This window comes from Mustela lutreola, chromosome 1 (assembly GCF_030435805.1).
Source record: "Mustela lutreola isolate mMusLut2 chromosome 1, mMusLut2.pri, whole genome shotgun sequence".
In the NCBI taxonomy this organism is placed as follows: Eukaryota; Metazoa; Chordata; class Mammalia; order Carnivora; family Mustelidae; genus Mustela; species Mustela lutreola.
The window spans coordinates 108,315,838-108,387,926 of record NC_081290.1 but is presented as its reverse complement, the minus strand read 5'-3'; the positions used below and the strand labels follow the sequence as shown (position 1 = coordinate 108,387,926).

At 36.2% G+C, this 72,089-nt stretch overlaps 3 protein-coding genes across 7 annotated transcripts in view; all 3 read right to left on the bottom strand.

Moving 5' to 3' along the window:
* LAMTOR3 (late endosomal/lysosomal adaptor, MAPK and MTOR activator 3) overlaps positions 1-8,148 on the bottom strand; it is a 15,550-nt gene extending 7,402 nt beyond the window's left edge. The window contains exons 1-3 of the mRNA XM_059172378.1: positions 8,010-8,148; positions 7,661-7,706; positions 4,513-4,547 (exon numbers count right to left, since the gene is read on the bottom strand). Of these exons, the coding sequence (XP_059028361.1) occupies positions 4,513-4,547; positions 7,661-7,669 (44 nt within the window). The 5' untranslated portion in view covers positions 7,670-7,706; positions 8,010-8,148. The remainder of the gene's footprint in view (positions 1-4,512; positions 4,548-7,660; positions 7,707-8,009) is intronic.
* Positions 8,149-13,697: 5,549 nt separating this feature from the next.
* DNAJB14 (DnaJ heat shock protein family (Hsp40) member B14) lies at positions 13,698-64,376 on the bottom strand. 5 transcript variants are annotated; one of them, XM_059172305.1, is made up of 10 exons: positions 63,658-63,793; positions 56,808-56,945; positions 53,986-54,104; positions 47,378-47,549; positions 40,577-40,722; positions 29,144-29,329; positions 26,594-26,688; positions 25,715-25,824; positions 24,689-24,861; positions 13,698-18,602 (listed from the first exon to the last, which is right to left on the bottom strand). In XM_059172305.1, exons 4-10 carry the CDS (start codon positions 47,530-47,532, stop codon positions 18,478-18,480), a joined length of 990 nt encoding a protein of 329 aa, XP_059028288.1. In that variant the 5' UTR covers positions 47,533-47,549; positions 53,986-54,104; positions 56,808-56,945; positions 63,658-63,793; the 3' UTR covers positions 13,698-18,477. The 5 variants fall into 5 exon arrangements, with proteins under 5 accessions (XP_059028288.1, XP_059028297.1, XP_059028278.1 ...); XM_059172314.1 differs by lacking the exon at positions 53,986-54,104 and having other exon boundaries at positions 56,863-56,945; XM_059172295.1 differs by lacking the exons at positions 53,986-54,104; positions 56,808-56,945 and having other exon boundaries at positions 63,658-64,356.
* A 1,062-nt stretch (positions 64,377-65,438) lies between these two features.
* LOC131829987 (histone H2A.Z) lies at positions 65,439-67,688 on the bottom strand. Its single transcript, XM_059172363.1, has 5 exons — positions 67,530-67,688; positions 67,019-67,096; positions 66,622-66,735; positions 66,144-66,273; positions 65,439-65,875 (listed from the first exon to the last, which is right to left on the bottom strand). The coding sequence occupies exons 1-5, from the start codon at positions 67,530-67,532 to the stop codon at positions 65,814-65,816; spliced, it is 387 nt and encodes a 128-aa protein (XP_059028346.1). The 5' UTR covers positions 67,533-67,688; the 3' UTR covers positions 65,439-65,813.
* Positions 67,689-72,089: the final 4,401 nt, after the last annotated feature.

The window sequence follows — 72,089 nt, the reverse complement described above, 5'->3', positions numbered from 1 at the left end:
TCTCTGCTCAGCGGGGAGCCTGCTTCCCCTCTCTCTGCCTGCCTCTCTGCCTACTTGTGGTCTCTGTCTGTCAAATAAACAAAAATTTTTAAAACAAAAAAATTTTTTTTGAGAAAATGTTATGAACATTACCATTTATGAACCTCATGTTAAAAGTAAAAATGATGAAATAACCTGTATAAACATTTACTGGTATTATTTTTTATTATCATTCAATCCTGGAATTATCTATACATTAAAATGTGCTCTTGTAAGGTTAATTTATAAAACAAATTCTTCTTAATTAAAAACTAGGTTATATAAAAGTATATCCTACTGATACTTGCACACACAGAAACTACTTTATATAGTTATCAATAGTAGCATAACTTGAAATAGGAAAAAACTAGAAACCTGCCTATCAAGAAGAACGAGTCCAATGAATTATAACACACATACACAATGGAATACTCTGCAGCCATTAAAAACAAAGAAACAGCTCTTTGTATGTACTGGGAAGGGCTGATCTCAAAAGTATATTGTGAAGTGAAAACAAGTTTTGAATAGTATGTATAGGAAGCAAAACTTACATAATAACAAGGGTAGGGACATGTATGTATATGTTGTGATGGACTGAATGATTATGTCAGCCCGCAAAACTCATGTTGAAACCTAAATCCCACTGTGATGGTGTCTGGAGGCGGGGCCTTTGTGAGGTCATCAGAATGGGGGGGTGGAGCCCTCAGATATCATACAGTGCCCTTACTTAAGGCTAGAGAGATAGCTAGCCCTTCTTCTACCATATGAAAATATGGGAAGTCTACAATCTGCAATTCAGAATCATGCTGGCACCTTGATCTTGGAGTTCCAGCCTCTAGAACCGTGAGAAATAAATTTTGGTTATTTATAGGAAATCTAATCTATGGTATTTTGTTTTAACAGTCTCAACTCTGACCTATGTGTGTTTATACACATGCTTGTTTGCAGGTGTGTAAAGTATCTTTGAAGGTACTGGGTATCCCTGAGAAGGGAACTGTGTGCCTGGGGGACAGGATAGGAATCTTTTCACTATTGTCCTTCAGTTACCTTCTGAATCTTGAACTTTATGAATGTACTGCCTACTCAAAAGATCAACAAACTAAAAAGCAGGTAAAGAGTCCTACAAAAAAAATGTTTAGAAATATCTGTGTCACCACAGTTTCTTTTCTCTTATTTTCAAGATAATTAACTTAAATGCCAACTAGTGCACCAAAAGGGGAGGCAGAAATAAAGACTTTTGGGGCACCTGGGTGGCTCAGTGGGTTAAGCCTTTGCCTTAGGCTCAGGTCATGATCTTAGGGTCCTGGGATCAAGCCCCGCATAGGGTTCTCTGTTCAGTGGGGAGCCTGCTTCCCCGCACCCCCTCTGCCTCTCTGCCTACTTGTGATCTCTGTGTGTCAAATAAATAAATAAAATCTTAAAAAGAAATAAAGAATTTTTTTTTAATGGATTTTAAATTCACAGAGGTAAATGCCCAACAAAAGAGAAAAATTACTCATATACTTAAAATACCCACTAAAAGAAATCAGGTCACAAATATATAAGGTGTTTCCAATTCTACACAGAGTGAACAAAAAAATAACATAGGTAGATTTTACTAGTAGCTGAAAATAAGCATGATGCGTTAATAGGTACACTGCACTTCTAGAAGGAATTAAATGTTATGAAATTATTCTGCAGACATCTAAACCTTAAGCTTAATAAAACAAACATTTTTATTTCAAAAAAAGCAAATATTGTATTTGTAATCAGACATCATACTTCCTTTCATATATATAATAACGAAACTTCTGGTTCTTTTAAAACACAAAAGTTGTGACTATTAAAGCCTGAGCCTACTTTGGGTTACAACTAGACTTAAAAAAAGAAATTCAAAAACTGTATTTAGGAGAGAATTTAAAAATGACAAAAACGTATTCCATTTACTGACTCAGTGTTGAGAGGTAGAGCTCTAACAATTAAAAGCATGAACCCACAGCTCTGAAGCCAAGTTGCCTTCGTACAAATCCCTTCACTTTACATACATCAAGCAACAAATCAAAATGTGTATTTTATTACTTTTCTTTGTAAGTGTTCAATATTATTTCTTCAGTCCTTTCGCTTTTGGGATACACTAAACCTACTTTCAAGAAAAAGTCATGAATGAATATGAATCAAACTGGCCTTGCTCATTATGGGGGGAAAAAACCAAACTAAAACAAAATACACGGAAAGCCCTTTCTTCTACTATAGAAAGATTTTCATGACACTTTAACAATTACCCTTTTTACACATATCAACTATGCTTCTGCTCCTATATTCTGTTGCCAGTGCAGGATTTCCCTCCAACTCTACTGGTCAATTTTATCATCCTTTCAGACCTCCAAGAAGGCAGATACAGAGAAACACAGAAAGCCTTCATTTTGTACAGTTCCAATATGGACACATTTGAGTTCTCACAGTTGAACTAAATAACACCACTCCCCCTGAAAGCAAGGCTCAAATTTTAGGAAGTATGGTATAGTGAGTAAATACATACAGTACAAACCTCACTAATGGGAACAACTTTGTAAGATCTCACTGTATCAGGAACCAGCCACATCACTTCTTTCAAAATGTGTTGGTGACTGGTCACCGAGCATCCATTCCTCAGTGTATGCAGGGACGGTAAAGTACAGAGTATTATCTCCTTGTTTTCTAATGGTAAAGCATATGACATTAAAAAGAAAAACAGAACTGAAATAGGGAACTGGCTAATCAAGATGAAATACAGCAAAGGAAGGAAAGTGACAATACAGGAAGTGAAATTCAAGCAGAAAGTCAACACCTCGAGAAGAAATAACGGGCTGAAAGAATTTAACGCTTTCATTGTTGTGCACAAAACATGCAGCCAGAGGAACCGTGCAAGTGCGTTCACTGACAGTAATTAGGCAAGTGCTTGGGATGAAAAGGATGAAGAGAGCCCACAGGAAGTGACGCTGGCAAAAAACTTCGCACAACATCGACAGTACAAAGGACAAAATGGTGGAAGCTGATCCAAATTTAGAAAGGAGTATATGTTCATTTGAAGGCACAGAAAAGATGCCTACTCATTATCTTAAGGTTATACCTTTCATATTATTTTACTGTATATGCAAAGAGTATGTTCAAACTATACTTGAGAAGTTTTCTACGAAGAAATAAACATTAGTACTCAGTATTTCCACTGTTTTTAAACTGCAGTATATTAAACAAATACTGCTTTTAGCATTTGTTTCCATTCCCTCAAACAGAACCAACAAAAGAGGTTTTAAGGTTTTGACTAAATTTTCTAAACATCAGAAAACAACTGTCATTTTTCCCAGGGATTACTAAAGTTGCTTTGGACAGTCTCAGCATGTACAGTCATTTTACTGCCCTGAACTACCGTGCAAAGCTAGGACTGCCTGCTCATCATTATGTTGAGAACAGAGTCAGTGTTCCAGTTTGCACTAGAAAGAAGAGAGTAAAAATGAATTTAAATACTACATTAACACGAAGCCAAAGGTAACAATTATTTAACACTTCAATAATATTTTCTTCCTGAATATAATAGTATTTTTTTCCCAAATACAGACAAATATACATTAATACCATTAATTTCTACTGGCTTATAGTCAGGGTAAAGGCACAAGTTAATAGTCAAACCACATCAAACAATCCAGGCAAAAATCTAAATGAGAATTTTTTTTTCTTTTTCTTTCTTTTTAACTACCTACAGAAATGAACTAACATCTAAAACCTTTTTAAATTCACACATTTGGAGAATAAAAAAAGTAAAAAAAAAAAAAAAAAAGGATCTTACCACATATTCTGCTACATTACACCTCGAAGGTTATTCAATTATGCTGGAATGTGAAAATGGATGTCTTTCTCTCTCTCATGTCCTTAACTCTAAGGTATTACTTTACACTAAACTAAATGTGAATTTTAATACAACTAAAGTGACAAAGTCCTTTGAACCACAAAAATATCTAAAAGGAAGTCTGCTGTTCTCCACACACAGCCAAATTGATAACGGTACATCAAATGGATTGGGGGTAGGCAAAAGAAAGCCTTGTGATTTTTCCGAGTATGAACTGCTATCTACATCTAGCATTTTTGGATTATGCAAACTCAACAATTTGGTCTTTTAAAAGTAATACTAAAGAAAAGGCAAATTCTAGCATTTTTCTCCCTAAAATTGCTCTATCTCAAAATATAACCCAGTAAACTGTTATGATAGTATATTTGAAAAAACTCTAAAAGTGGCAAGAAATAGGAGTTCTAGCTCTCTGGCATTCACGAACTATTTAACCTCAGACAACAAGTCACGTAACTTCTCTAGGCCTGATAGTATTTATCCACAAATTCAAAGAACATTTCCTGTACTGTCTAGTGCCAAGTATTTGAAAACGTTAAATAACAATTTAATATACACATACTACTAGTCTAAAATAAATAGAAACAAAATGCTACATAAAATCGACATATATTAACAAATTGGTAATTTTTTACCTTGGTAATTTTTTATACAGGAATCGTTTTAGGTCCTGAAAGAGAATATAAAAAAGTCATGTTATAACAACATGCCTTATACTGGTTCTCTAGAAACTGTTCTACCCACACTTCAGGTACTTTAAATCATAATTCATAATCTTTTTTGCTTGTTTTTTTTTTTCTTTTTGATTTTGATACTAGCAATGTGACTTAAAACAGGTTATTTAACCATTCTCTCTAAGCCCCAGTTTCATTATTTGTTGAGAAGGGATAATCACAGAACCTATCTCATAAGACTGTTAACATTTATTGAGAAGATGTATGTAAACTGAGTAGCATATCTAGACAAATACATAGTAAATACATATTAGCTGTAAAATTAGATCATATTTTGCATACTATTTTATATCCTGTTGCTATTGTCCTGTTCACTTGAGAATATATTATAAACATCTTTCCATGTCTGCAGATAAACTTTCTCACATTACTTTTTAGCAATCCTGGGTAAATCAACTTCTCTGAAATTCTGTTTCTTTTCATGACTAAAGATAAATGACAACATGTATCAAGTGTTAAGCATGGAACATAATTAGGAATAAAGAAAAAAAAAAGACTATTTTATTTCCTCTTATTACACTTTCTCACCCAGGGAATTTCACTGACAATCCAGGTAGGAATTATGAGGTCTACATAGGTAAATCAGGAATCTGTTGTTTTGAAACTCTAATCCCTACTATTCTCGAGACCTGAATGTTCACTTTATTTCATGTTATGACCACCACCTTACCTCTGCTCTTATCTTAAACACACACATTAAAACTCAACTCATTATGTTTCATGAAGAACCCAGATTTCCTCAATCTCCTCTTGTCTTTACTAATGCCACTACCAATCCCATTATTCAGGTCTGAAACACAAAGTAACATTAACCCTAACCTCACCTTTATCACCTTTAAATGATTTGTGAAGTCAAATGTTTTTAAAATGACCTCTTCCTCTCCTTTTTTCTTTCTTTTTTTATTTTAAAGATTTTATTTATTTATTTCACACAGAGAGACTGAGCTCAATCAGGGGAACAGCAGGCAGAAGGAGAGGGAGAAGCATGAAGACCTGAGCTGAGGGCAGATGTTTAACTGACTGAGTCACCCAGGCGCCCCTCTTCCTTTCCTTTTCAACTCACATTACAATTTAGTTTCACTTTAAAAATTATCTGTGACTTGTGCTGGCCTCCCAACTGGTAAACTGATCTTCCACTTCTATCCCATACAGTTAGTTCTACATAATGCCAATCACCATATTATTCTCCTTCTCTACCTGTGCTACAGGTGCTCCCTAGATGATCCCCTGTGCAGCTGGGGTTGAGAACCAATGTCTGAATGACTCTCCACTGTTGAATAAATTCTCTACAAATTCATTTGGGCTTCTCTGGTTTACAGCTAATTTTACAGTCTGCTTCCTATCACTCCCTCATACATATTCTCAACCCCAGCAAAAGTGGACTACTCACAGCTACTCCACATACCTTTCCCTTTCCCATCTCTCAAACTTTGCTTACGCTATTCATTTTAATAGTGATTCTCTATCAACCTTACTTTAAGAAAAAGTGCTACTCATTATTTAGAGCTAATCTCAACCACCAAATACTACAAATAGGCCTTCCTGATACACACAAACGAGATGTAATCCCTCTTTCTTTTGAATTTTCACACAATTATGTATATACATTTATGACTACCTGCCTACTATACTTTAAAAAAATTTTTTTTTAAACCCTCATGGAGGGATGCCTGGGTGGGTCAGTTGGTTAAGTGTCTGCCTTGGCTCAGGTCAGGATTCCAGGATCCTGGGATGGAGTCCCACATCAGGCTCCTTGCTCAGAGGGGAGTCTGCTTCTCCCTTCGCCTGCCACTCCTTGTGCTCGTATGTTCACATGCATGAGCTCTCCCCCTGACAAATAAATAAAATATTTTAAAAAAATGCCTCATGGAGAGGAATTATACCTTCATCATCTCTATTTCACACACAGCCCTTATTACAACAAACTTTGCAAGGTGCTACTCAATAAATACACAGTGTTTGACTATGCCTGGAGAATACGTTCTTAAGAACATAATGACAGGGGCGCCTGGGTGGCTCAGTGGGTTAAGCCGCTGCCTTCGGCTCGGGTCATGATCTCAGAGTCCTGGGATCGAGTCCCACATCGGGCTCTCTGCTCAGCAGGGTGCCTGCTTCCTCCTCTCTCTCTGCCTGCCTCTCTGCCTACTTGTGATCTCTCTCTGTCAAATAAATAAATAAAATCTTTAAAAAAAAAAAAAAAAGAACATAATGACAGACACTCAAAAATGGAGTGATAAAGGCATACAAAGTTCCTAAATACTCAAACATATAGTCTTGCAACCTAAAAAGAAAAATCGCATTCAATATTAATGTTGAGTGATCATTTAGCCTAGTGGTTAAGAGCCTAAGAGCTGGAGTCAGACTCCCTGGGGTGGTATCTTGACATTACAACTTCCCAGCTGTGTAACCAGAGGCAAGTTACATGATCTTTCTATGCTTTAGCTTCCCCATCAAGAACACAAGGACAGTAACAGTGCCTACTTCATAAAAGTTGTAAGAATTAAATGAGTATATGTTCAATGTTTGGAAGAGTACCCAGCATGTAAGTAATAAAACAGGATGTGAAATATAGACACAAACATCAGTAGTATTAATTCCCTGTTGTTTTTAAGTTTCCTAAACTTAAAATTTGGGTTTTACTGCTGTGCTAAAGAGGTATCAGTCAGAAATCATCTCAATTTGCTCCAGTGAATCTAGAGAGACATCATGACCACTTCCTGGAAAAAAGTGGATTCACAGCAGCAAAACATTTAGAAATTCAAATGCGATTCAGAGCCTCTCTGAATAGTCTAGCCTGCTGGACTAGGGAGTGGGAAGAAAACAATTCTCTCAACCTCAAGACATCAACACACCCACTGTGGGCAGAAACTCGGGACTCCGCAAATCTCTTCATCTTAGTCACTCACTCCAGAGTCTACAGAAACTATGTGGGGGTGGGGGTCTGAAAGGGAACATATCTCTCCTTGGCAAGCTTTACCTCTCCCCGCCCAGGAGGCCTCCCCTAAACTTCCCATCCTCCCCTTCCTCTTGTGTGGGTGTGTTAACTCACATCCGCCATGACGAACCCCTTTGTCCCGCAGGATCAATGTCCACTCCTGGAAGAGAAACTCCTGGTGACTCTCCCCTCGACACTTCTTCCCACCTCCAACCTAATAAGCGGGGTCAGCTCTCATCAAGGCCAGGCAAGAATCCGCGGCTCTAGGACTCGCACCAGGGGAGCGGGAATGAGCGCGAGTTCTCAAATACCCAGACGGTAGCTGTCATGCCCTATCTCAGTCACTCCACCCTCCACCCGCGAAGATCTAGGCCCGAAGGCAAGTCCTCTCCCTCCCCTGAGTCTCACGGCCGGCGCCACCGGGGGACCCGGGCTCAATACCACGCATAGCGGCTCAAGTTACCCGGCGTTCTGGGCTGCGGTGTTCTCTCAGCTGTAAGTTCAGGGACGGCTTCAAAGACAGTCTCCCTTGAAAGCCGTCGTCACATGACTTGCGACCTCCTCCGTGCTCCAGGAAGCACTTCCGACGCCTCCGAAGCCCGGCGACGTGAAATTTCCGGGGAGGTGCGGGGGACTTTTGCGCCGGCGCACCCCGCCCGTCCCCGCCCGTCCCCGCCCCTGGGCGGGCTGCTCCTGGCGCCTGCGCACACCTGGGGACGTGGGGACGCCGGCCCGAGGTTAGAGGGTTCCTTGGCTATCGTCTGGCACTAAAAGACCTGCGGAAGATGTATGCACGAAGACGTTGTGTGGGGAGGGTGCACAGATTTCATTAGTTTTTCAAGGCTTGTTATCTTAAGATCTTTTCTTGTAGTTAAAAAACGTTTGAAGGGCTGTTGTTTACAGGGGGAACTGCAGCAGAGTTGCCTGTGTCTACAAGTCCCAGGCTCCTGGGACGCCTGGCTGACTGAGTCAGTGGGGTTTATGACATGATCTTGGGGTGGTGAGTTCCAGCCGCGGTGGGTGAAGAGATTACTTAAAAATAAAATCTTAAAGAACAAAACAAAACCCAGGTTCGTAGATTTCTGAGCCTGATGACCTCCTCTGCCTTGCCTTTTCCAAGAGCTGTTACTCAAGGTCTTGTCTAGATTGAATAGAGGAGCCATGGGCTTTCTGGAGTTTTCACAGTTATTTGTGGAACTCAGCATATGCAAATACTGGACGACCTTCCTTCTTTGCCTCATGATTTAGAAGGCTGTGACTTAGTTGCAGTCAATGTTTTTTGTTTGGTGCCTTGCTCATTTGCACAAGTAACAAAAACCTACGGGTAGCTGGTAAGAAAACAAAGACTATGGGAGCTTGTTAAGGACTCATCTTCAACTCCCAGTCCCTAAAAGTAGGAGTGCAAAAGGGATTCTAGCTTAAGACAGGGGGAAGAGTTGGATACTAATTTCCTGTTTATCCGTGAGAAGACAAAATGGTAAACTACAGAGCTCCCAGCTGTTAAAATGATCTAATTATTACAAGTGAACTTGACAGTTCCATAGCAACTCACGTCATTGAAGTTTACTTCCTTTTCCTTATTTAAATCGTTTGAATTCCTAGCTTTGGGATACTGTATTACTTATTTTAGGTCCTCACCCATTCTAGTTTCCTAATTCTTTAGATCATTGCGTTTAAAGCACTGTCTTTAGTTTGTTTTTCTCTTTCCACATTTCCCTGAGAACGTGAATCCTAAGTCTGCACCTTTCCTCAGAGTTCTAGGTTCACATTTTTGGCTGCTTGTCGGTTGTTGCACATTTCTAAGTATATATCTTATAGTCACCTCTGACTCAAAAGCTCCAAAAACTTCTCCCATCAACATTTTTCATAATGTGTGCCTGTATCATTTCCATGATTCTACTAGTCAGGTGTCATGTTTGACTGCTATCTTTTGTTCCTTGTGTCTCCTTTTCTGTAACAGATTTTTTCATCGATTTTTTTTTTTCAATTCCTCACTCAAACCATTATCTAGCAAGATGATATTAATAGCCACTTAGTAATGGCCAGATAAACTTTCCCAACAATGCACATTACTGCTGCACAAAAAATCTTCAGTGATGCACCATTGCAGACTGATAGTTGAGTCTAATCTTTTACCTCTGAACACATTCTAAGGTGAATCCTATACTCCAGCCAAATTGATTATTTCACCTTTCCATCACTGTTTATTATTTCTCCACACTGGTTCTGGAGGGTCCTTTAAACTGAAATGCTTATTTCTCTTGTAGGGAAGGAGAAACATCTGCCCTTCTACCCTCTTAGTTTCTATGGCTGAGCCTAAGAATTGATAGATTATCCAATGGAAAAAAAACACATTTATTTAATATTTTAATGTGTATATGGGAGTATTCAGAAGGAGATAAGGTCCAAAGACATCACTAGTTCCAAAAGTTACATACCTTTTTATACTAAAAACAACAAATCGTGGGGATGTGACAAGGAAAGGGGCTTGGGTAATGGACAGTAAATTGTGGGACAGTGATAATGAAACGTGTGAATGAAACCAATGGAAGATAAGGATTATTTTAGTAGGCTTGTTTGTAAAGGTCCATTTTGGTGTCAGTCTCACCTCTGGTGATAAGAATGTTCTCTTCCTGGTAGAGGAAGGGCACCTTTCTCACAGGAAATTTTATGACCTGTTTTTTGGTAAAAGGGGAGGTCGAAGAATCCTTCCTATATCTGTTTTCTTAGTTCCTTCAGCTCAAAATAATCAGTATGCCTAAGTGGTGGGCACCTGGGTGGCTCAATAGGTTAAGTAAGGGTCTGCCTTCTGCTCAGGTCATGATCCCAGGGTCCTGGGATCAAGTTCCACATTGCGCTCTCAGCTCCAAGGGGAGTTTGTCGGTCTCCCTCCATATGTACCACCTGCCCTCATGCTCTCTCAAATAAGTAAATAAAATCTTTTTAAAAAACACCAAAGTGGCATATTTTGGGGTGGCATGTTCTGAATTCCTTCACTTCCTTAGATATGCTTTTTTTTTTTTTTTTTTGAGAAAGAGAGAAAAAGCATGCATATGCCCACATGGGGTGGGGGAGGGGCAAAAGGAGAGAGAGGGAGAGAATCTTAAGCAGGCTCCATCCCCAGAGCAGAGCCCGATGCAGGGGCTCAATCTCATGACCTTGAGACGTGGGCCGAAATCAAGAGTTGGATGTTTAACCGACTGAGCCACCCAGGTGCCTCTCTATCTGAGATACTTAAATCTTGTTTTCTGATAACATCTCACATATCCCATATCTGTGCATAATTATGTGTCATAGTGTTGCTTTCCCAATGAGACCATAACCCCTAGAAGGTCAGGTCATGTTTTGGACTTTTTTTCCAGTTTCCTATAATGCCTCAATGTCTTGCACTCTGTAGGCAACTCATTCAGAATTTGTAGACTAAAAGTGGTTAAAAGAAACTACTAATCCTGGGCCTGACTACAACTTCTTATCCGTCCCTGACCCCTCACCATTTGCTCCCAAGTTTAGAGGCAAGTAAAAATATGAACTCTAGCAAGTTCTTTCAATTTCTGGAAATGGTTTTTCATTTTAATATGTTCCATCCTACTGACCTCGATAAATGATAGTTGACCTGGAAAATACTTTTTTTTTTTTTTTTCCCTCCTTCTTGGGTGGCAAAAAAGGGAAAGCATAGCTTTCCAAGCTTCCAAATACCACTCTGTCCTCAAACTGAAAGAACTAAGATTTCTAATTTCCAAGTGTGATGGTTTCTGAATTATGGCAGTCAATGGGAGATTAATCTATTTGAATTTACTCACTGCCACTGATATAGGACTAGGGGAAATATTTACTGGCCTAAAAAATTACCAGCATTATGTACAGTTTTCCAAAGTGGGGTGTACCAGATGATCCCTGAGGTTCAGGAAGTAACTAGTAGAAACTGTACACATGCACATAAAGTTTTTATCTCACCATTCAAATTTTCTAGTACACAGCATACCAGAGAAATAGTATATTAGTATATATAATACATGAAATAGTTAAATGAGCACATTGTTAAAGTTCTAACTTTATTGTTTGCCTTTGTTTCTGCTTATTTTTTAGCTTGCTTCTCTTAGCTTTTATATATTGCCAGAGATAGCTTAATTTTTTTATTCTTCTTTCCCATGAAAAATTACCAGTCGTCTTGGTTTAGGTTGGCTCCACTATTAGTGTGAAAATCCTAGTTGGTATTCAAACTCATGGGGAAGAGAGAGTCTTGCTGATTTTCCAACATACAAATATGAAAATTTTATCACTTAGATTGGCCAAGTTGGAAAATGTCTTGCTAATATTGATTCTGGCTATGGTATGGGATTTGATGCATTGAGAATACAATTACAAGGTCATATGCAATAACTTTCTCTTTTATACCACCATTCATTATCATCACACTCTGGATTTAGCCAGTCACCTGAGAAATTACTAATTCCTCTGATCTCTGGCTTGCATATAATAGACAGTGAATCACTCACATGTCAACAGCTTAAACTCCCCTACCTTCTTTCCAGCCTGATAGAACCCCAACTTTGGATGAGTTCAGTGAGTTGTATTCCACTGCCTATGCCTAGGCTGACAGGTTAGGCTGGAGAAAACACACACAACTAAGTAGACTAAATTCTGTCACCAATCTGGGACTTGTAAAAATCCGACTTTTTCACTTGTCAGCGGACTCAGTGAAAAAAAATTTTTTTCTTCAAACTGTCTTCTTTCCAAGGCTGTTTATTTTTCTTTTCCCTCCCCCACTTTACTCAGATAAACTGCCTATTCATCAAGCCAGTGAAAGCTGTGACATCTTTACCACCAACACTACAGATCTGCCTGCCTTTTACCTATCCTCCATGCTTAAAGAATGCTGGTGGTCACTTAGCTATTCTTCTGTCAAGTGGACATAATATCCTCCTGGACATATCAAGCACTTACTGCTACTATCCTTCTTTTCTTCTATCTTTACTTTCACTTTCTACCTGCCCTTTTACATCAGAATGAAAAACAGAATAAAACAGATCTCTCGTGCAGTAAATAAAATCTCATGTAATTAATAATTGAAAAAATAAAAAGCCTTCTTTAGAAATCACATCCTCTTTCAGCTAATATCTTTCTCTACTCCCTTTCTTAGCCAAATTTTTGTGAAGTTTTTAATTGCTGCCTCTATTCCAAATCCGTTCAATCAAATAATTCTCTTGGCTCTACTTCCTGAATATCTCTCAACATCACTCATTTATCTGTATTCCTATTCTAATCCAAGTCATGATCATCTCTCCTTTGCCAGGAACTCCCTATCTTCCCTACATTCATGTTTGCCCTCCAGTCCTCTCTGCATAATAACTAAAATGATATTTTAGAAAATCAGATCTCATTATGTAATTCCATCCTCAAAAATCTCAAAGGTTTTCTACTGGCTTAGGATAAAGTCCAGTTATCATCACAGTTTATATATGGTCTTATGGAAATTGGCCCCTATCTTATTTTAATTCTCTAACTTACCCTTCACTTCCTACGCTATAATCATACAAGTTTGTTCTCATGTAAGTTTGTTTTCACTTCCACAAAATTTCTAAGGCCTTATCAACTTAGCCTGAAATATATCTTTAGGATTCACTTCACTCCTACTTTTCTTGTCTTTTGGGTTTCAGCTCAAGCTCACTTTCTCAGAGAAACCTTCCCTGATCCTTCCACAGTAGGTTAAGTCTTCTAGATATGTGCTCTCATTGTACCTTGTAATTCTCTTTGTAGCATTCACCATAATTAGTTATTTACTTGACATTTATTTTCCTGAAGAGATGTAAACTCCATAAGGATTCTGTCTTGTTCAGTGATTAATTCCCAGCACGCAGCTCACTGCTTGGAATAAAGCTTTCATACATTTGTTGAATGGTTAAATAAATGAAAGAAAGTGGATACTAAGAATATAAAACAGGGGTGCCTGGGTGGCTCAGTGGGTTAAAGCCTCTGCCTTTGGCTCAGGTCATGATCCCAGCGTCCTGGGATCGGCCCCCGCATTGGGCTGTCTGCTCGGCAGGACATCTGCTTCTCCCTCTCTCTCTGCCTGCCTCTCTGCCTACTTGTGATCTCTGTCTGTCAAATAAATAAAATCTTTAAGAATATAAAACATGATAAAAACACATCCTTTACAGTGAGAACAGACCTTCTTTTTATTCATATATTGAGATAAACTGCAGAGACTGAAAGACAAAAATTCATCACAAATCATTCAGAACATTCATTAAAAATCAAATGCATTTTTTAACAGAGTTCTCACACAGAAAATTTTATTTTATAAGTCTGATATCACATTAAGTATTTTACAAATCAGACATTTTTAAATCTAATTATATAATCTTAAATGCACTATAGACAAAGTAAGATCTCCTTTACCAGTTTCACTTCATTTAACTTACACAAGGCTTCCATTAAAATCTCATCACACCTTGAAAATTACCGCAGCTTTTAAAAAACACATGATTTAAACCTTAAATGGAAGAAAGTCTTATGTAGCCATTGAAAAAATGAAGACAAAACAAAAATAGGTAAGAAGCATTTCTTAATATAAATAAATTACAAAATATAACTTATGTGTGTTTCTTATCATTCGTATAGTCAGCCAACTCAAAAACATTTCATTTTGAAATCGATGCTTAAAACACTCCAATGTCACCGGAAAACCTCTATTATTTTAGTGGTACTCTTAAATGGCAAAGTAGAATCAGACTGGAATGTCCCGACTCCTGTGCCAAAGTGAGTAAGACTTGCTCAAATTCATGCCGGGTGTCATCGCTGTGCAGTTACGAGACAGCTTGGCAACCAATAATCCCAATTGTTCATAATTACTTACTAAACTAGATACTTTGAGAAACACTTCTTACCCCTACATAGTTCCATTGCTAGAGACAGAAACAAACAATTATATTTTGAAGTATGGGCCTTCTAGTAGGAATCTCAGTTGTAAAATTTGAAAAGGATCAATGCAAAGAATTCACACCAATGAAATTCTGTAAAATGATTTTCAAAGTTAGAAATAAGAATATCCACTAATAATGGAAGCCCTGCTTTGTGCAAACATAGTGTGGTATATATTAAACAATCACACATTTGAGGTATTAGCTGGAAAAATATATATATATATATATATATATACACCTATACATAGACACATCCACAGAATATTCACAAGTCCATTGGCCCCAAAACCAGCAGGTAATAAAATTAAATGAGAACGAATCACATACCAACAGGAAAAAGTTACACACAGAGAACTTACAAAAAACGTGGTTATATAATCCTTAATATAAGGAGTATGTTTTGAAGTACTGTTTTGGGGGAAAATGTTTCCATTTATATGAAAGTGTCTCTAATAGTAATGGAAACCAAAAAGGAAGCCTGAATTCTAGGACTGTGTTGCCTGTCAGATTATTAAAGGGACATGCAAGAATTCCTTGAAGATCCTTTCTACTCACTTCTTTGTAATTACAAATTAGAACTTAAAAAGTTTTGTAGGTTATTGTTATACTAGTCTTTCCTTTTTCATTGGTTTATAGAGAATTTTACAGATTTTAACTAGGCAATAGTCCAATGTAGCCAATAGACATAGTTTTTTAGCTATTTAGTAAGGATTGAAATTCTGATTAATTGTTCGTTTTCAGAAGTTTTCCTGTTCACATAAGAAAAAGGATTATGAATGCCCTTTCAGTTTGCTTCACTCAGGATGAAGACAGATGGTAACATGAACCTAAGCTTCATGTGGGGAAGCTGAATAAATGCACAGATTCTCCTTTTGAACCATATGGTCCTTTGACGTAACACTTACTTAACTGGAAAGATGGCTCATTTGCTTCTCAGGTCAACATCAAAAAATATTTTTTTAAGGGAAATATATGGGAATGCATTATTAATAATGTGTCACAGTTATTAAATATAACAGCTGCATTTAAAATTATTACAGATCAACAAAGAAAAATTGGAGAGGGTAATCATTTCTCTCACTATACACTATTTTAAATAGTAGTGAAGTTAAGATTTAACAAGAAGAAAACTTGAGCATAAAAGTGCAATCACAGTAAAGGGCTGGACCTCCACATTCCTGTTCCTGTGAACACCTGAGCTGACACAAAAGTAGAGTGGCTTAATGCACTGGCATATACATGCCTTAAGGATTTATTCATCTATCAAATCTCTGTAAATTATAAAGAAAAATGCAGTGATTGTGAAACAAATACTTATTTAAGCATTCAAATGAAATTTGTTCCCAAAATATATTGTTTTTATTAGATGGATTAAAACTTGAATTATTCTCATTGAGAATGAAATTCTCAGATTTGATCAAAACAAATTTTGAAGCTTATAAGCGACTAGCACCAGTCTACTTCGGAACTAAGGAACCAAAAAAGGAGGAGAAAAGGTACTATTTACTTTCCACCAAATCCTCACAAGGACAACATTCATGTGTATGTGTAAAAAGAGATAAAAGTGTAAAGCATTAATAAATAGAGTTGCTGCCAAACTTCTAAAATACCAGTTTGAAAGCCTAGTAAAGCAGCATTAAAAGACTGAGAGCTTTCAGGCAATGGCTAAAATGAACAGTACAACTTATCAAATGAAATTGCAAAGCTTGTGTAGTAATAAAAATAAGACGGTAAAATGTTGGGATTTTTATTGTAAGAACAGCACACATGAAGACCTTACATCTCAAGACAGGTCTTACTTTTTAGAATTAACACAAAATTCTCAGACTACTTGGTTGGGCCTTTACACCAAAATATAGATGACATTGAAGACTTAATCTTTCCTTGCATACTTTGTATGTAGTTTAAATTATCAGGCACTCAATCAGTTATTTCTCACAGTTGTTTTAAAATTTTATTTTATCAAACACATTTTCCCAAACATTTTATGAAATGTGATGGAATGCAGCAATGGAAATATAATACTGTCCAAAAGCCATATATGACTTCATAATCTACAACTTCACTTAACTTGATAATTTCATCTATCCTTATAAAGCCAAGATTAAGGGGAAAAGAATCACTCAACAGGACTTCAAGTCACATTAGCGTCAATCACAGTAGTGTAAATTTCCCATTATAACTGGAAAAATAAATAAATGAAATTTTTTCATTTAAAGTTTTGTAAGTTTTCAGATGTATATGAATTTTCGAAGTGAGAATGCTATGAACTTATTTTCTAAAAATTCATTCTGCAGGCTCAAGAACATATTTAAATTTGTATTTTCTTTTAAGCACTGCTCTTTTTTTTAATTTAAAAGTTTCATTTCTAAAAGAAAACTGGTGAAGCTGTCCAGTTTTCCTAGGGCAGTATGTTGTTTAGTGTAATTCACTAATTCATTCAGATATTTTTACTGATTCACCTGGAAAAGGGGATACAAGAGAACATTTTAAAAAGAATGGTCATTTTAGCAGTTTTATTCAACAAATGCTATAAAATCAACTACAGTCAGAAAAAAAAAAAAAAAATCTTTAACCAAAAGAACACTGCCACTAGAACTAGCATGCTTTCACACATACAAAAAATTACCAAAGATGCATTTGTGTTCCATTAACTGAGTATGAAGCAAATCTCATTAAAATATTAGAACTGATAAACATAGAAGACTAGAAATCAAATAGTTTCATACTCAATATACAGGCACCAAAAACTTCAATTTCCAGCTTATTTTTCTAATTTATATTATGGATTGAGTTACAGAGAGCTTAATCCTATAAGATTAATTGAATTACTCAATGGCAAATAGTTTTAGCTCAGAATTTTGTAAGGATAACTTGCTATAAATCACTATTCTACCTGCTGCTATATTTCTGCTCACTGTTGCACGTGGCCAAATAGATCATGCTCTGATCAAGTAAGTGTGCTGTAATCTACTTATATGTTTAAGAGTTGGCAATCAGGTTAAAAGGCACAAAGCTTCGATTTTGTAGTATTTTTCTCTTATTACTCATTTGTATAAAGAACCATTTACTTTGGATCCTGCTCAAATGATCACTAAGAAGAAACTAAAATTTCCAAGAGGGGCAAAACAGGTGGGTCCTCTTCTTCATAAATCTTAGCAGCCTTTAAAGACAGACATATAAACATGTGGTGGGGCCTTTGAATTACTGGAATTGCAAATTACATAACTTCAATTTACTGTTGAAGACCATTTTTATTTAATATCTACATAGCCATTTTCTCATATTTTCTTTAAAATCTATCAGTATAGCATTTCATTTCTATGCATGGCTTAGCAATTCATAAAACTAAATAGCAAACTGATACTCTACACCAGTTCATGTATCTCAATATATATTCTGGAATATAATGGCAATATTAAAAATATCAATTCCCTCTAAGCTGATAATGCTACAAGATTTACACAGTTAAATAGCTTTTTGTTGTTTCTTTTCTTTTTGAAAAAGTTTCATTGTTTAAACTCCACAAACATTCGACATCTGACAAGAAAAACATAATTTTGTCACAGACCATGTATTCTATCAGTTTAAACTAAAGTGTCTCATGGAGTTAAATGCTAAAAGAATTTAAATAAAAATGCAGTAACCCATATGTACACAAAATGATCATTCCATAAATATTTACATGACCAAAGGAAACATGAAGAATCACTAAAACTGGAAACGGCTACAGGTGTGATAATCCTTTCTCAAGACATTTTTAGTTAGGAACAATATAAGCTTTTAAAGTGAAAATAATTGCCAGAAGCGTAACTAAAACATTAATTTTAGTTTTCAGTTCCCTACTATTAAAGGAGCCAGTAGGTCATAAACAGTCCAAGATTTCAGGGACCAACTCTTCAGTTTAGTTTTTAATATCCAATCTTTTTCTTTAGCTCTCATGATAAAACTAAACTTACTTACAGAAAAAATAAAGAGTACGCTAAAAGGTATAAATACAATCCCAGTTCATCCTCCTTTATAAATACTGGTCAGCCGCTCCAATTCTTTACAGTTGTCCATGCTCAAGGCGTCTGCCTTCCTTCGAAGCCGATCATCACGGTATACTTTCGCTGCATATTGCATATCTGTTTCTGTTAACAAACAAAAATATTTTGCTATGTAGATAATAATTTAGGTCACCTAGCTATTTAAGCTGAAATGCTGTTTAAAAGAAACCCTTCAATAGTATTTCTATTAACTGACTTTTTTTTTTTTTTTTAAAGAAAGACATCCAAGTATTGCTCTAAAAGACTTTGGAAGCCTAGCTTGTAAAACCGACACAGAGCTATTCTAGGAAAGAAATGAAAATAAAATCCTATCAACCCAACACTTTTTCTCACTCCTGTCCTCAATGGTTTAAAACCTAATGCTCTAAAGAAGCATCCTCTTGATCTTTCATACTAAAGATAAATTATATGCTATTCAATCCTGCTAGTGGTTGTTTTGCTGTGACCTCTTGTTAAGGTTTCAATTAATTATGCCAGAAATTGAGTAGAAAAATTTGGAATCTTGTCCTGAGTTTGCTTGAATTAAAAAAGAAAATCTTACTGAAGGAACACAAAAGGGAAAAAAGCTCACTATAGAATCACAGTAGTGCTATTTGACAAATGAGTACTTCTAAGACTTCCTTCAGTATGTGGGTAGCATTACTAAAGAAAAATAAAGGGAACGGTTCTTTGCTATCTTCTGTTACTCTCAGTCATCTCACTGTTTATTAACACTTCCAAAGGGTGGGGCACTTAGAAAAGATGCAACAAGACCCAGTAAAAAAAGTCACTTTCAGGAAAACAATGGCCAAAGTAAAGGACATCAGTCAGGACCATATTCAAAATATACTCTCAGCAAAAGTATATCCTCTTTTTAAGGATCTTCAGAAATGACCTTTTATTCAGTCAATCCAGCTAGGATTTAACTACTCAATCAAAATTTCAAAATTGCTCCATTCCCTGCCCCCACTGCTTTACCTTTGGGAAAAATTAATTAAATTAAAAAAAGATTTTTTCTATTAGCGTATAATGTATTATTTGCCCCAGGGGTACAAGTCTGTGAATCATCAGGCTTATACATTTCACAGCACTCACCATAGCACATGCCCTCCCCAATACCCAACCACCCTATCCCTACCCCTCCACCCCCCAGGAACCCTCAGTTTGTTTTGTGAGATTAAGAGTCTCTTATGGTTTGTCTCTCACCTGATCCCATCTTGTTTCATTTTTTCCTTCCCTACCCTGCTTCTCAAACTCCTCATATCAGAGAGAGCATATGACAATTGACTGATTGACTTATTTCACTCAGCATAATACCCTCTAGTTCCATCCATGTCATTGCAAATGGCAAGATTTCATTTCTTTTGATGGCTGCATAGTATTCCATTGTATATATATACCACATCTTCTTTGTCCATTCATCTGTTGATGGACATCTAGGTCCTTTCCATAGTTTGGTGACTGTGAACATTGCTGCTATAAACATTTGAGTGCATGTGCCCCTTTGGAACACTACATTTGTATCTTTGGGGTAAATACCCAGTAGTGCAATCGCTGGGTCATAGGATAGCTCTATTTTCAACTTTTTGAGAAAACTCCATACTGTCTTGAGAGTGGCTGCACCAGCTTGGATTCCCACCAACAGTGTAGGAGGGGTCCCCTTTCTCCGCATTTTTGCCAACATCTATCATTTTATGACTTGTTAATTTTAGCCATTCTGAATGGTGTGAGGTGGTATCCCATTGTTGTTTTGATTTGTATTTCCTTGATGACAAGTGATGTTGATCTTTTTTTTCCATGTGTCTGTTGGCCATCTGGATGATCTTTGCAGAAATGTCTGTATATGACTTCTTCCCATTTCTTGATTGGCGGTTCCCATTTCTTGATTGGCGGTGTTGAGTTTGATAAGTTCTTTATAGATTTTGGATACTAGCCCTTTATCTGATATGTCATTTGCAAATATCTTCTCCCATTCTGTCAGTTGTCTTTTGGTTTTATTAACTGTTTCCTTTGCTGTGCAAAAGCTTTTTATCTTGATGAAGTCCCAATAGTTTACTTTTGCCCTTGCTTCCCTTGCCTTTGGCGATGTTTCTAGGAAGAAGTCGAAGAGGTTGCTGCCTGTGTTCTCCTCAAGGATTTTGATGGATTCCTGTCTCACAATGAGGTATTTTATCCATTTTGAGTCTATCTTTGTGTGTGGTGTAAGGAAATGGTCCAGTTTCATTCTTCTGCATATGGCTGTCCAATTTTCCCAACACCATTTGTTGAAGAGATTGTCTTTTTTCCACTGGACATTCTTTTCTGCTTTGTTGAAGATTAGCTGAGCATAGAGTTGAGGGTCTATTTCTGGGCTCTCTATTCTGTTCCATTGATATATGTGTCTGTTTTTGTGCCAGTACCATACTGTCTTGATGATTACAGCTTTGTAATAAGAGCTTCAAGTCTGGAATTCTGATGCCACCAACTTTGGCTTTCTCTTTCAACATTCCCCTGGCTATTCGGGGTCTTTTCTGGTTCCATATAAATTTTAGGATTGTTTGTTCCACTTCTTGGTAAAAAATTAGCTCCATCCCCTTTATTTGAGGCACTTGTAAAATCCTTTTGCAGATGTGTCTTCCCAGATAAGGTAGATAAACCCAAATTCACAGAGCTAATCAATGACAATTTAGATTCTAAGGCAAACTTCCAACTTCTAACATAATATTCTTTCCATTACTTCAAATTACTGCTTGTATTTTATAATACCTATTGTATCAATCTAGACATTAGAGAGTGTTAGAAATGACTGCAAAATGGAAAAACACTGGTTAAAAAAAAAAAACTCTATTGGCCAACAACATTTTGATGACATTAATATAAAACAAGATGCCTTCATTCTAATCAACAAGTAAAACATTCAATCAGTGGATTAATTAATGTTATATTGAGTTCCTCTAACTTCCATCTTCATTTAAAACCCCTAACCTCTAGAGGCGCCTGGGTAGCTCAGTTGGTTAAGCATCTGCTTTCGGCTCAGGTCATGATCCCAGGGTCCTGAGATTGGGCTCCCTACTCAGCATCTGGCTCCCTGCTTCTCCCTCTCCTTCCCGCTTGTGCTCTCTGTCACTATCTCTGTCTCTCTCTCTCTCAAATAAATAAAAATCTTTTAAAAAAATAATATACCCCCTAACTTTTAGATGTTCTGAACTTTTGAAGTTTTATTTTGAAAATTTCAAGGGGTGCAGGGTGGCTCAGTTGGTTATGTATCTCACTTTGGCTCAGGTCATGATCTCAGGGTCCTAGGATCTAGTCCCAAATTGGGCTCCCTGCTCAGCAAGGAGACTGCTTGTCCCTCTTCCCCTCCCCCTGGCCTGTGCTCCATCTCTCTTTCTCTCAAATAAATAAATAAAATCTTAAAAAATTTTTTTCAAACCTACACAAAAATTAGATGAATCTACACAAAAATTACAATGAACACTCTAAAACTCTTTACCCCTTGATTGACCAATTCTACACATTTTGTCAAATTTGCTTTAGCTATCTCTATAATAAAAGCTGTTATTGTTATGGTGGTTTTTATTATTTTGCAAAACCTTTTGAGAATAAGGTGTGGACATCATACCTTTCATTCCTAATTACTTCAGCATGTTTCTCATAAGAACAAGGACATTGTCTTACATAACCACAATACAATTTTCAAATTCAGAAATTTAACAATACTATAATTCTATTATCTAATATATAGTTCATATTCATATTTCACCAGTGGCCCCAGTGATGTGCTTTATAGACATTTCCTCCCCTCCCCATCCATGATCCAATGCAGGATCAACTATTGTACTTGTCTTTTCTTTTTAGTCTTTAAGAGCTATGTCTTGTTTCACTGACATTGTTGAATATAAGCAAGTTATTTTATAAATAATGACTTAATAAAATCAGATTTAGTTAAAACTTCTGATAGTAACTTTAAAAAACACACATATAATTGTGTACAATATAGCTGTCGATAGCTTGGTAGAGTAAACAGAACACAGATTGAAAGTCTGTGAAATATTAACACCAGTCTTGCCAAATGATTAAAAGATTAAAGTATGCCAGGCAAAAACACTTGGCTTATAGTATGGGTAGAAAAAAAAACAATTTTAATTATAGTAAGTAATAATATTGAACACTTACTGATGCAGGATATTATGCCAAATGGTAACGTGTATTATCTGTTACAATCCACATTTTAATGATGACATAAGTCAGATATAGTGAGGTTAACTAACTTGTCTTAGGTAACATGTTGGTTGAACCAGGATCTTATGTTGCAAGGCAGCCTCAGAGCCTGCACTTTGGCCATAACATTATACTATCTTCCATAAAAATGAATATCTTTTCCCTCTTTCCTATTTATATAGCCAATGTCCCAATTATTTACGGTAATAGGATTTAAGTATGCATAATCCAAAAATTGCCGCTATTTGGCTGAAGATTAGAATTTGTATTCAAAAGGTTTTATTTTTAATGTGTTAGTCATTCTTTTGACACAAAATAAGCAAGTCTTTCATGTATTCGTTCTTATGAATTCATTAATCCTTCACCTAATTATTCATATATCCATCGAAAGTTTACCACCTGCCTATGATGTGCCAAGGATTGTGTAAGGCACTAGACACCAAAAAGTAAAATGAAATGAAATGAAATGAAGTAAGAAAGATTTGGCATTCACTGCCTTTAAGACCTTCTGCTAACGCATTTCCTCAGCCTCAGCTGTGGGCCAGACATATCTTTGTTGTGGGGGCTACCCTGTGGATTGTGGGATGTTTAGGATGTTTAGCAGTACCCTGGCCTCTAGCCTTTAGGTGCCAGCAATAATCTCTTCCACCCCCATCCTGTGCTGACACACAAAAAGTTTCCAGATATTATCAGATGTAATGCGAAGCAGAGGCAAACCACTCCCCTTTGAAAGCCACTAGTCTAATGTAACATTCTCCACACTGAGAACACCCTGACTTAACAGGCGCAGAGCCTGAGACACCAAGGAAGTTGTATCTCTTCTAACTGCCACTATATAGAACATAGATGAAGAAACCAAGGCCAGCGATAAGAACTTTCTTGGAAGTATACAAAGATAACCATTACCATTTTTGGGCATTTTACTACATGTGGAACACTTTATTATCTGATTTAATTTTCACAACAAACCATAAAGTTTGGTATTACTGAGAAAACTGTGGGGCATAATGCCTGGATTCTGGAGACTAATGGACTGTTTGAATCATGGACTACCTCTATGGCCCTGGGCAAGTTACTAAATTCTCTTTGCCTCAGTTTCCTTGCATCTAAAATGGGTATAACTTTACTGTGTTATTGTGGAGATTAAATGAATTAATATATATAAAGTGCTTAGGACAGTCACTGAAACAATGGGTATTATATAAATGACAGTTATTTCCTCCTCCCACTCATCATCATCATCCATTTTACACCTGAGGGAATAAAGAAACAAGTTAGAATATTTGGCCCTAATCACTCAGCTAAAAATTTCAGAGCTAGGATTCAACTTCAGTTTGTTTAATTCTGAAGTTTACAGTATACTGTCTACATTATTATTTATAAGTCAGAAAAATAATAACCATAACAATACTAGCTTCATATGCAGCATCTCTGTAGATTCTAATGGTCAAGCTTTTATAGGTGGAACTGCTTCTTAAGTTATGGAAGTTGAGGCTAGAAAAGGCTAAACAAATTCACCACGTGTTCGCAGTCATGTACAGAATAAATAAAAGAAAATGGAATGTCAACAGAACTCATTATATATTAAGTGTTAAATGTTTAAGTTAAATTAGTGAAGAGTTTCAAACTTTACTCTGAAACAGGATTCATATTAAAACTGATGACATAGCTAATGTGCCAGAGTTTTTTTTTCTTAGTGGTACATAAAATAATGATGCATGTTACAACTGACAACACCTTAAATACAATATGGTATTATTCATTTACTCAACCAAATATTTATTGATAACAACACCACAAATACCATTGACTAAGAGCTTGCTATGTGCTAAATACTGTTACAAGGCCATACAAAACATGCTGTCTGATGTACTGAGCTCCAATTATGATGCCAGGCAATGCTAGAACATTTTCTGAGTAGGGAAATCTACAATAATCAATTCCAAAGACTCTGATCGAGTTTCTAAATGTTAAAGATCTCATAAACTTACTTTGTTGTCTTTCTTTCCAGCAATTATTTCGAATATTAGTCACATAATCTTCTTCTACACTCTTTTCCACTTTTTGTAATAATATTCCTTTATATTCATTTTTAAAGTCCTTGTTGACATAATAAACGACACCCAAGTTTTCTGTTTGCATTTTAATAGTTTGTCCTGATCCACTGTAAAAGAAATGCTTGATCATTATTTTTTAATTAAAATTGCATATTCTGATCCTACTACTACAAACCAAGCTAACAAAAACAATTAAAAATAATTAAAACGTTAATATTGGTAGTCATTTATTTACATTATTTTGAATTGCCTAAAACCACCATCAATGTCATAAAAAGTAATCATATTTTAATATAGTATGGTCCTTTTAAGTTCTTTCAATTTTTATTTAATAAAAATCTTACTTAGAAATAAAAAGTTACTTCTCATTTTTAGGCCATTCTGTAAAATCACTGTAAAATCTGTAAAATCACTGACAGTATGATTTTATCAAGTTTCCTTTATGTTCACCGTATTACACTAAAGTTTTCTAGAATGCATATTGTGTTAAATTTCCTTTTTGTCCTGATCTCTTATATGTAAGTATATTGTAGAAAAATACTTCATATAACAAAAAGTAATATTTGCTTGTCTTTAACCAATATTTTATAAAGAAAAGAATGAAGTAATTTACTCCTCAATGATATATATCTATATAACATCAATTACAATCCTACTTTTGTCTTTGAAGTATTTTTGTCCTTTAAACTATTTTTTGCCTTTGATTTCAACATATTACCTATCACATTAAATTGCTATCAGGTTCAAAAATAGTACTTCTGTCTTTATCCACATGGAACAGAAATGTAACTAACATCATAATACAAACTTATCACTTGAGTAACTATTTTTCAATTTAGAAATTTTAAAATCTGGTATACTTGTAGTAATAGAAGATTACTTAGAAGTTGAAGGAACACAAGGCCCTTTAAAGGAAGCTAGATAAAAAACAATTTTTAAAAAATTCACTTAGCTACTTACGATCTGGGATATAAGGAATAAGGAGGATTAGAGACCATCAATTGGCTTAATAATGACACGAGGATCAATACAATAATGGGCATCAGTTGGATAAACACAGAAAAACCGCCCTACAAAAAAATCATAAAAAAATAATAAATTGTAATATAGTTGTAGTTGTTAATAATCTAACAGCTGTCATATATTTTTAGAGACAGAAAGGACATTTGAGATCATCTGGTTCAGTGCTTTCAAATCTGCCTGATCACACCAGCTTCCTGGAGTGATTCTTAAAAATACCACTTTCCATGTGCTTTATGTAGAGACCCCAATTTGGAAAACACTGACATAAACTGATCTCATGTTACAGATGAGGAAATTCTCTGTCTTTCTTGCAAAACTAATTTTCCCTTGACTTTGAGGGTGATATGCGGAAGCAGATGAGTGGTAGAGCTAGGGCCCAGGCCTTTCAATTTCCGGTCCAGTGTTCTTTCCATTTAGCTTCTTTCTACTCCATGTAATTTAAGAGCTATATGCAGCTGGGTATAACCACATTAGAACAAGGAAAGTAACTTCCAACTGAGGTTCTTCAGTATTAGTTCTAAATGTTTTAGGACCAACAATGAGAACTTCAAAGCATTCATACTGCAGGAGTATTTTCATCAGAATCATAGAACAACAAACTCAGAGGTATCATTTTGCCCACCACCCCGTACCTTGACTTCTACTCCTGCTCCCTCAATATCCCTAAAAACTGTCTAGTCTCTACTGAATACATCTGGCATGAGAACACTCATTATTTTCTTTTAAAACAACTTGTCCTATTTTCAGACAGCTCTAATTGCTTTTGCTGAGCAGAAATCTGCCATTTTGAGATTTCTTATCATATCATAAACATACATCTCCTCTTTCTTCTTCTCTTTCATGTCCACTATGTCGATGCTGATGTTGATGGCTATAACCAGCTCGTCCATTTGAAAATGAATGTACACTACCTAAAAAATTAAAAGGTTAAATTAAGGAGAGCAACTGTGATCAGAAAAATCATATTTTCTTCTACATTTTTACATTTTTTAAAGATTTTATTTATTTGAGAGAGACTGAGCAAGAAAGAGAGCATGAACAGGGGAAGGGGCAGAGGGAGAAGCAAGACTCCCTGCTGAGCAGGGAGCCCAATGCAGCTCAATTCCAGAGCCCTGGGATGGTGACCTGAGTCGAAAGCAGATGCATAACCGACTGACACACCCAGGTGCCCCTTCTTTTACATTTTTATTTGACTTTTTTAAACTACTAAAATAATGCATGTTTGAGTAGTGAATGCTTACTGCCCTTTTCTCGTGTGAGTAAAGGGGGGATGGAAACAAAAATGATTCTTCCCAGACTTTGCTTCCTTTAAAGTAGAAGTTCTCATATGTGGAATTTAAGAAACAAAAGAGAAGAAGATATGGGAGTGGGGTGGGGGGAGCAGGGAGGAGAGAGGGAAAGAAACCACAAGACATTCTTAATGATAGAGAACAAACTGAGGATTGATGGAGGGAGGTGGGTGGTTGATGGAAGAAGGTGGGTGAGTGATGGGTATTAAGGAGGGCATTTGTGATGAGCACTGGGTCTTGTATGTAAATGATGAATCACTGACTTCTGCTCCTAAAACCAGTATTGCACTGTATGTTAATAAACTAGGATTTAAATAAACATTTTTAAAAAGTAGAAGTTCTGGGACACCTTGGCTCAGTTCATTAAATATTCGTTCGCCTCTGGCTCAGGACACGATACCAGGGTCCTGGGATGGAGCCCTGTATGGGGCTCCCTGCTCAGTGGGGAGTCTGCTTCTCCCTCTGCCTGCAGCTCCCCGTTTGTGCCTTCTCTGACAAATAAGTAAATAGTAAATGAAATCTTTAAAAAAATTGAAAAAAATTAAAAAGTAGAAGTTCTTTCTTCATGAAACCATGAATAAGAGTTCTTGCCTAATATTGCACCCATAGAGGACTTCTGTTGTGGTTGGTTGTTTTTACAATTCTTGAGTTATCACTCTGAAAATTTGCTTTTCTCATTTATCAATGAATCACAAAACCTCTAGAAATCAAAACTTTAAAAAAAAAAATGAGTATAATAGGGGCGCCTGCGTGGCTCAGTGGGTTAAGGCCTCTGCCTCCGGCTCAGGTCATGATCCCAGGGTCCTGGGTTTAAGCCCCGCATTGGGCTCTATCCTCCAAGGGGAGCCTTCTTCCTCCTCTCTCTCTCTCTCTCTGCCTACTTGTGATCTGTCTGTCAAATAGGTAGACAAAATCTTAAAAAAAAATGAGTATAATATATTCATACAATATACTATGTGGAGATAGACCACAATTTATTCAAACATTCTGCTACTGATAGACTTTCAGGTTGTTTTCAAATAAGGTGAGCAATCAGAAATATTGACACAAAGTAAATTATAACAAACAAAAGAACTGTAACTCAAAATTAACTACTACCTGAAGGATTTCTGATTATTCCTAGCATATTTTCCGTCAAAATTACTACTCTAATTTTTCTGTGAGAATTATATATCCTAATATGTCAAAATATATGCTATATTATTTTATTCAGTCATTAATTTGTATTTACACATTCTCTTCCCTTCAAGGATGCTTTACAAAATGCCATATCAATGACCATAATCTTTCTCAATAATATTTAGACAGGGCCATCAGACCAAAGTATATTGCTACATTCTTAAAGATTCTCCTAATTTTAAATCGCGTGTTTAAAACTTAGCATTTAAATAAATGTTGTAAACATGACTGGAGCTATAATTTTAACTATCTTATAGGAGCTATTCTGAAAGAAAATTAATTTTCACAGAACTCATAGTAAATATAAGTAGGGTTCAATACAACTTATGCTGGTAGTATAAAATCAATTCATTTAGTAGTACCTCTATACAGTATTTTACTTTGATAGCCTAGTTCAACTAATTATTTCTCTCTTAATATAATTTTGAAAACCCATGTACTTTATATATAACCCATGAATCAGACTTTTTAATATTTCAATGGGAAGTACCTCCAAATACATCCAAATTAGCAATTTATAATGTTATGAATGAAATATCTATACAGATCTTCAGAGAACCAAAGTCAAATTTTCATCTAGGGTATAGGATACCTCCTGTAATTGTAATAGCATTTAAATAAGACACTGCCAGTGGATTTTCTACTTATACATCCTTTCTTCAGCTTTATATAAAATAGAAAATATTTGTACTCCTTTATTTTTTTCAAAAGATAAAACATTTTCTCAAAAAAAGGTAAACTCACAGTAAAGGTAGTAAGCCTAACACTTTTTTCTACCTTCATGAAAAATCATCAGGGGATCATTAACAGTGTATGAAATGCAGGGGAGAACGTAAATAATCTAGGTGAGAATCTCTAGTTTCATAAAATATATTATTTACAACTAACATTAAAATACCTGAAGGAAATCCACCACCAAAGAATATATTAAATAAGTCTTCCGGAGTTATATCAGCTTCACAACCTCGATGGAAGTTAAATCTGCCATTGTTTTGGTGATTACATGCTTGTTCTTCATTGCCTGTGAGGTCATACTGCTTTCGTTTTTCTGGATTGCTTAAAACAGCATAAGCATTTCCAATTTCTGAAAAGGTAAAGAGTTATGGTTAGTAAGCAAAGTTTTTTTTATCATAAAAAGACTTCCCCATATAAAAGCTACTGTCATATTAATCAAAAAACAAAGTAAAACAAAACAAATCCTATTTCAGTCTAATCAAGAAAATAGTAAAATAGTAACAATTTCTTTTAAAGGTTTATTCATTAATGGCGCCTGGAGGATGCAGTCGGTTAAGCATCAGACTCTTGATTTCCGCTCAGGACATAATCTCACGAGATTAAGATTTGTAGAAGGCTCCATGCTGGGTGTGGAGCCTGTTTAGGATTCTTTCTCTCAGGGTGCCTGGGTGGCTCTGTTGGTTAAGCAACTTCCTTCAGCTCAGGTCATGATCCGGGAGTCCCAGAATTGAGTCCCGCATTGGGCTCCCAGCTCCATGGGGAGTCTACCTCTCTCTCTGACCTTCTCCCCTCTTATGATCTCTCTTACTGTCTCTCTCTCAAGTAAATAAATAAAATCTTTGAAAAAAAAATTCTCTCTCTTTCCCTCTGCCTCTTCCCCCCTTAAAAAAGGTTTATACATTAGCTTTGTACATTAAATTTATACATTGCTTGTAATCACACATGTTATTACCTCCCAATACAAATTTTTACAGGAAACTGGTAAGTCTCCCTAATATCTTGAACATAAAGGAACATTTATCTTGTTTTCTTACTATTTTGCTACATCCTTTAATACCCTATTTCTTTTGAATATACTAATCTGGTCATTCATTAGTGCTATTCAAACCAATAATAATTACAGTAGCTACCAAGTGCCAGGCCCTGAACCCAATATATTATTACAGTATTCATTACTGTTCCTAATTTACAAATGAGTGTCCTGAGATTCAAAAAGGTTAGGATACTTGTTCAAGGTCAAAAATTTTTTAGCATAGTAGGTATACTCTATTCAACTGACATTATAAAACTGTTTTTGTACACTCTAGCCCAGAGTGAGCTACTTTTTCTTTTATTCATTAACAATTTACTCCTCTTTAAACTGTAACCTCCATGAGGGTAGGGAGGGTATCTATGTTTTCCCTGCAATATCCCCGTGGCCCAGTAAAAAGTATGATTTTGCTTTTGAATGGATCCAGATAGTTTTTAGAATTACTATCTCATTTTGCTAGTTTTGTGATAATTCATTTATAGTAAAGAATTCTATTTCCCATCTTATACTCCCATTTTCAAAAGAGGCAATGGTACATTGATTATCAAAATGTCTTCTTGAGGCTATTTACAAAAGTTGCAGTGCTTTGATCTAAAAGTAGAAATTACCCTATTCTCATTCTGACACTTCTAATAATCATTTCATAAATATAGCTTACTTCTTAAAGTAGATTGCAAACCCTTTGTAATAAGAGATATTTTAAAAATACTTTTTGGATCCCATGTGGTAGCTGCCATAGGTACTGTACAAGCAAATAGACACTCATTAGGTAGTTGTTTTTGGATGATTATGTAACACAATGAAATTAATTATACCCATATACTCTGGAACTTTTCTTCTGATGGCGATTCTAAAAGCTGGCATTCAGAGATAGCTTTTAGGTGGTCTGTGGACCCCAATGTATGAAAAATTAGTTCGATGGTCTATTTATCTGAGATGGTCCAAAACTTTCTTTAGATTCTCAAACAGATCTATGATTCAGAAACATAACCATCATTTATAATATTGCTCTAATGGGAAAGCATGATCAGAGATCCAAACAATGTACTTATAAACAGCACCAAGGTATTAACAAATACCCAAAAAAGAAGCATATCTGTCAATAGCTGCCAGAGTTGTACTTCCAATAATATCAGTTTTAGGATTCACCTTTACATACTAAATAGAATATTCCAGGTAATTTCACAATGTGTTACTTTTTAAACTATTGATATATTGGTCTTAAGGTTTTAATTTTTCTATTTAAAAAAATAACTTCCAAACATTAAGATATTTTAGAAGATCTATATGAAATATTGTTATAATCCATAATCATATATGCAAGAGAATTTATTTTATCTACAGTGACTAAAGTCATTTTCTATTCATTTACTTTGTGCGACACCTGTAATCAAAAATTTTTTCTGTTCCTTATAACCTAAAAATTTAAATCCAAAATTTAATTTGGCATTCAAAAACCTTTACAAAATACATTTCTACTTCAGTATCACTTACTTTGCCAAAAGTACCTTCTATCATATTCTTTTTTCTTACACTTTCATTTTGAGGTAACTTTAAATTTACATGAAGTTGTAAGAAATAATATAGACATCCCTGTACCTGTTACCTAATTTCTCCAGTGGCAATTTCTTGTAAAATTACTCTCACAAATAGGATATTGACATTAATATAATCAGGATATAGGGCATTTCCATTATCGTCATCTTGTTGCTCTCATATAGCTACACCCACTTTCTCCCTCTTCATCTCCTCTTTAACCCCTGATAACCACTAATCTAATCTCCATTTCTATATTTTTGGCATTTCAAGAATATTATACAAATAAAATAATATAACATACAATTGGAATGAAACCATTTGGGATTGGGTTTTTTCAATCAGCATAATTCTTTGGTGATCAATCCAAGTTGTTATGTAAGCCAAAATAGTAATCCCCGCCTTCACCCCCAATCCATGGCTTCAGTTACCCTTAATTCACTATAGTCTGGAAGCACATGATCCTCTTTCTGACCTATCATCCATAGCTCAATAGTAGCTTAATGCTATGTCATAATGCCTGCATCATTCACCTCACTTCATCTCATCATGTAGGCAATTTATCATCTCACATCATCACAAGGGTGAATGAAGTATAAGATATCGTGAGAGAGAGAGAAATTTTACATAACTTTTTGTATGGTATATTGTTCTAATTGTTGTGTTTTATTGTTAGTTATTATTGTTAATATCTCACTGTGCCTAATTTAAAAATTATCCCTGGTAGGTACGTATAAGAAAAAAACACAGTATATACAGGGTTCAGTACTATCTGTGGTTTCAGGAATCCACTGTAGGTTTTGGAACATTTCCTCTGCAAATAAAAGGGGGGTGCCTACTGTAATTGATTCCTTTTTATTGCTGAGTAGTATCCCAAACAATGAATTTACTATTGTTTGTTTCATCATTCACCCAATGAACAACATCTGGCTTGTTTCTAGTTTTTGGTATTATGAATAAAACTGCTATTTACATTCATGTACAGGTTTATGTATAAACATCAACTTTTACCTCTAGGTTAAATGCTCAAGAATGCAATTGCTAAGTTGTATGGTAGCTGATTATTTAGTTTTTTGAGAAACTGCCAAACTGTTTTACAGAGTGACTGTGTCATCTTACAACCCATCAGCAATATATGAGTGGTACTGTTTCTCTACATCCATACCAGCTATTTGGTGGTATTGCTGTTTTTTATTTTAGCCATTTTGATAGGTACATAGGGATATCGCTTTGGGTTTTACTTTACATTATCTCTAATGGCTAATGAATGATGTTAAAAATCTTTTCATTGTTTATCTTTCATTTGTATGTAATCTTCAGTGGAATGTCTTTCACTCATTTTGTAACTGAATTGTCTGTTTTTTAAATTTCCAGTTTGGGGAGTTCTTTATATATTCTAGATACTAGTCCTTTTTAGATATGTGTTTGGCAAATATTCTCTCCCACTCTGTTACTTGTCTTTTCATCCTCTTCATAAGGTCTCTGCAGAGCAAACTAAAAAAAAAAAAATTAATGAAATCCAACTTACCAACTTTTCCTCTTATGAAATGTGCTTTTGGTGTTAAGTATAAGAAATTATTGTTTAGCTCAAAATCCAAAAGATTTGTTCCCTGAAGATTTGCTCACATGACTTTTGCTAAAAGTTAAAAAGTGTTTTATATTTCATGATTCATTTCAAGTTCATTCTTGGAAAAAAAAAACCCAACATTCAGGTCAAGGTTAATGTTTTTCGCCTATGAATACCTAATTGTTCCAAAACTATTTGTTGAAAATTCTATCTTTCCTCTATTAAATTGCTTTTGCACCTATGTCAAAAATAAGCTGGGTATATTTGTATAGGTCCATATCTGGGTTCCCTATCCTTTCTATTTATCTATTTGTCTATCCCTCTGCCAATACTATACTATTTTGATAACTGTAGCTATAAAGTCAGTCCTGAAATCAGGTAAACTGATGACTCCTACTCCATTATTTTAATAAATTACTTCTATTTATTCAGGTTTTTTCTCTTTCCACATGAGTTTTAGAATAAACATGCTTTTATCTACAAAAAGTTTTCCTAGGATTTTGATAGGAATTGTGTTAAATATGTAGATCAATTTGAGAACACTTGACATCTTTACTATGCTGAGTCTTACAATCCATGAACATGATATATTGTTCTGTTCATTTAGATCACTGATTTCTTTCACTAATATTCTATAGCATTCAGCACAAAAATCCTGTAGGTTAAATTTACAACTAAGTATTTCCTGTGTATATGTATAAATGGCAATGCATTTTTAGTTTGTATCTATATATTCAGCTAGTATAAAGAAATGTAGTTAATATCTCTAAATATAAAAAGGTAGATGTCTAGATGACTGACTTAGGGCCATTCCTCTTTTCTAGTATATGCATTTAGTGTTAAAGATTTCTTTCAACATTGTTTTTGCTGTTCCCCTCAAATTTTGATATGCTGCATTTTTATCCAGATTAATGTATTATTTTAAACATTTCTTGAGACTTCTTTGACCCATATATTACTTAGAAGTGTGTTGTCCAGTTTCCAAGTGATTAGACATATTCCAATTATCTTTCTGTCATTAATTTTTACCTTGATTTCATTGTGGTCAGAGAACATACTGTATGACTTCAGTCTTAACTTGGTGGAGGTTTATTTTATAAACCAGGATATGCTCTATCTGGAAGTATGTTCTATGAGCACTTGAAAAGAATTTATACTCCTGTTGTTGGATAGAGTGTTCTACAAATGTTGATTAGATCTTGTTGGGAAACAATGTTTAATTCTTCCATATTCTTGTTAATTTTCTGTCAATCTTTTTTATCAGTTGTTGACAGATAGGTGTTGATGTTTCCAACTATAATAATGAATTTGTCTATTTCTCCTTCAGTTCTATCAGCTTTTGATTTACATATTTCACATCTGTTTTTTTTTTGATGTGAACACATGTATACTGTTATGTCTTCTTGAAGGACTGACCCTTTTATCGTAATATAATTTCTTCTCTGGTAACTTTTTTAGTCTCCTTTATCTAATATTAATATAGCCACCCTTGCTTTCTTTTGATTGACATTTCCATGATACATCTTTTTCCATCTCTTTACCTTCAGCCTATCTATATTGCTATAAATGAAATGGGTTTCTTACAGATAACACATAGTCATGTTGTTGTTTTTTTAAAATTCACCCTGCCAATCTGTCTTTTAACTGGCGTATTTACATCATTTGCAGTTAATGTAGTTGCTGATAAATTAGGGTTTATGTCTGCCATTTTATTTTTTGTTTTCTGTTCCTTTATTCCTGACTTCCTATGAGTTACTTAAACGTTTTTTTTTAAAAATCCACTTTGATTTATCCAGTATTTCTTGAGTGTATTTGTTTGTGTAACTTTTTAATGGTTGTTCTAGGTATTATATTACACATACACAACTTTTCACAGCCTACTGCTGTCATCATTTTACTAGTTCAAAGATACTGTGAAACTCTTACCTTTTTTTTTTTACTTTCTTTTATCCCTCCCAATTTATAACATAACTGTCTTATATATTTTCTTGGCATACATTTAGAACCATATCAGACAATGTTAAAATTTTGCTTCAAATGTCAAACAATTGAAAAATTCAAAAGGAGAAGCAAAGTACATTACATTTACCCATATTTTTGCTTACCACATTCTTTCTTCCTTTTTTATATTTCAAGATTTCTTCTTTTAGTTTTATTTTGGTTAGAGAAGTTTTCTTTTAGGGTATGAAATGTCTGGATTGTGTCTTCATTCCTAAAGGATGCCTTTGCTGGGTATACAATTCTGGACAAATGTTCTTTTTTTACAAAAGGCTGAAAACTTGAAAAATGGGCCACTGTCTCCTGGCCTGCATGGTCTCTAATGTGAAGTTCACTGTTCATTTGAACTGTTTTTCCCCCACAGGTAAGGTGTAATTTCTCTTTTGCTTCTTTCAAAATTTTCTTTTTATTTTTAGTTTTCAGAAGTTTGAATATGATATGTCTTGGTATGGATTTTAGGAGCTTTACCTATTTGGGGTTCATTCAGTTCCTTGAATTATGTAAGCTTGTATCTTTTACCAAGTAAAAGAAGTATTCAATCTTTATTTACTTATTTATTTTTGAGTACCTTTTCAGCTATGCTCTCTTCTTCCTCTCCTTTTAAGACCTCAATGATATAACCAGTAAACACTGTCATAGTCCCACTTGTCCCTGGAGCTGTTCAGATTAGATAACATCTATTTTTCTATTTTCCAGTTCACTGATTCTTTCCTGTCATTTAACTGGTTATTCCACTCACTGCTAGATTTTAATTGTTTTGTTTTTTTAGTTTTTGTTCAGTTTTTTTAAGTTGTAAAATTTCCATTTGATTCTTTATACCCTTTGTTTATTTGCACGATCTTCTATTTCTTTGCTGAGACTCATTTTTCAATATTTATTAAAGCATATCTGTAATTGCCCATTGAAGCATTTTTATGATGGATGCTTTAAAATCTTTGTTAGACACTTCTAACTTCTCTGTCATCTCCATGTGGACATCTATGACTTTTTAGATTTAGTTTGAGGTTTTCCTCATTCTTAGTATGACAAATGATTTTCTACTGAAATGTGGTCATTTGAGCTATTTTTTTTTCTGATTTTTTATTAACATATAACGTATTGTTTCAGGGGTACAGTTCTGTGATTCATCAGTTTTACACAATTCACAGCACTCAGCATAGCACATACCCTCTTGAGCTGCTCTCTTATGAGACCCTGGACCTACCTAAAACTCCTGTTTTTAACTGTCCTCCTTTGACATTACTCTGGTACAGGAAGAAAAACTTTTATTCCCACCTTGGGAATAAAAGTTCAGTTTCCCCCTTGGCCTCTGATGACATCTGAAAGGAGGATCTCCTCGTTAGTGCTGAGCAGAGATGAGATTCCTAGCCTTCCATCCAGCCTCCAATGACACCCTGTGGCTGGTAAGAGTAGGTAGGGGTGCCATATTACTGTCCCCCAGGTAGCTTCATTGACACCACAAGGATATGGCTTTGTTTACCTCTAAATGGTGGTGAAAGTCTTAATTCTCCACTAGGCCATTTATGACACTAGCCCAGTGGGGAGGGAAAGGGACACCTTGTTACTACCAAGCAGAATTACCAGCTCCTTACTTGATCATCTCTGTTACCCTACAGTAAAGAGGGTAGGCATGTCAAGGCATCTTATTACAGCCCAGAGAGGGTGACAGGCTAGGTTCTTTGCTGATCTGGGTGTGGGTGGGACCATGTTTTTTTTCTTTGATATTTAGCTGTACTGGATGGTTATTACTTAAAAATTTTCTACCTTACTCAGTTGCCCCCTTCCTGGTTTACCTAGAGAAAGTAGGCTTTTCTTCAGGATTATTTATCTGTGCTTATTTGTATTTCTAGGTTGTAGTTCTAGGCTTCTCCAGCACCTAGTCTAATATAAAAGGCAAAATGAAAACCCAAGCAACTTACTGCCATGTAGTTCTTTTGGGTCCCAAGGTTCTTAGCTCATTTACCTTCCTCTTTCTACCTTCCAAAGCTTTTTTTAAAATGTTCATTTTGTTTTACATATAATACTTAATTATATTTTGTGCAAGGATTAGGGAAAAGCATATCTATTCCATCTTCTTGAAAGTGTAAGTCCTCACTGATTTTTAAATCACTTGCCTCATTCTCATACTCAAATTTCTTTCATTTTCTCTCTTCTCTAATCACACTCATGTTCAAAAATCTCTTAATTCTCACCTATTATATGAAGGCTTCTCTAATTACTCTGATTATAATCTACTTTATCTTTCTGCTTTTCTTCAAATATCTTTATTCAATGTTTTGGTATTTAATTATATTCAGCCTTCTGGGAGATCCTGGGTAAATCAGTTAATCTCTCTGGTCCTCAATTTTCTTACTGGAGAAAGGCAGATGACACTAGTCCCCTGACTATTTCACAAGATTTTTAATAAGCATTAAATGAAAAAATAAGAATGAAAAACTATAAAATGCTTGTCAAATGTTAGATATTACTATTATTCCAAATATTCCAAATATACTTTTCTCTCCTTAATGAATTACAAATTCTTAGAGTAAGACATTATATATCTCTAGAAAAACTAGCCCAGATGTTGAGTATTGAACTACCAGACCTAACACAGGTTATAGCAACTGATCCATTATTATTTATCAAGTAAACATGTAAACAGCTAAACCACACCCCTTGTCATTACTCTCATGTGTATAACAGGCACACGTACTATTCAAATGGTCTCTGAAATACTTTGAAGTATTTTTCTTTGAAGATAGAGGAGACAAAGTATATTTTGAAGACATCCATGTCAGACAGAAGGAAAGGGATCCATTTCATTCAAATATTTTTTAAAAGTGTGTTTATATATACTGTGCAAGTCCCTCTCTAGATGTGGTTTTATTTAAATATTCCCTGCTTTGAGGAACTTGAGTTACAATCTTAACTTTAAAGAACTTTAAAGAACAAACAGCCACGTGAACTCAAGAGTCCATTTAGTCTACCCTCCTTGACAGCAACCTCTTAAATTTTAAAGCTTTACAAAACACACAAATGAAAGGACACCTGGCTGGCTCAGCAGTTGTTTTGTTTTGTTTTGTTTTGTTGTTTTTCATGTAACTCTTGATCAGGAGTTCAAGCTCCACTTTGGGCACTGAGCTTACTTAAAAAACAAAACAAAACACAACAAATGAAAATATCTCTTTACCTAATTTAACTCCCTAAACCATTTACCTCTTCTTTCTCTGTTCTTGGAAGAAATAAAAAGCAAGTGGTTTCCATCTTCTGTAAAAAGTGTTTTGGAGTTACAGAGCAATCAATCTATACCATTTTCATACAAAAGAAACTACTACAGTATGTGCTTAAAATAAACAGCTTGGTATCCAAAAAACAGATGTTGGGATTAATTGGTTAAAAATAAAATAAGATGATTCAGAAGATTAAGACCCTGTGTGCTGAATAAATGAAACCTGTTCCTGAATGATGACACTAACTGTAATACTTTCTAATTAACTACCTTTGCTCACCAAGCATCTGTGGATTACAATCTAGTTTTCTATAGAGTTTCCACTCAATGAAAAACGGGCTCATCAACCAACTCTCTATTCTGATCCTCTTTGGGACTAATAAATTAGTATTCTGATTTACAGATAACCTCCTGTGTATTGAATAATGTGAGCCTCTTCTCTAGAGATGAACCACCTCCCAGCATGTTGATAAATATTAAGTTTCTAGTGTGCGAAGTAGGGCATTAGACTCTGAAATGTACCACATCAAAGTGTAATCACCTTTGTAAAAAAAAGCCCTTTCTGAATGTCTAGCTCGCATGACATTTATGCTGCTCACCTCTTCAAAATACATAAGATGTAAAAATATTGGGAGGTCCACTAACTGTTATCCCAAGACTAATAATGCCAAATGATTTAAATACAGGAGTCAGAGAAAGCAGTTTAACATTTTTAACATTAATGGAGAATACTGAAATTACATAGTGGATCACAAATATGCAAAAATTCACTACCTAAATGTTTTCCACTATTTAAAAACACCAACAATTTTAAATTAAATGATTTTAATTCATAATGCGAAAAAAATTTTTTAACTTTTGGGGAAACATGCTAAAGTTGGTGTTTTTGAGTGAAGAAACATTTTCAGTACTTTCAACATGCCACTTTTAACTTAAGGAAACAAAAGAGAAGGTTCTCACTGTCACAGTGATATTTTACCTCCACCAGCACCAGTTTGGCAATTGCTTTAATTGAAACATATTAATAATTGCCTGAATATATTTTACTTGGCAACTTCCTTCAAAATATAAAACTGTTTTGGTGGAAACAATTTAAACAGTATTTTGTGAAAGACCAATGAAATCATCTATCCTTTAGAAGCATTTCATTTTATTTATTTTTTTCGAGAAAAAGAGTGCATGAAGTGCGGGGAATGACAAAGGGAGAGAGAGAATCTTAAGCAGGTTTCAGGCCCAGCATGGAGCCAGATGCAGAGCTACAACTCAGGACCCTGAGATCATGACCCAAGCTTAAGTCAAAAGTCAAACGCCCAACTGACTGAGCCACGTAGGGGCCTCAGGAGCATTTTAAAAATTAGCATTTCCTTCCTATTATTCCAAGACTCCAGCACTTCACTGAAAACATTGGATGTGGGCTCTATAAGTACCAAATTCAAAAGAAGGTACAATCACAATATAAGCATTTTACAGTGAATTATAAGCTAACTATTATGAATAAATTGTATGTAATAAAATACAAAATTTTAAAAATAAAATAACATTTATTTAGTAAATTGGCAAAAACCCCAAACCAACCCTGAAATAATATTAAGAAAGAAAATGAAGAAAAATGGAATAGGCAAAAGGAGAAAAACTAATTATTATTATTATTATTTTTTTAAGTAAGCTCTATACCCAGTGTGGGGCTTGAGCTCATGGCACTGAGATCAAGAGCTGCATGCTCCAACTAGGCCAGCCAGGAGCCCAAAGAAACTAATTCTTAAAAACAAAACAAAACAAAAATCACATTAGTTAAAACCACATATAAGAAAATGCAAAAGTTGGCCAGTTATCAGAAATATAAGAACACAAGGCAGAAAATTCCAAGCGATTTTCCAATTCTAGACAGCCTTTATTACCCTAAAAACTTGCAAATCTGTATTTTTAGTTTCCTTTGGAAACAGATGGTAATATACAAGAAGCTTGTGTATAATCACCACACTATCAGTGTGTGGTAAACCAGAAAGCATGCATGATTATCTAGAAAAGTTACTTAGGACTTTGCCCAAACTGGCATTTTGCTTTTGTCGAGCCACAGTGCATTTATTTGGCTCTTGGCATAACCAATTAATAGCAAAGTTTTAAAGGATTTTGAGGACCTTACTTATGCTGGCTTCTAAATGTACCAGTGTAAATGCAGAATTTAATATTTTAAAACACTGTAAAGTGGGTTCTAAAAAGAGCTTAGTAAAATTGCTTTGAAGGTTTACTTTACTTTTAAAAGCATCTGTTGCTCCAGGTGCATGGTTTTTGTCTGGATGAAACTTCAAAGCAAGCTTTCTATAAGCTTTTTTCAAATCTTCATCACCAGCATCTTTGGTAACTCCAAGTACTTCATAGTAATTTTTACATTTGTTTATGCTGTGAACAAAAGAGTGTGTTATAATGTAAATTTCAAAGAAGAACTTCATGTAATATGTCTAATTATTTATTTATTAGAATAGTAGAAAGAACTGTCTGTGGATTATTTTCTCAGTGCCAAATGATAGCTTATCCCATTAAAGGCTATTGCTTCAATCTCTTTTTTTTTCCACAGACCATTCCTTTAACCTCTTTCCAGTCTAAGGAGAGTTGGCCATGAGAATGTCCTTGGTGCTTTTTATCACAACTACAGAAGTAAAGCAAAGCCCATAACAATCACGGATGAAGGACAGAGCACACACCAAAACTAAAATGAGAGGACAAGAACAATTTTACAGAATTTTTAAGTGCACAAAGAAATTCCAAAACTCTTCACAAGTATGTTATAGCTAAAGATCAATTAATATGAATTGCATTCCAAGATTTTTGCTGTCACAGAACGTAGACCTACCAAATATCAAAGCAATAGTTTAGTGCATGTAAAACAATTACAAATACCTTGTGGTTTAAATGTCAAGGCAAGTTAACTCAGCTCTGCTATACTAAAGAGAACTCATCTGTGTCTGTCTAAGAAAAAGAAAATCTCATAATAATATAGATCACAGGACTCAAAAATGGTTATGAGACCCAATTTTCATTATGATTAGCATACTTCTGAAGGTTACTTACATAGCTAATTAAAGATGTTAATGGTTTAAGCCCAGAGTCTTTAAAGTATATTAAGGAAAAAAATACTCTGAATGGAGCAGAGAATATTAATACTTCTAAATATTAATATTTTTCTAAAACCTAATAATTTTCCTTCACTAAAATACAGTAATATTTTAAATATTTTCTGTGGAGTACTTTATGACTTTGGATGTGTTCCATGTGTGAGTAGCTTAAAGTAGTAACAGGTGAAAAGATCTAAGGCATAATTGTTCACAGACAGCTAAAGAATTGCAATGACTACAAGTTCTCAAAGGAAAGATACAAAACTGATCTTATTTTACTACTGAAACTATAAGCCATGATAGTGCTTGGTACAGGGTAGATTCTCAGTAAGTATTTCTGAAATAAATAAGCCTTAGCTCTCCTTTTACAATGAAAACATTCAACATTTGTCAAATGAACAAAGGTAAAAAGAAAAGACATGTTTAAGATACAGAAATTTTTTTATAGTCACCTATCAACAAAAGTCTTTTATGCAGTTTTTATGGTAGTAATAATTAAAATTATTTTTTTCTACTTTAGATATTTAATAAATACTAACAATCAACTTTATTTCATAAATGTGGTATTTCCTTTATTTAATCAACAATATTTATGGAGCACCAATTATGTCACAGTGCTCTGGGCACTTGAGATATATTAGTGAATAAAACAATGATTCCTGCCTTTGAAGAGACCCATTCCCCCAGATATGTTTAGAAACTATGTGATAGAGAAAAAGGGAAAGGGGACATTTATAGAACACCTACTGTGTGTCAGGCACAGGTCCACAATCACATATCCATGTTCCAATATCCATAAAGCTCTGAAAAATGAAAGTTATTCTATAATTTGACTGCAAAAACCTGACTTGAACTTTTTTAGAGGCAAAATTTGACCTGAAGGGACATGAAGTTCCTATAGAGTTTTCATTTATCCCATTTAAGTGTGAGTATTTCTACATGTTGCTGTAGAAATGTTACTATTAAGGAATGGGCTATTTGCCAGATGTTAAATGTTACTATGTTATGTATAATATACTCTCATTACCATTCTAAAATGGGAACAATTCTGAATTCCAAACTGTATCTGGTCTACAAAGACTTCACACAGAGAGTTGCAGAATCTTATTATGTTGATTATTTTATACAAACTGTCTCACTTATTCCTCATCAGGTAGATGTTGTTTCTATCTAACCAATGAGAAAATCGAGGCTGAAAATGGTTAAGGAAGTTGCCAAAAGTCCTATAACCAAGTAATAGATGGGAAATGAAATTTATTTCTTCAATAAAAATTTACAGATCATCTACTTTCTGCTAGACACTGTTTCAGATGCTAATGGTGAATAAGACAGTAAAAAAAAAAATCAATCTCTGCTCACACTAAATTTACAATTGGGAGAGGGATGAGCAATGAGCAAATTATATAAGTAAAATATAAAGTATATCACATGGTGATAAATATTTAGAAAAATCTAACATGACAAAGGAGATGAGAGAATGGATGGGGAGGCCAGCTACTCTAAATAGGATGATTAGGAAAGGACTCACAAGTAAGAATTCAAACCTCAGTTTGTCTGACTTGAAAATCCTGCTATCTCAGAAATTAAAACAAGGAAAATGAGTCCTTCAGACATCAGAGTAACCCACCTCTTCCTTTCTGTTTGCTTTTCCAATCACTGTTTAAACAGACTACTCTCACAGGTATTTTCAAATGTTGGTTTTGGTGCCTAAAACATGCCTTCCCTGCCTCCCTTCTTATTTAGTTTCTACAATTTCTTCAGACCTCAACTTAGCCTTTCCTTTCCTCAAGAACTCCAATTCCTCAAAACTAGGTTTGGTGTTCCTTTTCTATCCCCCTCAAAAACCTCTGGAGGTGAGCCCTCTCCCAGCAATTACCACAGTGTACTGCAGCTACCTTTTCTGACTAGTCTTCTCTTGTAGACTACAGGTCTCTTGAAAGCAAGGATTATGTTTTGTTCACCATATGTGTTGAATGGATGGATGACGAATGGACAGATGGATGAATAGGTCCAAATATAAGGGCAGAAATGGTTAGGATCTAAAAGCCAAAGGTGGTAAATGCTATAATAAAAATGAAGTTGGCACAAACATCAATTTGGAATAGAGGAGAACATAGGAGAAGAGGAGAAGGAATAGAGTAGAGTTGTGAATACAACAGATAATATCTGAATGCAGAAAACAAAAGGAAGTGATAAAACACTAAACGATTCTAGTCACTATTACTTGGTTTACATGCATAAGATGATTTATTATAACCAGATTAACCCTCCAAAAATTGTTCTGTAGAGACTTCCTAAGCATAAAAGTCTAGGCAATAGAAAAAGGCAGCCCAAGAGAGGACTGCTGGATAGTGTAGGGAAATTAGGTTGGAATTCACAATCCTCTAGAGATGGGTCATAAAGCTAAGAATTGTCACAAAGATGGGAGTCGGCTTCTTCCTCTCCCTCTGTCTACCCCCCATGATCTCTCAAATAAATAAAATCTTTAAAAAAAGAAAAGAATTGTCACAAAGAGAAAAAAGGTAGGAAGACAATTATTTCACTAATTCATAAGTGTAGCTAGTTTTACCATATCCTCCCTGCACTGAGTTTTTCATCATATATTAGAAGACAGATTTTTTGAGAGGCTAGCAGAGGTATAAAGTTGAAATCACCAATGCACCAGCTGAAGACCACAATATATTTCAAGTAATGCTCCAGATACATTTACCTAATTTTTCACAACTGAATGAAAAACTACCATTCATATATTTATTTTAATTCATATTTCTATTTATCATTCCTTTACCAATTAACTGCACTTGTCATACTTTCTACAGTTCACTCCTTACTCAAAGAGTCAAATCTTCTTCTCCATCTTCACCAAAGAATTTTTTAAAAAGAGATAAAGAAATGAAAAAGAGGTAACCTATTACCTACTCTGGAAGGAAATAATGTACATTCAGGCCAGAAAGACTAACTGCAAGCTCAGAAATGGAGAAGTACATCTAGCTCAGACCCTATGTCTTCTTTTATGTGCACGAATGCATACTGGGTAGGGCAGGAAGGTCCTCTTTCAATTCTTTTTTGCATGTTAGAGCTGATCATTTAAATAGACTCCAAATTTAATTGGTATTCAGGGAAATACTTATTTATTCCTGAGACAAAGGATTATTTATTTCATAAGTCTAGCAAAACGATTTCTTTTCATTTTAAGAACTACAGCTTAAAGCAAACCCTAATCAAATCCCCACAATTCAAATGACATAATAATTGTACAGAAGTGTTCCTAATTGATAAACAGAATGATGACCCTGTTAATGCTTTTACAATGATCTTATAAGTTTTTAAAACAAAAGACGGGTTTTTTTTCAATGAGAAATTAAAAACTTCAAATTAGATCCAGGATACTTCTCAATAATTTTTCAATACATTTCAACTCAAAAACAGTGTTTAGTTACACAGAACATTATCTTTACAAAGTCATACACTTTTTCTTCAGTCCTACTGTAAACTAGCTCTAACTTATGCAATGGATGCAGTATTATTGCATGACTTCTCCCATTGAGCCAAATTGTCACTGAGCAACTTGTTTGCATAATCCTGCTAACATAAGATCACATGGCTTTCTTCAGAAAAAAATCCCCTGTGTATAGGTAAAACAAAAAACAAAACCATACAGCATCTAAGTGTTTGCTGGTGATCTGTTACCTCACTTAAGCAACACTTATGAAGGCTTATATAATGAGTAAATGTTACATAACTCAGCTAAGCAACTCATATAAGTTATCAACTGAAGTTACTCTGAATAACTCAGGGATTCTATTAAAGAATGTTCCAATCACATTTAGTCCTCAAAAGAAAAAAAAAAAACTGCATTTAATAAAAAGGGATAAGAAAATTATTGACCAGAGAAACAATTTCTAACACAGCTGTACTACTAAGCTAATACTTATACCCAGTAAGAATTCATGGTCTGATATTTGGCTGGTCCTCAGTGCTAACAGGCAATCCTTCCATTCCCTTTGCCTTTCCCCTCTGGAAATTTCCCACTTTTACAACTCTCTTCCGGCTTCTTTCATCTCTTCTCTTGGATGATAACCTCATCTCTAGTTTCACAGGAATATAGAAGCCAACAGACAGAAACTCCCTCAACTTCTTTCGATCTTTCCAAATCTGGCCATATACAAACTGTATCTGTACCCACCATCATCTTTCACTATTCCATTCTCAAGATATCCTGCCTAAATATTCCAAGAGACAGTAAAATGAAGCACTGTTCTTTCTTCATTATTTCTACCATACGTTGAACTACTCTTCTTTTCATTTCAAGGGGAGAGTAGAGGAAACAAAGAAAAAAGATTTTTTAAAAATAGCACCAAATTTAGGGGATACTATTCTCCAAAATTTCCAACTCTTTTCTTTGGTGATATTTCAAAATATAAAAGTAGTTCTTTGTCTTTTCTTTAATCACAAAATGATTCTAAACAGAAATCACAGACAATACAATTAACTTTATCTAGGTCTTTCATTAAGAACATACTCTCCCAGCAGAAGTAAATTTTAGAAGAAAATACAATTTGTTTTCAAATAGATGTGGTTTCCTAGAACACATTTTAGCACACCATTTAATTAAAGCTTTTTCTTGAAGAAATTCAAAAGGAAGTGTCCATTTTTTCATTCACTTATCTCACATATTCAGACAACTCTCACCCCAACACTAGTTATAAAAGTAGTTAGCAAAATTAACATATATCCCAAAAGTGCTTTGCTACCATTCATGCAAATCAAATACCCTTTAAGCATGGCTTCACCATGATTAGGAAGTATTTTTTCTTTTCTTTTTTCAACCAAACACCAACATCTGTGGCCATACTCAGATAAAATGTTACAATCAAACTTTAGCATCTAAATATGCAGGGGAAAAAGAAAAATGTAAATACATTGATATTTGATTAAAATGACTTCAATTCTAAATTATGGTCAGAAAAAAAAAGAATGAACTAAAAAGCAATGGAGAAAAAACGATGAGGAAAAAAGGAAATAAGATCAGAAGGAAAATAGGTAAGAAAACAAAGAGAAAAACAATCTAGTTTTAGCTGCTTTTCACTTGAGCTAGTTCACTGTACTACAATTCATTCTCCATCTGAATTATCTGATTAATCATTATTTAGAGTCCTTCAATCTTACACTTCAGTTTCCCTGGAGAGCAACATCAGTACAATATCAATACAGCTTCCCTAAGCTGTAGCAGAAAACAAAACAGCATTTTCTGTTGCGTTTCACACTGAAAGGTTCATTTTATTTCCAGAAAATCTTTTCTTAATTCTAAGATCAGTCACATCAGATCCCCAAAACCCAGTTCACAATTTTCTAACTCTACCTAGTTCTTTGACTTTAAGTAGAGTGTAACATGAGGTAAAACTAAAAACACAGAGGCAGAATAATGACAGTAAGAAAAATATTAAAAGAAGAACACATTAGTTTGTTTGCATATATATGTATATGTATATATATATATATATGTATATATATATGATGGCCTTAAATAGAAAAAAATTGTGCTACATTAATACAAGTAGGAATCTGAAAATGCTGTTGCTATTTGTCCTCAATTTTCCTTTCATATGAAATTCTCCTACTTTCTTGTATACAAAGACAAAACAATTCTTTCCCTCTTTTATTAGTTATCTAAATATCATACCGCATCAGAAAATTGAAACAATATTTCCCCAAGGAAAAAAATATCTGGAAGGAACTTTTGCCTTATAGTTACTTTAAAAGATGAAACCTTCCATAGAGTTGGTACTTTATAGACTGATTTCATAAATAACATAAATTATAAGACACCCAGAGTCCAATTCTTCCACTAAATTATAGTTCACACATTTTTTAGGTATTAAAATATCAAAAAGTATATTAGTATCAACTATAGGTGAGAAATAAGTCATATTTATCCCTACCTGAGAACTCCATCTATTTGGTCTTTGGTGTAGCCCTTTCCACTTTCACTGCTACCAGATGTGCTGTCCTTTGTACAGTTAGGCTTGTTTTGATCACCACAACTTGATGGTTTTTGGCAGTGAGGGCTATTTCCAGCAGTGCTTCCATTTTTCATAATTATTTCCAATAGTGCTGTAGAAACATCATGTACATACACATGATCTTGAGAACAAAGTTATAAAGCTGAAAAATTAAGAATCATGTACTCCAAAAGTATTCACCAGATTTTTTAAGATAAAATATATTTCCTTATATGACTGTTTACAGACCACTAATCACCATTTAGAAATAGAATATTAAGGAATTAAACTTAATAACTCAAAATTGTTATCATTTAATTCCTTATGACACAATTTCGTTTGTCTTATCATGGTGAAACTACAGAATTCCAAAGACAGGAGACAGTCACTAAAGAAGCCAATGAGAGATTAACTATAAAGAAACAGAAATTAGACTTTCTATTTATTTCTCAACAATATGGCAGCTAAAAGGCATGGTAACAATACCTTCAAAAAGCACAGAAAGAGTAACTGTCAACTTGAATTCTGTACTTATTTTCTAGAAGCTGCTCAAAATTAAAAACATTTCCAAGAAACAAAAATGGATAAAATTCACCATTAAGATCTAAAGGATACTGTATTTTATATATACGTTTTGGGCAGAAGGAAAATGCTTCCAAGATAGGTGAAAATGTAAAAGAGAATGGTGAGAAAATACTGTGGTAAATATATGAATAAATCTAAACAGAGTCTATAAAACAATAGTATTGTTATATCTAGGATTTGCTTTAAAATACTGGAAGAGCATAAAAGAAAGCGGAGAGAAAATATATATGAAATAAGATTGGCCATATATATTCACAAAGGTTAAAGATGAGAGAGCAATAGGAATTGAAGACACTATTGTCCTTCCTTTTGTGTATGCTTGAAACTTTCCATAAGTTAAAACTGAACATAAGAGGGGCCTGGGTGGCTTAGTCAGTTAAGCATCTGGCTTCAGCTCATATCATGATCTCAGGGTCCTGGGATCAAGTCCCAAATCAGGCTCCCTGCTCAACAGGGAGTCTACTTCTCCCTCTTCCTCTCCCTCTATTCACACACACACCCTCTCTCTCTCTCTCAAATAAATAAATAAAATCTTTTAAAAAATGTTTAAGAAAAACTTAAATATAAAAAAAAAAGAACTAAAAGAAGAAACAGAAACCCACCTTGGTGGTAGAAGATTTTAGCACATTTCAATTGAACACAATTTATCACAATTCAATGTCAGTTATTAACTAACACTGGGTCGATGAAAAAAATCACTAGGATACAAAAGATATAAATGTCTAATTTATCAAGCTTGATCTAAGAGATATAACATTATACCTAACAACGGGTAAATATTCATTCTTTACAGACACACAAGGAATAAAAACACTGACTACATTATAGCTAGACCATAATGTTATTCTCTTTGAATTTCTAAGTAGTCATATATTCCACAATCATATGAGCACAATGCATTTAAGTAAAAAATCAATTTAAAAACTTAAGTTGAAAGATCACAAATGGGTTAGAACAAAATTAAGACAATTTGTATACCAAAGAAATAATCGTAATAGAAATGAAAATTAAATCGAACAAAAATGAAGATAGATCCCTTTGTCACACGATATACCAAAAAGAGCAACAACAACCACAATAATAAAAAACCATATTACACATCTAAGTGTGTGTATGAAGAAAACACAGAAGTAAAGAAAAATTTTCTTCCTAGAAGAAAATATAGGAATATACCTTTGTGACCTTGAGTCAGGCAAAACATTTTTAGATAAAAGTACAGGTGACAAAGAAAAATAGAGAAACTAGACCTCACCAAAATTAAAAACTCTGTCCCCTCCAAGAATATTACCATTTTGCACTCTTGATAGGAATGCAAACTGGTGCAGCCATTCTGGAAAACAGTTTGGAGGTTCCTCAAAAAGTTAAAAATAGAAACACTACAGTCTAGCAATTACACTATTAGGTATTTACCCAAATGATACAAAAATACAGATTCAAAGTGATATATACACCCTGATGTTTATATTTATAGCAGCATTATCAACAATAGCCAAAATATGGTAAGAGCCCAAATGTCCATCAACTGATGAATGATAAAGAAGATGTGGTGTGTATACACACACACACACACACACACACACACACACACACACACACTGGAATATTACTCAGCCATCAAAAAGAATGAAATCTTGCCATATGCAACAACATGGTGCAACATGGAGTAAGAGTGTATTCTGCTAGTGAAATAAGTCAGAGAAAGATAAATACCATATGATTTCACTTATACATAGAATTTAGAAACAAAACCCAAGAACATATGGGAGGGGAAGGAAAAAAAGAAAGAGAGGGAAACAATCCATAAAAGACTCTTAATGATAGAGAACAAACGGAGGGTTGATGGAGGTAGGAGGTAGGTGGGTAGGGTGATGGGTGGGGTGATGGCTAGATGGGTGATGCGTATTAAGGAGGGCACTTGTTATAAGCACTAGGTGTTACATTAAGTGTTGAACCACCAAATTCCATTCTTAAAACCAATATTGCATTGTGTATTAACTAACTAGAATTTCAATACAGATTTGGGTGAAAGGGCATGCCTGGGTGGTTCAGTTAAGTGTCTGCCTTTGGCTCAAGTCATGATTCCAGGGTCCTGGGATCAAGCCCTGCATTGGACACCCTGCTCAGCGAGGAGTCTGATTCGCTCTCTACCCCTCCCCCACTTGTAGACATTCTCTTTTTCTGAAATAAATAAAATCTTTGGGGAAAAAATGAAGTACTGATATATGCTACAGCATAAATGAATTTGAAAACATGCTCAGTAAAAAAAAAAAAAAGAGTCACAAATATTGTATGATTCTATTAATATGAAATGTATAAAGCAAGCAAATGTAGAGAGAAGAAAGTATTATTAGTCCTTGTCAGGGCTAGTGGGGAGGAAAAGGAGGAATTTGGGACAAATGAGGATTAACTGCTAATGAGTATAGGGTTCTTTTTGAGGTGAAGAAAATGTTCTAAAATTGTTTGCTGCCATGGTTGCACAACTGTGAATGTACTAAAACCCAATGAATGGTATACTTTATTTATTTTTTAAGATCTGATTTATTTGTTTGACAGAGAGAGAGAGAGAGAGACAGCAAGAGAAGGAATACAAGCAGGGGGAGTGGAAGAAAGAGAAGCAGGCTTCCTGCTGAGCAAAGAGCCCAATGTGGGGCTCGATCCCAGGACCCTGGGAACATAACCTGGCCAAAGGCAGATGCTTAACGACCGAGCCACCCAGGTGCCCCTGAATGGTGTACTTTAAATGAATGAATTATACATATGTGAACTGAATCTCAATAAGGCTGTTTTATATATATATACACACACACACACACACACGCGTGCGCGCACACACACACGCGTGCGCGCACACACACACATATGTATATATATTAAAGATCTTAGCAGTGCTGGCAAATTTGTAAACATATAGTTGTTTATTATTTATATCATAATAAAAGTTTATATATGTGTATACGTATATAAGTATGTGTGTATATTTCTTTCTACCATCTAGCTAATGCATTCAAGAGGTCACCAAAGACATAAGAAATTGTTTTTATAATATCTAGTTGCAGATGACACAGAAAGGCTTTTAGACCACAACCTATTAGTTATTAATAAGATAATATATGTTATATAGTTAATTTTTAACTATAGTTTAATTTGTATTTAATGCCCTCATAATGTTAACCCTGAGAGCAGAAGACAACATGGTCTAGAGGTTACAAAATCCTCAAAAATTTTGTTGAAGAATTCTGGGAAGAAGGATGTGACACAGCAACTAAAATTTTAAATCTCTGCTAATTGCCTTATAAAATCTTGGCAATTAGATAGTAAAATCCAAACCCCATGCACAAAATCCCCAAATACCAGAAGGTATGGATGAACTAATAGTTATGAGATCTATGTGGGTTTTATCACCTGTGTGGGAAGAAGTAGAGCACAGTAACAGGGCATTTGCTGGTCCACAGAACAAAAGAACTCCAAAATAACCAACAGGGACTTTCTATATTACAACATAACAGGAAAAACTGAGAAAAGTATGTAAAAAAAAGAGTGCGTTTTGCTCATTACCATAGCAAGTGAGTGACAGGGTCCACAATAAACTCTCAAGGGGATAGAAACTCCAGGCACTATAAACACTCAAAACTCCCATCCAGAACAAAGCCACACAAACAGGACCCAAACTGAATAGGACAGGGGTAGAAGAAATAAACTCCAGATTAAGTGAGGAAGGAGAAAAGAGAGAGAACTTACATAGCAAGGTGACATATTTTCAAACATTACTCCAAAACTGGAGAAGGATCTCTGTGTATTTAGAAAGGCTAATTAACGTTACATAAAAATGAGTATAAAAAATTAGTAAAAGAAAATGGTAGAACTGATATCTGATACAAAGTTATTGTGAGAAAAAGAGTGAATAGGAATAAAATAAATCTCTGAAGACAATGATTACATACCACAAAGACTTACATACTGCAAACAAAACGGGTAAATGTTATAAGTAACTACTTCAAAACAAGTTGAAAAGACTTTAAAAAATTATACATAATATGAAAGTATACCATAAATTTGAACTGGAAAAAACCCTAGAATTATTCATTTAGAGCTTAGATGATAAAGCTCAAGAAACAATAAGAAATAAAAGAAAAACAAATTCAAAAAAGAAGACTAAACTAGATGAAATAAGGAATTAATAATTTTGTGTAAGCAAAAGAGAATATTAAAAGGAGGAAAAATTTTTAAATTAAAAAAATGAAAAAGACAAAAAATGAGAAAAAGAAATGGCAAATACTGAAAATAGACTACCCAACATACATATAACAGGAGTCCTAAAAAAGAAAAATAAGTGAATAAAACCAATAAAACAATAACTGGAGAAAACTTTTCTGATAAAAACATCTAAAATCATATAGTGAAGGGGCAAATCACATACCTAAGAATACTGACACAAAATAACCAACACCAAAATATAGTCCAGTAAAATTAACCGAGCATCTAGGCAAAAAGACAAAACAATTTATAAGTGAAAGAAGATTAGATTGTCATCAAACTCTGCTTGTAAGTAGTATTTGCAGAAAACAATGGAATAACATATTTAGATATCCAAGCAAAGAAAATTTCCGCCAAGTATTTTGTACGCACCAATTAACGTCAAGCACTAAGCCCTAAATGAACAGTTTTCAGCATTCCAGAACTTAGGAGCATAGTTTCCATAAGCCCTTCCTAGAAATCTACTAGAGAAAAAGCTTTAAGAATCCAAAATAATTAAAAATAACATTGATATACGAACTGATGGTGAGAACTAAATGTATAGTGACCTACAGAGATAAGACTAAATGACAAAAGAAAGAGCATATAGTATATAATAACAATATGCTCTGACACTGTAAACAGATTTAAATATTTTTAAAATGATGAGCTTCCTCTGGCCTGTCTTTTTTTTTTTTTTTTTTTTTTTAGGTTATCTGTTTTTTTTTTTTTAATTTTTTATTTTTATAAACATATATTTTTATCTCCAGGGGTACAGGTCTGTGAATCGCCAGGTTTACACACTTCACAGCACTCACCAAAGCACATACCCTCCCCAATGTCCATAACCCCACCCCCCTTCTCCCAACACCCCTCCCCCCAGCAACCCTCAGTTTGTTTTGTGAGATTAAGAGTCACTTCTGGTTTGTCTCCCTCCCAATCCCATCTTGTTTCATTAATTCTTCTCCTACCCACTTAAGCCCCCATGTTGCATCGCCACTTCCTCATATCAGGGAGATCATATGATAGTTGTCTTTCTCTGCTTGACTTATTTCGCTAAGCATGATACGCTCTAGTTCCATCCATGTTGTCGCAAATGGCAATATTTCGTTTCTTTTGATGGCTGCATAGTATTCCATTGCTTGTCTTTTACTTGAAAAAACAAATTATTGGTCTTCTCTTCCCTTTCCTTCTCTCCCTTTTGCAGCTGACGTTTGAATGAAGGTAGCTTATTGGAACCAAAAGGGGAGTTATAGCCAACAACACGGCTGAGAATGGCATTACAAATATGGAAACAGAAGGCTAGAATGAACTCTGGTGGAGGTTTGTGAGTGTTGCACAGATATCAAAATTGATAAAGATTAAATTACTATAAATGTGTGTATGTCCATAAACAAACACATGTAACATGCAGAAATACATACACATACAAATAAAAACATACATTCACACGTACATATATTTCTTAGCTCCAATGACTGAGACGGCCCAAAGGCAATGACAATCCTGTAGCAAGAAGCCTACCTAGTGTGTGTATCTTAGTTTCCAAGGACCATTGATCACTGAAAAGAATAGGAACTCCTTGGAGAAATAGCTGATTCCCAGGACAATAAAATAGTGAACCTGAAAATCTTTTTGTGCCAGAAAGGAAGGAAGCTCAAAGAGTGATGAAGATAAGTCAAAAAGACAAAGGAGGGGTGCCTGAGTGGCTCAGTTGGTTAAGTGCCTGCCTTTGGCTCAGGTCCCGATCCCGGAGTCCTGGGATTGTGCCCCACGGTGGGCTTCCTGCTCTGCAGGAGCCTGCTTCTCCCTCTTCCAGCTGCTCCCCCTGTTTGTGTTCTCTCTCTCTCTGTCAAATAAATAAATAAAATCTTAAAAAAAAAAAAAAAAAGACAAAGGAGTCAGCTGGAAGGGACTCCTGACTAAATTTGAGGCAATATGAGCAACAAAATTAAAAGTGATAGCAATAGGGGTACCTGGGTGGCTCAGCTGGTTGCGTGTCTGACTCTTGGTTTTCGCTCAGGTCATGATTTCATGAGTCATGAGACTGAGCCCCATATCGGCTCCATGGTCAGTGGGGAGTCTACTTGAGATTCTCTCCCTCTCCCTCAACCCCTCCTTCCACTCACCCACATGCTCACTCTCTCTCAAATAAATAAATCTTTTTAAAAAAATGCTAGTAATAGATTAAACAGGAATCCATGAATCCAAACTAATAAAGTTGAATGCAACAACTAAATAGTAGAAGGAATTACAGAATTAGAAAACCACCATTTGACAACCATTAGAAATTTATTCATAAAAGAATTATTGATGAACTCTAAAAGGAGTTGGGTAAAGTTTGTTGGGGAACAGGACATTTATACAGTTTCAAGTATTTCCCCATAAAATATTACAAAGGGAAAACAAAGTAAGTTCAGAATGGAGAAACCTGACAACAAGCAACTCAAACAAACAAATGATCAAAATAAGCATCAATCAATAAAGACCATATCACTCCTGATATTCTATACTAAGAAAACAACATCACTTCTTATGTATTCCTGCCAAAAACTCATATGAAGAAATGTCAAACCCAAATTGAGGGAAATTTTACAAAATAACTGGCCTGTACCCACCAAAGGTCAAGGGAGAAAAGAGATAAGATGCTACCTGGAGAATAAAACATGTCAAATAAATGCAGTGTGTCTTTTTTGCTATCAAAGACATAATTGGGAAGATGGACAGAATTTAAATGAGGTACATGCATTAGTTTCATTAATTTAACAGTTATACTGTGGTTATGTAAGAGTGTCCCTGTCTTAGGAAATATATACTGAATTATTGAGGGCTAACAGGACCTCTTGTCTACAACTTACTCTTAACTGGTTCAGGAAAAAATATAATAAGAACAAATTGTGCATGTATGCATAGGACAGGGGAGACAGCAAGAAAGGACAGAGGAAGGGCATGATAAAGCAAATATAGTAAAATTTTATCAAATAGAAAAAGCCTGAGTTAGATACACAAGGGAAGTCTATACTTTTCTTGTGACTTTTATAGAAATTTTAAATTATTTCAAATTAAATAAAAAACTTGAAATGGGGAGGGCAAATGGGGAGAGTATATGCCAAAAATTTTAACTTTTCAATAAATGCATTAGGGGAGTGGTATTAGTTGCATGGATTCCTGTTTAATCTATTGCTTTGCTTTGGGGATTTTGACAGAATCTGCATTTAATTTAAAAATACTCTGAAACTATTATGTAAGTATATGGTATGGCAGAAAGCAAAAAAATAATCATGACATATTCTATCATTTACTATGGCCTTGAGAACCAGCATTACTACTGTGGAAGGAAGGTAACAGAAATACAAACTAGGAAAAAAAAGAAATATAAACTAGAGAAATTTAACACCCCAAAGTGCTTAATATGAATGAGAAGTAAAAGTATAAACTCATAAACTATTTTAGATTCAGAAGAAAAAAGTTATTTCCTAGTCTGTACACTAAAAAAGCCCAACAATCTAGTAGCTACAGCATCCTTACTGCCAGACTGCAATGTTGAAACACCATTTTCTATTAATAGAAACTTACTGTAGATATGACTGATTCCAGATCTATCACAGAATATGTACAAGAGGAGCCTGAAACATTCTGTTACACCAAACAGGAGGTTAACTATTTAAGATTATTGGGACTCTGTGTGTACTTAGGAGCTAAATGTAAAGAGGCTCCATACTGGCCAAAGACCCCAAAAATAATAACAGTTGACCCTGAACAACCCAGCAGTTAGGGGCACCAATCCACATACAATTAAAAATACCCATATAACTTTTGGCTCAGTAAAAGCCTAATTACTAATAGCCTACTACTTACTGACTGGAAGGAAGCTTAACAATGACATAAATACTTGATTAACACATATATTGTCTATCATATGTATTATATACTATAGTCTTACAATAAAATAAGAGAAAAAATGTTACTAAGAAAATTATAAGAAAAACACACTTATAGAACTGTACTGTATTTAGAAAAAAAAAAATCTGATTAGTGGATTCACACAGTTCAAACCCATGTTGTTCAAGGGTCAATTATACTAATTAGTTGCTTTTGTAGAAAAACAGGGAACAAACTCCTTTTCTTGAAAACTGATAAAAGCAACCAAGCACTTGTCTTTCCTGTATGAACTGTACTACTATATAACCCAAAGACAGGAAAGGGGAACTATCTCTTTATAGAAGTAGTTCAGCTAATAAATGAAGAATTTTTTAAAAACTTGTGGAACCAGATATGAAAATGGTTTTGTGCGTTTAGTATTTACAGGTAGACACAAAATCCCTATGCATGCAATTTAGAAGTTATCTGTGCATTCCCTTTCATTCTTAGCACAAAAATACTCCTCCAGTGTTTGTTTTGGACATCTTCCAGGTTAATAGCTAGATGCTGAATATTGCTGAAGTAGGATCACTGTTGTTTTATATTTTCAACATTTTTATGATAGTGAAAATTTGTCTACAATTTCATGCATAGGGGCTCTGCTTAACAATGGCTACATGTGTACATGTACTCACACCAAATACTCTTTGACTCCAAAGAGTGAAAATTTGGACAAGTTCCATTACCTCTGGGTCTCAATATCCAGTTTTGTCATCTTAAAAATGGAATCAGCAAGGCTTTCTTTATTAACAATTTCTGGAACCAATCCCTGAGAAGGTAATATGATTCAGTTCAAATACTGCCAGAATTTAGAACACATTGGATTTTTCTGTATTAGCTACCATGAGATCTCATTTGCAAATAATGTGCAGTATTACAAACATTAATAGGGCGAATATAGTACTTATAAACCAGACTACATTTATCTTTGGTTTTTAAAATTACACAGTATCATTTTATGCCTTCACTTTCCACACCTATTGCTTTGCTTTGGGGATTTTGACAGAATCTACATTTAATTTAAAAATACTCCATATTGGGGCACCTGGGTGGCTCAGTCATTAAGCGTCTGCCTTAGGCTCAGGTCATGATCCCAGTGGCCTGGGATCAAGCCCTACACTGGGCTCCCTGCTCTGTGGGAAGCCTGCTTCTCTCTCCTCCCACTTCCCCAGCCTAATCTCCTCTTTTGATGTCTCTTTCTCTCTGTCAAATAAATAAATAAAATCTTAAAAAAAAAAAAAAAAGAATACTCCATATTAGGGACTAGTGAAAAAGTAAATACAATATTAAAAATGTTTATATGAATCATCCAAAAGTGAAGAACCAAGGTCTGTCTTTATTTCTTGTTTCTATTGCACACCTGTTAGATAGAATGTCCCCTATTAGCTAAACTAAAATAGGATGCATAATTTGAAAAACAAATGGATGTTTTCCTCCTCTTCACAAACCAGAAACAGCTTTTATTTGTGCAATTACAAAAGTAATGTTTCTCAGCTCATTAAAAAAGACACAACAAAGTAAAAATCACTTATAAATCCCACACAAGAAAATCACTCACCACTTTGGTATATTTGACTTTAGTTACTCTAGTTAACTGTCGAGTTTTTTATGTATGCTTAAACAAAATTAGAATAATCTATATGTGTTGATAGCTTTATTTAATTCATAAAACATCATGCATTTAAGTTTTTAGCAAAATATCGGTCCATGTCACTATTTATTTATTTATTATTCAGGACTACTGCAATAGGGGAGTAATCAGGCTTAACTTCAAATTCAGCAAAGACAGCTGGGGATTTATGGCCAATGAGCAGGGTGAGGGAATCAGTGGATGGAGAATTATTGAGGCACATTATTATTTTTAATAGGTGCATAGTATCTGAATGCAATGTAATTTATTTAACAATTCTCACTGATGAACACTTATACTCTTTCCACATTTTGCTAGTGACAATTTTTACATATACATTTGCATACTTACCTGATTATTGAAAAGCTTCATTTGTGAATATATTAGCATGTTAAGCCACATAGCTATAAGATTTTCATTTAATTATTTAGCAAATCATCTTTATTGAAGGGAATAAAGTTATATAAACAGGTGTCATTTCAGAAAATACAAGCTTATATATGCCAAAGCAAATACTGTCAGATACCAGGGGAGTAAAAAGGATAATTAAGACTAAAATGGTTTGTGATGGCAAGACTTTTTAATATAGGAGAAGTACGGCTATATGCGCGAGGAATGAATGCAGCAAAAGAGGGAGAACCACATGTTAACTAAGCATGGAATGAGTAGTTGAATCTAAATGGAGAAAAATCCTAACTTAAAGCAATTATTTTGTGCTCAAACAGGTATCTAAAAATGACAGAAAATAAATATTATACTGTTGACCCAAAGGCAGTACACCCAAATACTTTTGGCTTAGTAATAATGCATGACATTCTTACAGCACTTAATACAAAACTCTTATAATAGTCTTGTGAAAATTATAGATGAGATAACTAAGTTTCAAGAAAGGAAAGGAGAATCACAGGAATGAAGTCATTATTATGTCTAGCAGATATGTCATACTTCATTTCTATAGAATGTAAGCTCTAGAAGGACAAGAACTTTGTCTTACTGTTCACTGACTCCCGGGATAACCACAAAGAAGTGTGGATTCAGTAAATGTGTGTTGAATAAAGGTATCCCCATTTTAGAGATGAGAAAATTGAAGCTCCAAAAAATAGTTACATATGCAAGGTCACACAACTATTAAATTAAGGTTCAAAACCAAATTCAGTCTTCTTTCTTTAACTATAATGTCTGAAACAGTTTGGCTATTAGCTGAAATTTGGAGATCATTTTATAACACTTAACTCAATATTATCTAAGTAACTGTTCTGAATGTATAATTTGTACTCGTCACTAAATTTTAATTAAGTCAGAAATAGAAAGAAAATGGAATTGCCTTAAAAGGACTAGGTTAGCTAATACTCCAGATGTGTAATGACAGTTTGAAAAGCTTTAATTTACTATTTGAAGTGAGGCAAAAGAGGGATAGAACTCTGAATTTTTTATTAGATTTAAATTTTGAAATAACTTAATTAAAAAAAAGGAAAATTCTATACATATATCTCCCATATGAGGGAAAAAAATAGAGGACTATTTTAAGTGCTATTGTGCAGACGGATGCTGCAAATTACACATGAGTTATCCATTCATTAAAGTAGACACAGGATGGCCTTTTTTGAAGTTGTAGGCCACAATTTAGTTCAAGTTACTAAGAATTCTTGAAAACAATCAAAATGCTTTTCTTCAAAAAAAAAAAAAACACCAAACAACGAAAATATCTATACTAATTGGCCCCAATGAGTATGAAACAGTAAAGTTAATACTAAGTAAATAGCAATGTAAAGCATTAAAACAGTGAGATTGTATCCCTCTGTGAAAGTCCAAAACATATCAATAATTCAATAAATATACAGTTTAAGAAAATAAAATGTAGTTTACTTTTCTGCTTGCTGACATTATTTTTCCAGAATATATAGTAGCTAGTCATACATATCAATCCTTTTGAACATAAACCAAACTCCTAGTATGAAAATATTTGAATATTTGTAAAATTCAGTTCTCTTAGAAGTCCACTGAAATGATCCATAAAATAATATCCTCAACTAAAAACATAGAAAGCAATAATGTCCTAATCCATTTTAAGACCAAGGTTTTCCCTAAGGAAAACTCTTGCCAACTTTTTAAAGTGTTTTATCAATCCAAATGCTCACCTGGCAAAAATAAAATGTAAAGAAGATAAAAATTCTTGAGTTTGGTTAGAATTTACTCTCACGTTTTCCCATTAACCGATTAAGAATAATGAAAGTCAATAAGCAATGTCTTCTTTTGCCTATCTTAGTAGGAAAATACATCCATAGGAACCTTCAGTCAAAACCCTGAGTTATAAGAATTTGGAAGTAATCTAGAAGAATAGGAGAGTTTCAGAATAGGAGAAGAATAGGAGAAATTTAGCGATAAAATTTTAAAATTTCATTTTAAGCAATAGCTTCAATTTCTTTCTATACTAAATATTTTCTTAGGACTTAAACAAATGTTCTAGATCTTTCCCTCCCCTAAATCCTTAAATTATTCCATTAAACATCTTCTGAGAACATTCTGTGTAAAACGCACTTTGCTAAGCATTTGAGCATAACTTTATTTCAGCTAATGCTCACCTCAGCCCTGTGATAAAATCTTCATTTCACACATAACATTTCACCCTTCACAACTCACACAAAAAATGACTTAGAGATGTTAAGTAACTTGTCCCTGGTTTTAAAACTGTTAGAGGCAAAGTCTCCATCTGAACTAAGATTTTCTGACCACACGACAACTGTACCCTACCACTTTACTTGGTAATCACAGAACTGTCTTTGCAAGACATTGTACTATTAATTTTCAGTTATTTTTCTTAATTTTTTTCTATGTTCATGTCTTTAAGAGCAACAACTGTATTGTGCTTTGATATCTTACAGTATCCTTTAGCAGACTGATTCAAATTGTTTATATGATAGGGATGCCTGGCTGGTTCAGTTCATAAGCACAGGACTCTTGATCTCAGGGTTGTGAGTTCAAGCTATGTTGGGCATAGAGCTTAGTTAAGAAAAAAACCACTGAGGGGCGCCTGGGTGGCTCAGTGAGTTAAAGCCTCTGCCTTTGGCTCAGGTCATGATCCTGGCGGCCTGGGATCGAGCCCCGCTTCAGGGAGCCTGCTTCTACCTCTCTCTCCGTCTGCCTGCCTCTCTGCCTACTTGTGATCTCTGCCTGTTAAATAAATAAATAAAATCTTAAAAAAAAAAAAAAAAAGAAAGAAAGAAAGAAAGAAAAAAAAAAAACACTGAAAGAATAAAATTTCTCAATGAATCATTAAGCAAACAACAAAAACAACAAATTGTTTATATAAGAATAACAAGCCACAAGTTTAAAGCTTCTCAGAGCCTCACATTTGTTAAATAGAAATGATACCCCCAAAACTGAGTGCTTACTGTTAAACGCATTGCATGTATTAAGTCCTTTAACTCTTACAATAGCCCCATGATATCAGTACATTACAGCCCCATTTTGCAGATGAAAGAACCAAAGGCTACAGAGGTTATGCCCAAGATTAAGGTTACAGCTAGAAAGTGGAGAAGATAGGATTCAAAAGCCAAAGTATTCCATCTGTTAAAACTGTCCCTCTAGTATTAGATAATGGCTAAAATGAAATCATGTATTCATACAGTATGCAAATTTTAACTCTGCACAATGGTTTCTCAAATATAACACCAAAAACACAGGCTTAAAAGCAGACAAATGAAACTACATGAAGCTTAACAACTTCTGTACATCAAGGACACAACCAGCAGAATGAAAGACTTCCTACAGAATGGGTGAAAAAATGTGCAAATCATATATCTGATAAGGGCTTTATATTCAAAATATATAAAGGACTCCTACAACTCAACCACAAAACAAATAATCCAATTAAAAATGGGTAAGGGTGCCTGGGTGGCCTAGTCCGTTAAACATCTAAAAAACTTTTGGTGAGGAGATGTGAAAAATCTAACTCTTGTGCACACTATTGGCGGGAATGTAAAATGGTGCAACTGGTTTGGAAAACAGTACAGTAGTTCCTCAAATATTTAAAAATAGAACTGCCAATATGATCCAGCAATCCCATTTCTGGGTATGTATCTCAAAGAACTGAAAGCAGAAGAAACTTGCAATGTGATACTTGCACACCCACGTTCACAGCAGCATTATTCACAATAGCCACAATATAAAAACAACCTTAATGTCTACTGGCAGATGAATGAAAATGTTGGGGTGTGCGCGCGCGCACGCAAAATGAAATATTATATAGCCTTAAAAAAGAAAATCATATCGCATGCTACAACATGTACTTCATGGACATTATGCTAAGTGAAATAAACCAGTCAAAAAGGACAAACACTGTATGATTTCACTTACAGATCATATTTAAAGTAGTAGAATTTAAAAAATAAAGAACAGTGTTGCCAAAGCTGGCAGGCAGGGAAAATGGGGAGTTGCTTTGTTGGTATAGAATTTCAGCTCTAGAAGAGGAAAAATTCCAGAGATCTATTACACAACAGTATAAAAATGGTTAATACTACTGAAACAAATGCTTAAAAATGATTTGGTAAATTTTGTTACATATTTGTGCCACATTTTAAAAAAATATTAACTCCTTTCTTTCCTTTCACTTCCTTTTCCTGTCCTCTCTGGTACAGTATTCAACAGCAATGTAACAAAAATGACAGAGAAAACAAAGAATACAAGGGGTTCAACAATATAAAAAAATTGAGAAAACAATAAAACAGCCTCACGTTCTTATTAACTTATCATTAATTTTCTTAACCTAGAAATACCTTGAACCTCCAGTGAAACAGTATTCTAATGGCAAGATAATAGAGCATGATGGTTAAAGGCTCTTTGGAGCTGGAAAGCTCAAGTACTACTCTGACTTTGGTACTAATTACTCTGATCTTCGGTGAAATATTTTTATTCATTCACTCACTGATTCACTCATTCATCAAAAAATGTTTACACATGGGTAAACCCGGTTAAATTCCATCTCTACAGAGGACTGTTCTGAGGAGTAAATGAAATATTTTATACAAAACACTAGGCACAAGGCCCGGCACTAAAGTGCTCAGTAAATGCTGGCTATTATTATTACTTTAAAGCCTACAGAGCAGGACCTGAACACGGCAATAAGTCAGTCCAGTCTGGTATTCCTTAGTGATTTGCCTGATTTATCCATAATTATGGTGTTATCAAATAGTATCAGTCAGATACTATTCAGGAAATCATTGCTGACTATCATTCTTGCCAAATTTGTGCTCCTCTCTTCTAAAAAAAACAACCAACCAATAAAACAAAACAAAACAAAAAAGCTCTACCGGGGAAAAGCAATGTCATCTCAGGTATTCGAAATGTTTGCTCTGGGAATAGGGTTCTAGCCCAGAGGTGGTGGAACGGAGACCTGTACAGGGGCCACCAGAGTCCCCCATTCCTCTCACTTCCTTAGGGGCCTAGGCCTTATTTGAGGATTAAGATGCGGTGGGAGGGGGCCACACAACCGAACAGCCATTTATAAAGCCCCTCTCAGGTAAGACTGGCTCAGAGGAATCTCCTGGCAGAATGACAGCTAGACCTTTACAAAACGGGCCCGAGCACCGGCAGCACTCGTCTGTCAGCTGAGAGCCGGCATCTGGAAGGCAAGCTAGTGCAGAGGGAATCTCGGGCAGCCCACCCCAGGCCCAGGCCGGGGCAGTCGGGGCCGGGGCGGGGGTGTGTCGGGATGTTCCTCCCGGGGCCCTGCGGCAGGGTCTGGCAGGCCGGGGGTGCCGCCGGTTCCCGGAGGGGCGATGGTGGGGGCGGGGGCGGACTACGCGGCGGTCTGGGGACCCGGCAGGAAGGGAAGGGGCACTGAGGGCCTCACCGCGGGCCGAGGGCAGTGGGTAGAGCTTCTCCGCCTTTTGCAGGAAGCGCTGGGCCTTCTCACGGTTGCCGGCGTTGAGGGCCTCCCGGGCGATCTCCACACATTTCTCCGCCTCATCCCGGTTCCCCTCCATGGCTCGCGCTTTCTTCCGTTTCCTCCGGTAGCGCAGCTACGGAGGGGGTGAGGGTGGGGAAACGGACGCCCGGCCGCGGCGGAGGCGAGCCGACCCGGGGTGGGGGCGTGCGGTGGCGAGCGGGGAGGAGAGCAGGGCACCGTGGCGGCGGCGGCGGCCCGGGCGGACTGGCGGGCTCACAGCTCCGCCTCCTCACGGCGGCCTCCCCGCCCCCCGCGGGCCCCTACGGCGCGAGCCTCATCCCTCCGGGCCCCTGGACCGAGCTCCCGGGCCTGGGAGTCGGAGCCGGCTCGGCTGTCAGTGCGCGGCGCCGACACGCTCGGAGCCGACCAACGCCGGAGACGGGGGGGAGGGTAAGGGGGGAGTAGGCGGGCGATACCAGCCCGGCTGCCCGCCGGGGGATTCCGTCGAGGCGGGGACCGGGCCTCCCGCCTTCGCAGCGCCGTGCCCCCTGACCTCCCAACGCGGCCAGCGCAGGCGGGAGCCCGCCTTCCGGGCGGCCGGAGCTACGGATGGGGGCTGGGGCCGCTGGTTTACGGGAAAAATCCCAGGGATCAAAGGGCCGCTTCTAGGCCCCTTCAGCCTTGGGAGGTTTCGGTCAGGTGAGTACCGCGCTGTCAGTCCCTAGGAAGTGCTTCCGGCACAGGTGTTCAGCTCATTAGAGCGCCGTTTGACCTAACCACAGTATCCTTTTATACCCTAACTACGGTATTGTTTTATTTCCTTTTAATTTCAGCTACACACCATTTTCCTGACTCATATTGCATTAAATTGCTTCTCGGTATCTCCACAAGGTATTAACACTTTATTTGCAGTTTGCAAATTATTCCGGTGAAAAGCCCTAATCCAAATCCTTTATGACCAAAACAAGAGGGCACCCCCTTTAAATATATTCCACCACAGAAAATGACTTGTTGGATTTTTCCTTTCCCCCATTTTCATGGCATTTCCTCGTGATCTTTAATGTCATGTTGAGTCTCCTTGGTGGGGCGAAAGGGACCACTTATTGCTTGGTAATGTCATCCAAATTTAACAGATTAGGACAGGAACTTCACAAATCAAGTGTCAAAATGGTCCACTCGACCCAACCAAAAAATACTCATTTTTTAACCATGTTCAATCAAGCTATTGTCAGCATGCAAATATGTAACTCAGGACTTGCAAATAAATACTGACACTCTTCTGGAAAATGGGAAGAGCATGAAGCCCCCCACCAAGATGTTAACTGATAAATTTAGTTCAAGTAAACTTCAAAACACCATAGCACACGAAAATCTATTATCTCCAAAGTCTAAACTTACAGTTCCCTCTGTGGAGGTAGCTATCATGCCCTCTTCCTCCCCAAATCCACCAAAGCAATAGCCCACCAGTGTGATGCGATCACACAGAGCAGACACCACCAACAAACTGAGATGGCCAAGCTTAGCCTAAGAAACAGCAACTTGCCCCACTGCAGCTCCTGCCAACGTTTTAAAATTTTTAATAGCTCATTACGTAACATTAAAAAAAATTACACTTGGGTCTGCTGACTTGGTTGTACCAAGTTCATTTCAAGAGAATAAATAGGCTTATGTTAACTGCTGTATGAGATCCCTACTCAAAAGAAAGGAATTCTCATTACAATCAAGCAAATTTAAAACACAAAGAGTTTGGGATATGACCTTTATTGAGCTTATCCACTGGAGTGGAAATAATGTCTGTACAAAACCAAATGTTTGTTACTATAACTTCTGCATCACAATTAAAATCCAAACAGTTTTTTAAAAACAGTCAACTCAATCAAAACCCACTACTTCAGAATCAATAGCTTCTTTGAAGCCACAGTAACACTTAAATATGGTTAAGACTCAAATGCAGAAATTTGGTTGGTTGGAAAGCTAATTAAACTTCCAACTTGCTCAAATAGAATTACAAAAAGGCAAAATTGTGTTTTTCACAGAGATACAGTCCACTGGAATCACCAACACTGGACAGCTGTTAAGAGTATTTAGAGTCCTGAGATAATAAGGAATCCAGGCATCCTTTAAACAGTCTTCTGTTGTCCTTTCTTCCCAATCAGAGATTTGTGGATGTGTGGAATGACACCTAGGAGAGGAACAGCGATTAATACTACTTTTTAATATATATAAACATCACATAAAACATAAAACTAAGTCAGTTTAATGTTCAGCTTGGAAAAGGTCTTTAAATGCAAAGCTCAAGTATGTAAATATTCACTAAGTTACATACACAAATCAAATTTCATAATGCAACCACACTTAAGATCCATAAAAATAATGGGTTCTTCTGTACTAAAAAATAACGAGCTACAAAGTTTTTTCTACGAAGGAATAAAATTTTAGTGTTTACATACCACCACCAGCAATTGTAGCCTTGATGAGAGAGTCCAATTCTTCATCTCCACGAATAGCAAGTTGCAAGTGACGAGGGGTAATACGCTTTACCTTCAAGTCTTTTGATGCATTTCCTGCCAATTCAAGTACCTACAAGGCAGATTCTAATCAATCTCCTTCCAACTTTCCTTAAAGCGGAAGCCCAGAGAATAGAATCAAATCTTCATGAAGGTAAGTCTACCAAATGATGTCTTCCCCTACTACCTGAATGGCAACACATGCAAAAGGGGGCACGCAATTTTATTTCCAAGAGCAGCAAACTCAACCAAGCTCAAAAGGATTCCTTAATGAACACCAGCCCCCTCTAGCGTTCTCAGAAGCTTCTAGCCGCGTTTAGGGCCTGGGAGTTTTTCTTGCATCACTTTCCTCCTTCCCTCTCGCCGCCTCCCCCCAACCCCCCCAAAACCTTTTCCAGATTATAGGCGTACACCCATTTACCTCTGCGGTGAGATACTCCAGGATGGCTGCGCTGTAGACAGCGGCAGTCGCGCCCACACGTCCATGACTGGTCGTCCTAGATTTCAGGTGTCGATGAATACGGCCCACCGGGAACTTAATTTTAAGCACACAAACATAAATGCACAAAGATGTTAGAGTCAAAGATGGTAATATCACACGCGCGCCAAACCAAGGAGCATATACGCTGGTGCAGCAACGCGCCCCAGCATCGACACACGTGATCGCCCCCCCTCCGATATTTATCGTATCGGCAAACCAAGTCGCGACACCGCATCACCCACGCAAGGACGAAACGCCCATCTAGAGCGATGATAAACACGAAAAGCGGTGGAAAGAAAAACGCCACAATTCCCAGACTGCACGAACCACCACTGACCTGCAAGCCGGCTCTCTGTGAGCGGGAAACCGCCTTTGTCTTGGCCTTTCCGGAGTCCTTCCCAGCCTTACCGCCAGCCTGCGGCGCGCACACGCCCGCGAGCGAAGGAGGAATGGGGAATATAGGATTACCAGGGCGGCGCGCCCCTCCCCCACCGCGGCGCGGCCCGGGCGCGAGCGCGGCCCCGTGCCCAGCCGGGGTCTCCGGCCAGCCGCGCGCCGCAAGGGCGACCCCGCCCGCCCGCCCCCCGCAGCGCGCCCGCCGCGGCCGCGCGCCTCCGTCCGCCCGCCGGCCCCCAGCGGCGCTACGCGCGCCACCCAACCGTCGCCGCCCGCCGCGAGATCGGAGGCTGCTCCGCTCGCCGCCGACAAAACACCTCCCCCCGCTCTTCCAAATCCTGTCTCCGCGCGTTCCCAACCGTCGCCACTTCACCCCCATCTCCCGTGTGTAACGGGTTTTTCTCCCATCGGCAAAAACCCGCGAAGTCTTCGAGCGCCTCCGCGAAGTTTACCATTTCGAATTCTGCTGAAGCTCAAACAAGCAAGGCAGAGAAAGGACTAGTCAGCCAGCCAGCGAGATCCCACCGCCTACTCCTTCGTCGCACCGCGATTCAAACTGCGCTGTCTCCCGCCTTCCCCGCTCCCTTTATACTGCTGAATGTTCCCTCATCCGGGAACTCGGATTGCTCATCCCACCAATGGCTGCCACCCGCCCTCGGGACGCGTCCTTGAATCCTCAGCCAATGAACAAGCGAAGAATAGGGCAGAGGGGCGGGCACTCCTCAGCTCCAGCCGCTATTGGGGCGTGGGGAAGGAGGTGGGGGGAGGGCGGAGGGATGGGAACTGAGGAGACGAAGGGCACGGCGGCGGGAGGGAAGAAACAGAGCGAGCTACGCTGCGGGAGCGAGGAGACCCGCCGGCTGTGGTCACGTGTCTGGGAGGAGGAGCTGAGAGGTTGGCTCAGGGGAGGGGCACGCGGTGGCGCCCGCGGTCTCCCAGTCTGATCCCGGGGTCTGCGTGTTGTGGCCTCCGGATCTAGCTCGCACTCCTTCCCCTAACCCCACTGCTTTGTCACTCCGACCAGAGCGCTTCGAGAGCCGAGACCCGCTCGTTGGCTCACAGCCTTTTTTTTTTTTTTTTGCCGGGACCCGGGGCACCTTCTTCCCCGCCGCCCTCTCCATCCCCAGCGCCTCCTCTGGTCTGACAGGTGGCGCGTTCGCGTGGAGTGAGAATGGTTCACTCCTCGGTGAACCACAGGCTTAACAGAGATTTCGCGTCTTCCCCGTAAGCAAATCCCCAGCCGCCCGAACGATCGCGACCCGCTGCTCCCACGTCATCTTTAGCTGTATATCCCACATTTTCTTTCCTCGCCACTTTTGACGCCACTCGAGAGTTCCACGGGAACAAACGGTGGAGCAAAGTCACCTCTCTGGTCACAAAAGACCTTTTGCTCTACGCGCGGAGGGCTCGGGGTGAGGCTGTATTTCCTAATCGAATCATAAACCGTATTTTTCTGGAGACTACATATCAATGGGTTGTACTTACAGCCTGGTATCTAAAGTTGATTTAGTGAAACCTGAAAGCCATTATGTGTCAACTTTTCTATACAAGACATTTTGCTACATGACAAATGTTCGATAAATGTCAGTGGGGTAACTCCTAACATGATTCACAGACAGTTACAGATGGTCCATGTAATCAATTGCAAATGGTGGGCTTAAAAAATAGTCCTGTACACAGAGTACTATCATAATGCCAGCTACTTAGCCTTCCAACTAATAGATTAATAACACCTGTGTGCATCTCCAGATGCTTGTGGTGATGTAAATCTTTCATAATTAGAGTTATTACACTTTAACAGTGTTTCCGACATGAAGTAATTTTGAAATATGTATTAAGTACATTAAAGTTTCAGTTTGAAAGATTTTATCAAATTAGAGGAATTCTCCATTTCTGGAAGATAAATTCGAGAGAAGAGATCCCCAATAATTTCAATACTAAGGTTTTTTATCGCTCCCCCCACCCCCTGGAACTGAGGAATTGTTCATGATGTCATCAATAGAAGAATTAATCAGTTCCCCCACCGAACTGATACAATGGCAGTAAAAGCTGTGGGACCCGATGTAACAGTTAACCTAGGCTCCACTGGGCCTTTCTGATAAACAACTCACAAGCCAACATTAATACCTTTTCCAGTTTAGAGACTATGTTCTCTTTGTTACAAGGTCCAACTAAAGGAATTCACTGTTGCCTCACTGAATAGAGTTTAACAGAACGAGCTCAGGAACAGGTAGAAATAGATTCTGCTCTTCTTTCTCACTGTTATCATACTTACTAACCTTTTGGAACTTCTAGTTCTAAGAAAAGGGTATAGTATCACCTATTTTCACATGGTTGTTGAAAGAGTAAAGGAGAGGGCATTCAATGTACCCTCTAGCATATGTTTGTCACACAATAAGCACTCGATCATAACTACGATTATCTTCTACCTTGGATGCTGGGGAGGGGTGAAATAAGGTATTTTTGATTCCTAAATATTTTTTCCTGTCCAGTACATTGTCTTCCATTGATTTGAAAGTGGCAAGCCTAAAAACTGCCTATGTATACACAACCAAGGCATCCATCCTCCAAACTAAAATCCTAAATTGGTTTAATACCTTCCATGGTTTTCCTCTTCCTTCTGATAGCAGGACAACATCAGTTTCTTCATTTTCCCAGCAGTTTTGTGATTACCTACTCTTTTTGCTTCTCTGGAAAATGCATACTACAAGTATGTTAATATTCTTGGATCATCTCTCCTGTACTTGTGTGTATACTACTACAAGTATATAGTGTATATTGCCAAAGCTATATAATTATTTTGTACAATGCCATATCCAATGGTTATTTAAGTCCTCTTTTGCCATAAAAGTCTACATATGAAGTAGATGACCTCACTATTATTGATTCTCTCCTTAATGGCCTTATCCTAACTCAGCCAAACTTTCTATGACCAGTTATTACCTCCTCTCAAACACTATCCTTAACTACTGTTGATTTTTACATTTTATGGTGAGAATTTGAGACTGTCACATTTGGGAATTTCAAATTTCTGAATAACATTTTGCTTTAAACATGTATTTTTAAGCAAATACAAACAAGTTATTTCAAAAGGTATCAGCCTAGATAGATAATGGCAGAATTCTTCTTTTTAGGTAATCCACATTAGAATCCTAGTTCTCACTATCTAATACATTCAGGAAAGAATGTGCCTTCAAGGACTCTGAGTTCCCGTGTGATATAATACAACATACTGACCCAGAGTTAAATAAAAACAAAAACAAGAAAAATGGAACGAGTCAGGGTAGCACACACTTGTTATACAGCCTGAAGTAACTTAAACTCTAAGCCACAGTTTCTTCAAATAGGGATTCATAACATCAGATAAACCAACCTCATAGAACTGTGAAAGGATTTCATGAAGTATAAAGAATATGGGGGAGGGGGCACCTAAGTGGCTCAGTTGGCTGAGCAGCCAACTTTGGTTTCAGCCCTGGTCTTCATCTCTAGATCCTGGGATCTGCCCCTGCATTAGGCTCTGCTCTCAGCTGGGGAGTCTGCTTGTGGATTCTTTCTCTCTCCTCTCCTGCTGCTGCTATCCCTGCTTGAGCATGCTCTCTCTCACTAATAAATCTTTTAAAAAGAACATATGGAATAGTGTATTAACATTTGTGGGACAAAGGCTGTAGTCCTCCCTGAATTCATCATATAAAGATGATTACATTAAGAGAAATCTATGTGTTTACAGTGTTGATGAAACCAAGGCCATAGTTTTAAAATCCCAATTGCCCAGTTATATACTTCCCATGACCACAGATTTCATATACTTAATTCAGAAGTTCAAAGTGTAGGTTACAAAGAAGATCAGCTGAAGCTACTCTACCCCAGTCCATAGCCATTTCAGGAAAAACAATTCAAAGGTCATGGGGGCCCAATATATCTTTTAATACAGTACTAAATTTGTTTTTTCTATACCTAACAGTCCTCAGAATGTTTGGAAACCTGCTTTTTCAAAGTAAAAAAATTGAGTCTTTTTTTTTTCTCATATTTTTCATTACTTATTATTGGTCTTTAAGATTTAATGAGTAGAGGGAGGGAGTCTATGTTTTGATCCCGTTTTCCCAAATAAGATTTCACCTATATTAGTAGTTTATAACTTATCCCACCAGCTAAATAGTAAATACTGTGCATCAAAACGCTTGATGCATAATCCCTCCCTAATAAAGAAATAGGTGTGATAAATGCCAGATTGGTGCTCCCAGCCTGTTAGGTAAACTAGAATATAGTCATTAAGTTGTACTGTATGCCAGGCAACATGCCAAGCAATCACAGTTGGGAGATAGGCTATGTAGAGCTTAGGTTCTTCCTTGATCTAGCTGAAAGGATTAGACAAGGAGGAAAATTTAAGCAATGCTCTAATCATTAAGACTCCATTAATAAGCCTGTTACAAAATAAGTTCCTGATTGGTTGCCAAATCAACATTTTCTCTAAAGGACAGACACAAGTGTGAACTGGAGTGTTCTGAAGCGTTTATGTTTAAATGGACCCAGGGAGAATTTAACTAGACTGGCAGACTGGTGTAAAGAAGCAGCAGCTAGAAGGTTAGGTGCGGAAGAGATTCCTGGTCATATCCCTATATCTATTCTCACAACTTCTTGAGGAATAGCACTTTCAATTTTTAGTGGGGCACTTGCTCATCAGAATATAAGTACATTCAGCCAGAAAAATAAATTTTCACCAAAGGGTGTGAGCAGCAGTAGGCACACTGTCCTGGAAATTTCTCTAAAAAAGACAAGCCCTTTTCTTCTTCTTGCAGACTGGAATGAAGATAGAGTTGGAAAGCCATTTTGGACCATGAAATGAACTTCAGAATATAAGTAACACACGAAGGAATAATGAAATAGAAAAAGCAAGTGGTAGTATGGAGTATTAAACCAGCCCTGGTTCTCTCTGAACTTTTACATCTGTTTTGTTCAAATCACTTTTATTTTGGATTGTCTGTCACTTGCAGTTCAACTTGATCTTAACCATT

Coding starts and splice junctions, on each gene's coding strand:
- DNAJB14 (XM_059172295.1), bottom strand. CDS start 63,790: ATGGAGGGGAACCGGGATGAGGCGGAGAAATGTGTGGAGATCGCCCGG. Junction 40,723..47,377: donor CAAATAGATGGAGTTCTCAG/GTAGGGATAAAT, acceptor TTTTGTTCACAG/CATAAACAAATGTAAAAATT. Junction 25,825..26,593: donor GAGAAGAAGAAAGAGGAGAT/GTATGTTTATGA, acceptor ATTTTTTTGTAG/GGCGGTTTTTCTGTGTTTAT.
- LOC131829987 (XM_059172363.1), bottom strand. Junction 66,736..67,018: donor CACAGAGAGCCGGCTTGCAG/GTCAGTGGTGGT, acceptor CTTAAAATTAAG/TTCCCGGTGGGCCGTATTCA. Junction 65,876..66,143: donor GGCTACAATTGCTGGTGGTG/GTATGTAAACAC, acceptor TTCCTCTCCTAG/GTGTCATTCCACACATCCAC.